This window comes from Lithobates pipiens, unplaced genomic scaffold (genome assembly GCF_037356315.1).
Source record: "Lithobates pipiens isolate NorthernLeopardFrog02 unplaced genomic scaffold, aLitPip1_a1.2 Scaffold_3, whole genome shotgun sequence".
Lineage (NCBI taxonomy): Eukaryota > Metazoa > Chordata > Amphibia > Anura > Ranidae > Lithobates > Lithobates pipiens.
Window position 1 is genome coordinate 282,424,306 of NW_027507790.1, and position 71,337 is coordinate 282,495,642.

The following is a 71,337-nucleotide window of genomic DNA, read 5'->3' on the forward strand; positions in this document are numbered from 1 at the left end:
CAGTGCCCATCAGTGCCATTTTCCCTCCCCCGGTGTCATGTGACTCGTTAGTGTTACAGGGTCTCAGGTGTGAATGGGGAGCAGGTGTGTTAAATTTGGTGTTATCGCTCTCACTCTCTCATACTGGTCACTGGAAGTACAACATGGCACCTCATGGCAAAGAACTCTCTGAGGATCTGAAGATAAGAATTGTTGCTCTACATAAAGATGGTCTAGGCTATAAGAAGATTGCCAAGACCCTGAAACTGAGCTGCAGCATGGTGGGCAAGACCATACAGCGGTATAACAGGACAGGTTCCCCTCAGAACAGGCCTCGCCATGGTCCACCAAAGAAGTTGAGGTCACGTGCTCAGCGTCATATCCAGAGGTTGTCTTTGGGAAATAGACGTATGAGTGCTGCCAGCATTGCTGCAGAGGTTGTAGGGGTGGGGGGGTCGGCCTGTCAGTGCTCAGACCATACGCCGCACACTGCATCAAATTGGTCTGCATGGCTGTCGTCCCAGAAGGAAGCCTCTTCTAAAGATGATGCACAAGAAAGACCACAAACAGTTTGCTGAAGACAAGCAGACTAAGGAGATGGATTACTGGAACCATGTCCTGTGCTCTGATGAGACCAAGATAAAGGTATTTGGTGTCAGATGGTGTCAGGCGTGTGTGGGGGCAACCAGGTGAGGAGGACAAAGACAAGTGTGTCTTGTCTACAGTCAGGCATGGTGGTGGGGGTGTCATGGTCCGGGGCTGCATGAGTGCTGCCGGCACTGGGGGGCTACAGATCATTGAGGGGACCATGAATGCCAACATGTACTGTGACATACTGAAGCAGAGCATGATCCCCTCCCTTCAGAGACTGGACCGCAGGGCAGTATTCCAACATGATAACCCCCCCAAACACACCTCCAACACCACCACTGCCTTGCTAAAGAAGCTGAGGGTAAAGGTGATGGACTGGCCAAGCATGTCTCCGGACCTAAACCCTATTCATCATCTGTGGGGGATCCTCAGAGGGAAGGTGGAGGAGGGGAAGGTCTCCAACATCCACCAGCTCCGTGATGTCATCATGGGGGAGGGGAAGAGGACTCCAGTGGTGACCTGTGAAGCTCTGCTGACCTCCATGCCCAAGAGGGTGAAGGCAGTGCTGGAAAATAATGGCGGCCACACAAAATATTGACACTTTGGGCCCAATTTGGACATTTTCACTTAGGGGTGTACTGACTTTTGTGAAATACTGTGTATATATATATATATATGTGTGACCCCGCCTCTTCTCTATGTGACCCCGCCCCCCTGTAGGTGTCCCCCTCAGGGGCGGTTCCAGTAAGTGAGTGGAAATCTCTCTCCCGGGGACAGCCATGACAGATTGTACGATCTGATCGGACAGTGTGTGGCTGAGACTCCCCTCTGATTCGCTATGTGGAGAAAACACGTGACTGGCGCCGCTTCCCTTCTCCAATATGGCGGCGGCGGCCTCACAACAATCGCAGGCGGCCTGACAACCAATCAGAGAGAGGGATGTGTACGCTGAGCTGTCAGTGGGTAGCCCCGCCCCCTAGCTCTAATTGGACGCTGTCTCCGGCTCTGTTTACCTGCCTCGCTTTTCTATTGGTCCGGAGGACTGTTGTAGTCAGTGGTAGGTGGGGTATATTCCCCGCCCCCTTGCTGTGATTGGCCGTCCTTCTCAGTCATGCTTCTCTTCCCCGATGGCTCCGCGCAGAGCCGCCCGCAACCCCCGAACAGCCGGCGGAGCTCCGAGAGCCCCAATCCCGGGACTGCTGATCCTGGGGGCCGGAGTGCTGATCGGAGCCGTCATATTATTCTGGGAGAACCCGAGAGTGACCGGAGCCAAGGAGGAGGAGCCGAGAGTGAGAGAGGTGAGGGGCGGTGTGGGAGGAGCATACAGGTGGTATGGGGGTGTGGGAGGCGCATACACGTGGTATGGGGAGTGTGGGAGGGACATACATGGTGTGTGGGAGGGGCATACACGTGGTATTGGGAGTGTGGGAGGAGCATACGCGTGGTATGGGGTTGTGGGAGGAACATACGTGGGGTGTGGGAGGAGCATACACGTGGTATGGGGGGTGTGGGAGGAGCATACGCGTGGTATAAGGGGGTGTGGGAGGAGCATACGCGTGGTATGGGGTGTGTGGGAGGAGCATACGCGTGGTATGGGGGGTGTGGGAGGAGCATACGCATGGTATGGGGGGTGTGGGAGGAGCATACGCGTGGTATGGGGGGTGTGGGAGGAGCATACATGGGATGTGGGAGGAGCATACGCGTGGTATGGGGGTGTGGGAGGAGCATACGCGTGATATGGGGGGAGCATACACGTGGTATGGGGAGTGTGGGAGGAGCATACAGGTGGTATGGGGGTGTGGGAGGAGCATACACGTGGTATGGGGGGTGGGAGGGGCATACACGTCGTATGGGGAGTGTGGGAGGGACATACATGTGGTATGTGGTGTGGGAGGGGCATACACGTGGTATGGGGGTGTGGGAGGAGTATACGCGTGGTATGGGGGTGTGGGAGGAGCATACGTGTGGTATGGGGGTGTGGGAGGAGCATACGTGTGGTATGGGGAGTTTTGGAGGAGCATACACGTGGTATTGGGAGTGTGGGAGGGGCATACACGTGGTATGGGGGGTGGGAGGGGCATACACGTGGTAAAGGGGTGTGGGAGGAGCATACATGGTGTGTGGGAGGGGCATACACATGGTATGGGGGTGTGGGAGGGGCATACACGTGGTATGAGGGTGTGGGAGGAGCATACGCGTGGTATGGGGGTGTGGGAGGAGCATACGTGGGGTGTGGGAGGAGCATACGCGTGGTATGGGGGTGTGGGAGGAGCATACGCGTGGTATGGGGGGTGTGGGAGGAGCATACGCGTGGTATGGGGGGTGTGGGAGGAGCATACGCGTGGTATAAGGGGGTGTGGGAGGAGCATACAGGTGGTATAGGGGGTGTGGCAGGAGCATACAGGTGGTATGGGGGGTGTGGGAGGAGCATACGCGTGGTATGGGGGGTGTGGGAGGAGCATACGCGTGGTATGGGGGGTGTGGGAGGAGCATACGCGTGGTATGGGGGGTGTGGGAGGAGCATACATGGGATGTGGGAGGAGCATACGCGTGGTATGGGGGTGTGGGAGGAGCATACGCGTGATATGGGGGGAGCATACACGTGGTATGGGGAGTGTGGGAGGAGCATACGCGTGGTATGGGGGTGTGGGAGGAACATACGTGGGGTGTGAGAGGAGCATATGCGTGGTATGGGGGTGTGGGAGGAGTATACGCGTGGTATGGGGGGTGTGGGAGGAGCATACGCGTGGTATGGGGGGTTTGGGAGGAGCATACGCGTGGTATGGGGGGTGTGGGAGGAGCATACGCGTGGTATGGGGGGTGTGGGAGGAGCATACGTGTGGTATGGGGGTGTGGGAGGAGCATACATGGGATGTGGGAGGAGCATACGCGTGGTATGGGGGTGTGGGAGGAGCATACGCGTGATATGGGGGGAGCATACACGTGGTATGGGGAGTGTGGGAGGAGCATACGCGTGGTATGGGGGTGTGGGAGGAGCATACACGTGGTATGGGGGGTGGGAGGGGCATACACGTGGTATGGGGAGTGTGGGAGGGACATACACGTGGTATGTGGTGTGGAAGGGGCATACATGGTGTGTGGGAGGGGCATACACGTGGTATGGGGGTGTGGGAGGAGTATACGCGTGGTATGGGGGTGTGGGAGGAGCATACGTGTGGTATGGGGGTGTGGGAGGAGCATACGTGTGGTATGGGGGTGTGGGAGGAGCATACGTGTGGTATGGGGAGTTTTGGAGGAGCATACACGTGGTATTGGGAGTGTGGGAGGGGCATACACGTGGTATGGGGGGTGGGAGGGGCATACACGTGGTATAGGGGTGTGGGAGGAGCATACATGGTGTGTGGGAGGGGCATACACATGGTATGGGGGTGTGGGAGGGGCATACACGTGGTATGAGGGTGTGGGAGGAGCATATGCGTGGTATGGGGGTGTGGGAGGAGCATACGTGGGGTGTGGGAGGAGCATACGCGTGGTATGGGGGTGTGGGAGGAGCATACGCGTGGTATGGGGGGTGTGGGAGGAGCATACGCGTGGTATGGGGGGTGTGGGAGGAGCATACGCGTGGTATAAGGGGGTGTGGGAGGAGCATACAGGTGGTATAGGGGGTGTGGGAGGAGCATACGCGTGGTATGGGGGGTGTGGGAGGAGCATACGTGTGGTATGGGGGGTGTGGGAGGAGCATACGCGTGGTATGGGGGGTGTGGGAGGAGCATACGCGTGGTATGGGGGGTGTGGGAGGAGCATACATGGGATGTGGGAGGAGCATACGCGTGGTATGGGGGTGTGGGAGGAGCATACGCGTGATATGGGGGGAGCATACACGTGGTATGGGGAGTGTGGGAGGAGCATACGCGTGGTATGGGGGTGTGGGAGGAACATACGTGGGGTGTGAGAGGAGCATATGCGTGGTATGGGGGTGTGGGAGGAGTATACGCGTGGTATGGGGGGTGTGGGAGGAGCATACGCGTGGTATGGGGGGTGTGGGAGGAGCATACGCGTGGTATGGGGGGTGTGGGAGGAGCATACGCGTGGTATGGGGAGTGTGGGAGGAGAATACGTGTGGTATGGGGGTGTGGGAGGAGCATACATGGGATGTGGGAGGAGCATACGCGTGGTATGGGGGTGTGGGAGGAGCATACGCGTGATATGGGGGGAGCATACACGTGGTATGGGGAGTGTGGGAGGAGCATACGCGTGGTATGGGGGTGTGGGAGGAGCATACGTGGGGTGTGAGAGGAGCATACGCGTGGTATGGGGGTGTGGGAGGAGCATACGTGGAGTGTGGGAGGAGCATACAGGTGGTTTGGGGAGTGTGGGAGGGGCATACGCGTGGTATGTGGTGTGGGAGGGGCATACGCGTGGTATGTGGTGTGGGAGGGGCATACGCGTGGTATGGGGAGTGTGGGAGGGGCATTCACGTGGTATGGGGGTGTGGGAGGGGCATTCACGTGGAATGGGGGTGTGGGAGGGGCATACACGTGGTATGGGGAGTGTGGGAGGGGCATACACGTGGTATGGGGAGTGTGGGAGGGGCATACACGTGGTATGGGGAGTGTGGGAGGGGCATACACGTGGTATGGGGAGTATGGGAGGGGCATACATGGGGTGTGGGAGGGGCATACAAGTGGTATGGCAGTGTGGGAGGGGCATACATGTGGTATGGGGCGTGTGGGAGGGGCATACATGTGGTATGGGGGTGTGGGAGGAGCATACATGGGGTGTGGGAGGGGCATACAAGTGGTATGGGGGTGTGGGAGGAGCATACATGGGGTGTGGGAGGGGCATACACGTGGTATGGGGGTGTGGGAGGAGCATACACGTGGTATGGGGGTGTGGGAGGAGCATACGCGTGGTATGGGGGTGTGGGAGGAGCATACACGTGGTATGGGGGTGTGGGAGGAGCATACGCGTGGTATGGGGAGTGTGGGAGGGGCATACACGTGGTATGGGGGTGTGGGAGGAGCATACACGTGGTATGGGGGGTGTGGGAGGGGCATACACGTGGTGTGGGAGGGGCATTCACATGGTATGGGGAGTGTGGGAGGAGCATACACGTGGTGTGGGGGGGTGGGAGGAGCATACACGTGGTGTGGAGGGGTGGGAGGAGCATACACGTGGTGTGGGGGGGTGGGAGGGGCATTCACGTGGTATGGGGGGTGTGGGAGGAGCATACACGTGGTATGGGGGGTGTGGGAGGGGCATTCACTGGTATGGGGTGTGGGAGGGGCATACACGTGGTATGGGGGGTGTGGGAGGGGCATTCACGTGGTATGGGGTGTGGGAGGGGCATACATGTGGTATGGGGGGTGTGGGAGGGGCATACATGTGGTGTGGGGGAGCAAATATGGTTTCCAGGATGTGTGGGGATTGGACCAGCTAAGGCTGGATGATGTCACTGGTGGGTGGGGCTGCCATTGTGCGTAGTGATTGGCTCTCTTCTCAGTTCCAGATCCAGCCCAGTTCCCTGTCATCCAATCAGATTGGTCAGCTGGTCTCGGGGATCGATGATGAGCGTCTGTGGTCGTCCTTCATCCGTCCGATGCTGATAGAGAGAAGTCCGGGGAGTCCCGGCAACCGGCGGGTCAGAGAGGTGAGAGCCGGTGATGGCGGCTTCCATATCCTTCATACCGACCAACCGCAGAGCCCGATGTACAGTGCAGGCAGTGCTGATTGGTTGTCTCCTGAGTGGGCGTGTGTACAGTGCCTGGAAAAAGTATTCATACCCCTTGGAATTCCCCACATTTTGTTACAACCAAAACCATAAATGTATTTTATTGGGATTTTATGTGATGGACCAACACAAAGTGTCACATAATTGTGAAGTGGAAGGAAAATGATAAATGATACAAATAAATATGTGAAAAGTGTGGGGGAGGGGCATTTGTATGGCGCCCCCCCGGAGTCAATACTTTGTAGAACCCCCTTTCTCTACAAGTCTTTTTGGGGGTGTCTCTACCAGCTTTGCCCATCTAGAGAGGACATTTCTGCCCATTCTTCTTCTCTGTAGAATATCTCAAGCTCTGTCAGATTGGATGGAGAGCGTCTGTGATCAGCAATTTTCAAGTCTGGCCACAGATTCTCAATGGGATTTAGGTCTGGACTGTGACTGGGCCATTCTAACACATGAATATGCTTTGATCTACTCCAGGGATCTGCAATTAGCGGACCTCCAGCTGTTACAAAACTACAAGTCCCATCATGCCTCTGGGTCTCATGCTTGTGGCTGTCAGTCTTGCTATGCCTCATGGGACTTGTAGTTCTACAACAGCTGGAGGTCCTCTAATTGCCTATCCCTGCTCTAGAACATTCCATCTTTCAGGACATCCCCTAAGAGATCGTGGCTCCCCCTCCCACGGGAAATCAGGAGGCCTCCACGTTGCTTCCGTGTGTCCTCCAGCCGGTGGCTCCTCTCTGGTGGGAGTCGTGATCTCTCGGGGCTTTCCTGGAAAGGTTCTCACCTGTTTTTTTTTGCTAGGAGAGTGATCCTCCCACTTGCCTCTTGGTGGACGGTCCCGTGGGCTCCCTCTGCCCCTTCCGTGCTCTGGGGGGGGGGGGAGCCTGTACTGCCTGGAAGTGCTGCCCTTTTTTTTCTTGCAGGAGGGGCGGTTTGCTGTGGTTCCCCCCCCCCCCCCCCAGCACCACGGGACGGTGCAAGGCTGAGCCACCGCCATTGTTCTGGTGGCCGAAGAGAGTCCTAGGCCACGTCCCGTGGCGTGTGCAGGAAGAGGCAGCACTTTCCGGCTCGGGCCGCAAGCGCAGGGGGGAGAGGGCAGAGTCACCTGGTGCCTTCTTCAGGTTTCGGGTCGGCGCTGTGGGGCTTTTGGATCCGGAACCAGCTTTCTTTCACCACGTGACCGCATTGCACTCTGCTATGGAGGACAATACAGCAGATAAGGGGGCAAGCCAAGGCACCAGCAAGGCCAAGGTCCTTTTTATTACTCGGGCCCTTTTTCTCCCGTGGGGGTTTTATTGGTTCCTGGTGGGTTAGCACCTCTGCCTAGCAGTAGGGGACTCCGCAGAAGGTGGCGGGGGTGGTGGGGGTGGCTGGCTCGGGCACAGGGAAGTAATGCCGCATTCACACGAGCGGAATGTCCGACAGAAAAAGTTCAAAACGGGTATAGGAAGGAGGTCAGCAGCAATTATCAAAAGTAACGTACCGACATCCCTAATAATAATAATAATAATAATGATAATAATAAGGCACAAAGAGTTGATTAGCTGGGATTTTAAAGGTTCACCAAATACACAAACCGACAACAATGTAACAAAGCAATATATCAATCATTTTATTAAACAACATAAAAGTAAGGACCGCAGTTCCAGTCAACATTCTGGGTATAAACGCACATCTCAGCCCTAACTGCCGAGAGAACTGGGGGTCACATACAGGTTTATTCTCTTGTCCTGCTATTTGAACATGTTTCGACCCAGGTTGGCTTCATCAGGAAAAGGGATGAGAATATCCAATAGACATAAAAAAAGACAAGATATGCAAAGCCTGGGGTGTGTAGAAGGAAAAAGGAAGAGAAAAGCATAGCAATTAATGAACAACAATTCAAATATTAAATACAATGAATGTACAAATATGGCCTACAGCAATCCAAACAAAAAAAAAAAAAAGAGAGAGAGAGAAGAAAGGGAGGAGAAGGAAGGAAAAAAAAGAGAAGGAGAAAAAAGGGAAGTAAAAAAGAGAAGAAAGGGAGGAGAATGTAGGAAAGAAAAAAAAGAAAAAGTCCTAGACCTAGAAAGAGAACATGTTCTAAATTTTTCAGACTGAACCAATTCCTATCGGGGAAATCCGCTCGTCTGTATTCTGTTCCGACCGACCAAAAACGACGCATGCTCTGAAGCAAGTACAAGGCGGAAGCTATTGGCTACTGGCTGTTCAACTTCCTTTTTCTAGTCCCGCCGTACGTGTTGTACGTCACCGCGTTCTGGACGGTCGGACTTTGGTGTGATGGCGTGTACGCAGGAAAGCTTGAGTGGAATTCTGTCGGAGAAACCTTCATAGTTTATTCCAATGGAAAAAAACGCGTTTGCTTGCGCTCTGCAGCAGCTCTTTTTAGCGTGGTCCTTTGTTCTTCTTCTGCTTGTCCAGGCCAAAAACCTCTGTTCACCCAACCAAGAGAAGGTGTCCTGTCTGCAAAGGAAAAATGAAGTGAAGCTTGGACTAAAGTCGCTTTGTGCAGACCGTATATGAGAGTCTCCACCCATTTGTGGCAATCTGGTTACGACCATTAATGATGGGCTCTGCGCCACCTTTCAAGCCTTTGGGTCAAACCTACAAGAAGAACCCGGTCCCTTAGGTCTCCAATGCCATCTTCAGAATCCCAAGGGGGCTCCCTAATACAGGCGGGGGGGGGGGGGGGGGTCCGATCTCCCAGGACACTTCCCAAGAGCCTGCTTCCCTCGCTCCACGTGGAACAGATTCAGAGGAGGAGGAAAATGAAGCTGATACCTCCGCTAAGTACAAGATGCCACTAGAAAAGGTTAACCACGTGCTTACTGGGCACTTAAACCCCCCCCCCCCCCTCCCTTCCTTCCTGCCCAGACCAATTTTCAGGTTTCAGCGCTGACGCACTTTAAATGACAATTGCGCGGTCATACAACACTGCACCCAAATTTAAATTTTTATAATTTTAATCCCACAAATAGAGCTTTCTTTTGGTGGTATTTGATCACCTCTGCGTTTTTTTTTTTTTTTTTTTTTTTTTTTTTTTTTTATCAAAAAAGACCAAATTTAAACTTTTTTTTTTTTTTTTTTTTTTTTTTTTTATCAAAAAAGACCAAATTTAAACTTTTTTTTTTTTTTTTTTTTTTTTTTTTTTATATTTTGCAAACAAGTCATTTTTCTCCCTCATTGATGTACACTGATGAGGCTGCACTGATGGACACCAATAGGCTGCATTGATGGGCACTGATAGGCGGCACTGGTGTGCACTGAGAGGTGGCACTGAAGGGCATTGATAGATGGCACTGGTGGGCATTGATAGGTGGCAGTGATGGGCACTGGTAGGTTACACTGATGGGCAGCACTGCTTGGTGGCACTGATTGGCACCACTGGTGGGCATTGATAGGTGGCAGTGATGGGCACTGGTAGGTTACACTGATAGGCAGCACTGCTAGGTGGCACTGATGAGGCACTGATTGGCACCACTGGTGGGCATTGATAGGTGGCAGTGGTGTGCACTGAGAGGTGGCACTGGTGGGTGGAACTGAAGGGCACTAATAGGTGGCACTGGTGGGCACTAATAGGTGGCAGTGATGGACACTGATAGGCAGCACTGCTAGGTGGCACTGATTGGCACCACTGGTGGGCATTGATAGGTGGCAGTGGTGTGCACTGAGAGGTGGCACTGGTGGGTGGAACTGAAGGGCACTAATAGGTGGCACTGGTGGGCACTAATAGGTGGCAGTGATGGACACTGATAGGCAGCACTGCTAGGTGGCACTGATTGGCATCACTGGTGGGCACTGGCAGGCGGTAATTGTGGGCAAAGATGAGGTAGATGTGCCTCCTTCCTCTTTGGGATCGATGTCCCTTGCACATAAGTCGGTGATTGGCTTTATTTTATTTTATTATTTATTTTATTTATTTTAAATGATTACTGAGCTTTTGTTTACATCACGTGATCAGCTGTCGTTTGGCTATGGTGCGGCCGCCAAGAGGTTAAAGGACTCCTAAAAGTAATCCATATGCTACCTTGGGGGGTAGAGGAGGAAAAGAAGGAGCTCCCCCTACATGACCGCAGGATTGGGAGACTCAAAAGGCCGCGCTTCTCCTGATGATAAAAAGAAGAAATGGCTGGAACCGGAGAAGAAGACCTTTTTATTTCTCTGAGGCTCACAAGAGAAGATTCCCGGAAAATTCTGACCCAACTTTCCAGAACTGGATTCCGCTTTCTCACAGGTCTCAAAATCAACTGACTTCGCCTGATGAAGATACGGGACACACTAGAGGAGCCCATGAAGAATTGTAAATACCTATAAATGGGATATATATATATAATGTGTGTTCTTTATAAAAAATAGAAATGTATTAATACAAATTTTTTTACATGATAAAAAGATTCCCAATGGGAAGCCCAGACAGGAAAACACATGTACATCATACTACAGATTATATGACAAGTGGCACCGCCCCGCTACACACAAAGATACCAGCCATACAATTAACAGATGATGGCGAGTAGGGGGAAAAGCCAACGCGTTTCGATATGTATGAATTATAATCTTCTTCAGGAACTGATACCACTTCTGAAAATACACAAAATAATGAATACAAATTGAAATCCAAATGGATACATAGAATATGAGACATTTTCAAAATTTCAATCTTGCATATCAAGTATATTATCGGAGAGAAGAGCATTCCCTCAACACGGATCATCATCTTCAGTCTGCAGACAATGCGCCTTTCATCACATATGGGGGGGCCGATGGATGAATCCCAAAGGGCACCAAAAGCACGAAACGGGGGGGGGGGGGGGAGACCCAAAGTTTCCAACCAGAGAAAAAAATGTATGTATGTTTTTGGCGCGGCGGCCAGAACAACTAACGTTCTATTAATTGTTCTGAAGACGGATCCTATTTTTTTTGCGGAAGGTCCAAAATCGAGCTCAGGAAGTGATCCTTCCTACGTTTTGCTCGAATCCATCGGGTAAGGGGGAAGAAGAATTCCATACCTTGCATGTTAAAAGTCTTAAGTTACCTGGAAGCCACTAAGGACGTTGGGCTTTCAGACGCGTTATTTCCTTCATTTGCTGGTGGTAAAAAAGGAAGACCGGCTACCAGAGGAACCCTTGCCAGATGCGTGAGAGTGTCTCTCTCCGGGGCCGAGTCCCTTACAGGTGAGTTGGGCAGAAAAAGCTGCCCCCCCCCCTCGGACAAATTTGTAAGGCGGCTACATGGACGAGTCTGACGACCTTTGCCGGTCGTTAAAGGTGAGGCCTGCTGGCGGTTCGGGACCAGGCTTTCGGAAGGAAAGTCTTACAGGCTGTTGTGGGTCTCGATTTATCCTCTCTGGTGACCGTCCTGAATGACGTTTTGGGAAAAGTCAAGTTGGACCCGCCGGTGACTTGTTTTCCGATAGTCTTTCAGGACAGCAGTGACCCGCCCTTTTTATTCTGCTGCTGTAATACTGTGATATAAATGTCACTTGTGTGTTGCAGCCGGGGGCCGGAGGTTCTCTACAAACAACCGATGAAAGCAACATGGAGGAATCCCGATAAAGATTTGATGGACGAGGTGTTTCCTGTGGGAGGAGGAGCCATGGTCTCTAAGACTATTGGAAAACAAGTTACCGGTAAGTCTTACTTGAATTTTTGGTTGTAACGAGACAAAATGTGGGAAATGTCAAGGGGTGTGAATACTTTTTCAAGGCACTGTATGGTGTCAGCGATCGGTGTGTATGTTGTCAGTGATTGGTGTCAGTGTGTATGGTGTCGGGGATCAGTGGGGGTTGTGTCAGCGATTGGTGGGGGTGTGTATGGTGTTTGCGATCGGTGGGGTGTGTATGGTGTCAGCGATCGGTGGGGGTGTATGGTGTCAGCGATCGGTGGGGGTGTGTATGGTGTCAGCAATCGGTGGGGGTGTGTATGGTGTCAGCAATCGGTGGGGGTGTGCATGGTGTCAGCAATCGGTGGGGGTGTGTATGGTGTCAGCAATCGGTGGGGGTGTGTATGGTGTCAGCAATCGGTGGGGGTGTGTATGGTGTCAGCAATCGGTGGGGGGGTGTGTATGGTGTCAGCGATTGGTGGGGGTCTGTATGGTGTCAACAATTGGTGGGGGTCTGTATGGTGTCAGCGATCAGTGTGTATGGTGTCAGCGATTGGTGGGGGTGGTGTCAGCGATCGGTTGGGGTGTGTATGGTGTTTGCAATCGGTGGGGTGTGTATGGTGTCAGCGATCGGTGGGGGTTTGTATGGTGTCAGCAATTGGTGGGGGTGTGTATGGTGTTTGCAATCGGTGGGGGGTGTATGGTGTCAGCGATCGGTGTGTATGTTGTTAGTGATTGGTGTCAGTGTGTAGAGAATTGCGTAGAATGGCAAAGTTTAGCGATTTGTGTTGTCACATCCAATAGTGAAAGAACTAAAAAAAAAAGGGGGTTCCCCTAGTGGTGGACTTTGAAGGCACCTACACCAGTAAGTATAATATACAAGCTTTATTGATAAATAAAATCATATCATGAAAAGATTAGACAACATAATACATATGATACAAAAAGTTGGTGAATTAATCATCCATACGTAATGTAGTTAGCCATAGCATTCATTTCCCTACGCGTTTCGGAGCGCTGGGAGTCTCCTTCTTCAGGGTCAGATATACACTATGGAATGCAATTCTAGTGGAGAATAAACAGCAGAACATTAGAACGATGGAATAACTTGCAGAGAAGAATTGTTATTTTGTATAACAGTATACTTCCATACCAACAACTAATATTGTATAAGGGTGGTGTGAAGTTGATTAAAAGCAGATGGAACCGGTCAGGAAATAGATGTAGATGACTCTCCAAATTCCAAGGTTTCCACAATTATATGATATTAAGTAGAAGCTTTGAATTATAAATTGTATGCAGCCAAAAGGCATTAGAGGGAGGGGAAGCAAGGCCGGGCGCAAATCGCGGTGAGCAAAGTAGTGGGGAAATGATTAGTCAAAATATGGCGGGAAATAAAATACCGGTGGAAAAATGAAGATCTACCGTATTTATCGGCATATAACACACGCCGGCGTATAACACGCACCCCACGTGTAGGAAGGAATTTTAAGGAAAATAACTTTTTTAGGAGGGGAGTTTAACGGAAAAAAAACGTACCGTACATTTAAATGCCCATCAGTGTCCATCTGCAGCCTTGTCCATTTTATTTGCCTCTTCTTTTTTTTTTTTTTTTAAATGCCGCCGCTGAGATACAGAGCCGGATGTGTATCACGGCGGCGCGCGGTAGTTCTCGGTGGCCTTTGGCTCTTCTCGGCAGCTTTCGGCCCGGCTGAGAACGGCCGGAAGCCGCCGAGAAGAGCCCGAAGGTGGCCGAAAGGCTCAGAACTGCGGGGGGATTGGCGTATAACTCGCACCCGCGATTTTTTTTCCCCTGCTTTTAAGGGGAAAAAGGTGCGTGTTATACACCGATAAATACGGTATATATAGTAAGGCTGCAGGAAAGCTACTAATACTTGTAAAGATATACTCTATAGGAAACACTATTAGAAATCGGGAAAAAATGATGAAGAATTGAAAACCCCGTATTCATGTAAGAAAAACCTTTTATGGGAATCGGAAATTATAAAGAATATTTCTGCATGATCGCCGATTGCCGTCAGGGGTCAATAAAAATTAGAAATCCAGAGAACGCGATGAATAAATATGTGAACCCTTATTGATACAGGGAAGACCTTGTGGGATTTGGAGGCCATAAAGAATATTCATATATAACTACAAGTTGCCGATGAGGATGGACAGTCGTTATTACTAACAGTGGATACAGAATCTAATTACCAATTACAAAATGAATAAAAATAACAAAAACTGAAGAAAACAATCATTCCAAAATGTAATTACCGACATAATTTGATAATTACAGATGTAGCGCCGGCTCCTGAAGAGCGTGCACTTGTGTTTTTCAAATTTAAGGTCACACCTGAACTGCAGTTTGGTTTGGGTACAATTGTCTAAATTTGGACTTTAGCATCAGTCTGATTGGACTGGGAGATGTTCAGCCTGGCCATAGGGGGCGCTGTCTCTTCTGGCAGGCATGGAACCACAGTCTGGTTGGGTGCTTTAAGGTTACCTTCTCTCAGAGCCTGCCCAGTGGGAGTGTCACTCTCGCTGTGCTTTCTGGGAGAGGGTATTTAAGATGCGGACGTCACGTGGTTCGGGGTTCCGGTCCAGAAGGATGTACTGACTTCACGGTCCTCCTGACCAGCCCCCGGGAAGGCTATGGCCTGGAGTGCAGATCCACCCGATCTTGATGTCTCGGGGCTGGCTAGCCCGAGGCAAGGAAACTAAAGGAGGATTCCGAGGTGGTTGGGTGCCGGTTTGGGAGAGACCCAGTGACTTCATAGCTATCCAGGGGACTCTTCAGAAGAAGACCACATACGAGTTGGTTTCTTACTAAGAGCCTGGAAGGGCTGAAGTATCCAAGAGAATCCGGTCTGGCTGAAAGATCCGGGCATCCTACGAGTTTAGTTTTCCTACGTGTTCTGCAACAATGTCTGTGGCAGAGACTTGTTCCTGAGGAAGCACCTTGTTGGCTGCGAGACCTTGTGAGAGACGGACTGTCCAACCCGAGTGATCATCCAGCTGTGATTGGCTGTTCTCTGGATGAACTTCCTTTCCAACCCTCTGATCCCATTTTAAGAGACTGTTCATTGTCTGTTTTTTGCAAATAAAATCCATTCAAGTGGATCTGTTGTCAGTCTCTCGAGTTACTGGGCATCTACCACGGGACACCCCGAGACGTGAAGTGAGGAGAAAGAAGGGAACGGTAAGCCCAAACTAACCAGCAGCTCCTTTGGGGGTCAGTGCTACACGGATAATAACATTGGATCCAAGATTATGTAGAAAAACATTATATAGCAAGAAAGAGGACACTATAGAACAGATATTATATAACAAAGCAAAGAATTGTTATTGTTCCATGCCCCCTGATGAAAAACCTTCAAGAAACAGTTTAAACCAAATGCTATCATTTAGGCCCGGAGGGTGGGTAGCCCTGAGTTTGTGTATCCACCGAGATTCTAGTTGGAGGAGGGCCTTATTCCAGCCCCCCCCCCCCCCCCCCCAAAAAAAATGTGATCTTAGGAAACTTACCATTGCTTCCTATGGTTGTGTGGCGGCCCAGTGGAAGATCCGGGTCTCAGGATTGCATGCTGACAATATGTCTATAGGCCCTCTTCCAAAATTCTACTTTCGTCTTCTCAATATAGAAACGATCGTATTCACAAAGTAATAGATCAATCGCTCCAAACGTGCGACAATCGGCGGAGTGTCCGGGGCGGAAGACTTGATTTTTTGTGTGTTAGCATATATTTGCAATAGTGACATTCGCCACAGATAAAGGTCCCTCTATACTTGCAACCATTTTTTTTTTTTTTTTCGAGTTTCCCCCTAAAATTTGCTGTTACCTATCCTGTCTCCAATAGAGGTGGCCTGTTTAAACGTGAAAAGGGGTTTAGGTGAAACAAATTTCCCCAACAGTGGGTCACATACAAGAAGATGCCAATATTTGTCAACAATCTTTCTTGTATTGTCCTATTGATTACTGTATTTTGTAACGATTCTAGTCGTGTTGATGTCTTTTCTAGTTTTTGTTGAGTAGAGTTTCTCCCAGATGCTTGTTTGAAAGCCCGTTTGTAGGGAGGCGTGGGAGTAGCCCCCCGCAGCAATAATCTGTCGCGGAGCTCTTTTTGCCTCCTCCCTAAATATCGCGTCCTCAGAACAATTTCGTCTTATTCTCCAAATATCGACTATAAGGAATTGAGTTTAGGAGAGGCTCAGAGTGGAAGCAAAAAGGATAGAATTCCCTGCAGTAGGTTTCCTATACAGTCTGCTCATAATGGAGCCCGACTTCTGTAAACTTCAAGATCAAGGAATGTAATAGAATGTGAGTCAAAAGACAGAAGGTGAATCCTAAATTTAAATCATTTTTGTTAATTTTCAATAGCCATTGTTCCAATAGATTTGAGGGTCCATCCCAGATGATGAAAATGTCATCGATGTACCGGTACCAACATAAAATGTGGTCCGTATACATTGATAAGTCTTCATCATATAGGACAGTGATTCTCAACCAGGGTTCCTTCAGCCTTGGGCCATTTCTGCCTCTCGAAGAATAACGTCCCACCAACACCATTGATCTTTTTAGCTATCTGCAAGGAGGTAATTCTTCCCAATGACCACAAGTGTGAGGACCGTTCTTTCCAATGACCACAAGTGTAAGGACCATTCTTCCCACTGACCACAAGTGTAAGGACCATTCTTCCCACTGACCACAAGTGTGAGGACCATTCTTCCCAATGACCACAAGTGTGAGGACCATTCTTACCACTGACCACAAGTGTAAGGACCATTCTTCCCAATGACCAAGTGTGAGGACCATTCTTCCCACTGACCACAAGTGTAAGGACCATTCTTCCCAATGACCACAAGTGTAAGGACCATTCTTCCCACTGACCACAAGTGTGAGGACCATTCTTCCCACTGACCACAAGTGTAAGGACCATTCTTACCACTGACCACAAGTGTAAGGACCATTCTTCCCAATGACCACAAGTGTGAGGACCATTCTTCCCACTGACCACAAGTGTAAGGACCATTCTTCCCACTGACCACAAGTGTGAGGACCATTCTTCCCACTGACCACAAGTGTAAGGACCATTCTTACCACTGACCACAAGTGTAAGGACCATTCTTCCCAATGACCACAAGTGTGAGGACCATTCTTCCCACTGACCACAAGTGTAAGGACCATTCTTCCCACTGACCACAAGTGTAAGGACCATTCTTACCACTGACCACAAGTGTAAGGACCATTCTTCCCAATGACCACAAGTGTGAGGACCATTCTTCCCACTGACCACAAGTGTAAGGACCATTCTTCCCACTGACCACAAGTGTAAGGATCATTCTTCCCAATGACCACAAGTGTAAGGACCATTCTTCCCAATGACCACAAGTGTAAGGACCATTCTTCCCACTGACCACAAGTGTAAGGACCATTCTTCCCACTGACCACAAGTGTAAGGACCATTCTTCCCACTGACCACAAGTGTGAGGACCATTCTTCCCACTGACCACAAGTGTAAGGACCATTCTTACCACTGACCACAAGTGTAAGGACCATTCTTCCCAATGACCACAAGTGTGAGGACCATTCTTCCCACTGACCACAAGTGTAAGGATCATTCTTCCCACTGACCACAAGTGTAAGGACCATTCTTCCCACTGACCACAAGTGTGAGGATCATTCTTCCCAATGACCACAAGTGTGAGGACCATTCTTCCCAATGACCACAAGTGTAAGGAGTTGTAGATTTCTAATGTTCAGCAGAGGGTTCCCCGACACCGGAGACCTATTTCAAGGGTTCCTCTGGGTTGGAAAGGTTGAGATAGGCTGATTTAGGACCATGGCCTCCTTCTCCCCCAGGTACGAGTTTGCGTAGGAAGGGGCACAACAAGTCCCCATCGCTACTCCCTGCACCTGGAGGTAGTGGGCGCCATTGAAAGTAAAAATGTTACGTTGAAGAATAAATTCCAGCATTGAAGTGATGAATTCACCATATATATGTGTTTAATTACAGCCAATCCCTTAGTATGAGGGATTGAGCTGTAAAGGGACTTTTCCTCTACTGTGACCAGTAAAGCGCCCTCAGGAATTTGTAAATGATCAATGATTTGAAGAAAATGTACTGTGTCCTTGAAAAAGGAAGGCAAGGATACGACCAAGGGTTTAAGAAACTCACCAATGAGTTTACTGGCATTTTCACTTATTGCCCCGATGCCTGAAATGTTAGGCCGCCGGGGTTTTTTTTTTTTTTTTTTTTGCATCTTTGTGGGAATACCGTTGTACGTGGGAATTTATTCCTGATATAATCCCGGGTCTGTTTCGTGATGATGTTGTTTGTGAATGAATTATCTACAAGTAAGTAGAAGTCATTGTTGTATTTTTTGACAATGTCAGATGGGACACGTCGATACCAATCAATATTTTTAAGTATTTTATTGCACATATTGATATAGGTGACGTTATCGAATATAACGATATTGCCGCCTTTATCCGCAGGCTTTATTGTTATTTGGCTGTTAGAAAGTTGCCGAATATTCTCTTGCATTAAAATTGGGTGAGGACTTGGTATGGTGTCAGTGTGTATGGTGTCAGCGATCGGTGGGGGTGTGTATGTGTTGTCAGTGATTGGTGTCAGCATTTGGTGTGTATGGTGTCAGTAATCGGCGGGGGTGTGTATGGTATCAGTGCTCGGTGTGTATGGTGTCAGCGATCGGTGGAGGTGTGTATGGTGTCAGCGATCGGTGGGGGTGCGTATGGTGTCAGCGATCGGTGGAGGTGCGTATGGTGTCAGCGATCGGTGGAGGTGCGTATGGTGTCAGCGATCGGTGGAGGTGCGTATGGTGTCAGCGATCGGTGGGGGTGCGTATGGTGTCAGCGATCGGTGGAGGTGTGTATGGTGTCAGCGATCGGTGGGGGTGTGTATGGTGTCAGCGATCGGTGGAGGTGTGTATGGTGTCAGCGATCGGTGGAGGTGTGTATGGTGTCAGCGATCGGTGGAGGTGTGTATGGTGTCAGCGATCGGTGGAGGTGTGTATGGTGTCAGCGATTGGTGGGGGTGTGTATGGTGTCAGCGATCGGTGGAGGTGTGTATGGTGTCAGCGATCGGTGGGGGTGTGTATGGTGTCAGCGATCGTTGGGGGTGTGTATGGTGTCAGCGATCGGTGGAGGCGTGTATGGTGTCAGCGATCGGTGGAGGTGCGTATGGTGTCAGCGATCGGTGGGGGTGTGTATGGTGTCAACGATCGGTGGGGGTGTGTATGTGTTGTCAGTGATTGGTGTCAGCATTTGGTGTGTATGGTGTCAGTAATCGGCAGGGGTGTGTATGGTGTCAGTAATCGGCGGGGGTGTGTATGGTATCAGTGCTCGGTGTGTATGGTGTCAGCGATCGGTGGAGGTGTGTATGGTGTCAGCGATCGGTGGGGGTGCGTATGGTGTCAGCGATCGGTGGAGGTGTGTATGGTGTCAGCGATCGGTGGGGGTGTGTATGGTGTCAGCGATCGGTGGAGGTGTGTATGGTGTCAGCGATCGGTGGAGGTGTGTATGGTGTCAGCGATCGGTGGAGGTGTGTATGGTGTCAGCGATCGGTGGAGGTGTGTATGGTGTCAGCGATTGGTGGGGGTGTGTATGGTGTCAGCGATCGGTGGAGGTGTGTATGGTGTCAGCGATCGGTGGGGGTGCGTATGGTGTCAGCGATCGGTGGGGGTGTGTATGGTGTCAGAGATCGTTGGGGGTGTGTATGGTGTCAGCGATCGGTGGAGGCGTGTATGGTGTCAGCGATCGGTGGAGGTGCGTATGGTGTCAGCGATCGGTGGGGGTGTGTATGGTGTCAACGATCGGTGGAGGTGTGTATGGTGTCAGCGATCGGTGGAGGTGCGTATGGTGTCAGCGATCGGTGGAGGTGTGTATGGTGTCAGCGATCGGTGGGGGTGTGTATGGTGTCAGCGATCGGTGGGGGTGTGTATGGTGTCAGCGATCGGTGGAGGTGCGTATGGTGTCAGCGATCGGTGGAGGTGCGTATGGTGTCAGCGATCGGTGGAGGTGCGTATGGTGTCAGCGATCGGTGGGGGTGTGTATGGTGTCAGCGATCGGTGGGGGTGTGTATGGTGTCAGCGATCGGTGGGGGTGCGTATGGTGTCAGCGATCGGTGGAGGTGCGTATGGTGTCAGCGATCGGTGGAGGTGCGTATGGTGTCAGCGATCGGTGGAGGTGCGTATGGTGTCAGCGATCGGTGGAGGTGCGTATGGTGTCAGCGATCGGTGGAGGTGCGTATGGTGTCAGCGATCGGTGGAGGTGTGTATGGTGTCAGCGATCGGTGGGGGTGTGTATGGTGTCAGCGATCGGTGGAGGTGTGTATGGTGTCAGCGATCGGTGGGGGTGTGTATGGTGTCAGCGATCGGTGGAGGTGTGTATGGTGTCAGCGATCGGTGGAGGCGTGTATGGTGTCAGCGATCGGTGGGGGTGTGTATGGTGTCAGCGATCGGTGGAGGTGTGTATGGTGTCAGTGATCGGTGGAGGTGTGTATGGTGTCAGCGATCGGTGGGGGAGCGTATGGTGTCAGCGATCGGTGGAGGTGCGTATGGTGTCAGCGATCGGTGGAGGTGTGTATGGTGTCAGCGATCGGTGGGGGTGTGTATGGTGTCAGCGATCGGTGTTCAGTTGGTTTTGCGGTCCCTGACGCTCTCTCTTGCTCCTCCCAGCTCATCTCTGGTCACTTGCGCTCGTTGTCGGCGGGGTGGACGGTGGATCTGGATGAGTTTAATGCGGTGACCCCGCGGGGGACGCTCTCCTTCGGAAACATCGTGGCCACATTGAATCCCTCGGCCCCGCATCGCCTGGTCTTCGCCTGTCATCTGGATTCCAAGTGGTTTCTCCCGGACCGGAGGGGGCGGGCCTTTGTCGGGGCCACAGACTCGGCGGTTCCCTGCGCTCTGATCCTGGAGGCCATCACTGCGCTAAACCACCGCCTGCAGGAACATAAGAAGAAGGTGACTCCCCCAAGCTTCTCCTCCTACATCTCATCCACCAATCTGAGGGGTCGGCTCACCAACTCCTAATAATAAATCCCACTAGAGGAGCCGACTCACCATTTCCTAATAATAGATCCACCAATCAGACAAACCGGCTCTCCAATTCTTAATAATCCACCAATTAGAGGAGCCGGCTCTCCGATTCCTAATAATAGATCCACCAATCAGAAGAGCTGGTTCACCAATTCCTAATAATGGATCCACCAATCAGAGGAGCCGGCTCAATCATACAGTACATATCCTCTTGTGACTCACCACCCCGACCAGGAGGGAGTGAATATTTCCTATGTATGATTTCCAGCCTTCTGATTGGATGATGAGGTGGCGCTGGATGTCAGAGCTGAGTGGTGTCCCCGCCTGGCACTGATAACAGAACCGGCTGAACAAAATACAGACATGTGGCCCCCGCGGTGCCTGGCATTCACCTCTCTCTGATTTCCAGGGCTCGTCGCTGACTCTGCAGCTTTTCTTCCTGGACGGCGAGGAGGCGTTTGGAGAATGGTCAGAGAGTGATTCGCTGTACGGGGCGCGCCACTTGGCGGGACGTCTAGAGAAGGAGCCAATTCAGGGAGGAGGCGGGACTCAGCTGGACGCCATTGTAAGTGCATAAGTAGGTACATTGTCTGCTCCAGTTTTAGTAAATCCCCCCCCCCCCCCAAATATATGACCAGAAGTCTATAATTCCCCCCTCCAATAATGGAGTTCAGGTGTCTCCAGGGAAGGGTCCTGGTAATGCTCCATCATAAAAAAGACCCCGTAGACAATTGTGCTCTTCCAACCTTGTGGTAACAGTTTCATGAAAACCCTTTTCTATTCCAGCATGAATGTGCCCCCCCCCCCCCCCTCCGTGTACAAAGCCAGCTCCATAAAGACACGAGTTGATTAATTTGGACCAACCAGTTTGGACCAGCTCCATAAAGACATGGGGTGACCAGTTTAGACCAGCTCCATAAAGACATGGGTTGACCAGTTTAGACCAGCTCCATAAAGACATGGTGTGACCAGTTTGGACCAGCTCCATAAAGACATGGGGTGACCAGTTTAGACCAGCTCCATAAAGACGTGGGTTGACCAGTTTAGACCAGCTCCATAAAGACATGGGTTGACCAGTTTAGACCAGCTCCATAAAGACATGGGGGGACCAGTTTGGACCAGCTCCATAAAGACATGGGGTGACCAGTTTGGACCAGCTCCATAAAGACATGGGGTGACCAGTTTAGACCAGCTCCATAAAGACATGGGGGGACCAGTTTAGACCAGCTCCATAAAGACATGGGGGGACCAGTTTAGACCAGCTCCATAAAGACATGGGGGGACCAGTTTGGACCAGCTCCATAAAGACATGGGGGGACCAGTTTGGACCAGCTCCATAAAGACATGGGCTGACCAGTGTGATCCAGCTCCATAAAGACATGGGGTGACCAGTTTGGACCAGCTCCATAAAGACATGGGGGGACCAGTTTGGACCAGTTCCATAAAGACATGGGGTGACCAGTTTGGACCAGCTCCATAAAGACATGGGGGGACCAGTTTAGACCAGCTCCATAAAGACATGGGGGGACCAGTTTGGACCAGCTCCATAAAGACATGGGGTGACCAGTTTGGACCAGCTCCATAAAGACATGGGGGGACCAGTTTAGACCAGCTCCATAAAGACATGGGGGGACCAGTTTGGACCAGCTCCATAAAGACATGGGGTGACCAGTTTAGACCAGCTCCATAAAGACATGGGGTGACCAGTTTGGACCAGCTCCATAAAGACATGGGGTGACCAGTTTGGACCAGCTCCATAAAGACATGGGGTGACCAGTTTAGACCAGCTACATAAAGACATGGGGTGACCAGTTTGGACCAGCTCCATAAAGACATGGGATGACCAGTTTGGACCAGCTCCATAAAGACATGGTGTGACCAGTTTGGACCAGCTTCATAAAGACATGGGGGGACAAGTTTGGACCAGCTCCACAAAAACATGGGTTGACCAGTTTGGACCAGCTCCATAAAGACATGGGGTGACCAGTTTGGACCAGCTCCATAAAGACATGGGGTGACCAATTTGGACCAGCTCCATAAAGACATGGGTTGACCAGTTTGGACCAGCTTCATAAAGACATGGGGGGACAAGTTTGGACCAGCTCCACAAAAACATGGGTTGACCAGTTTGGACCAGCTCCATAAAGACATGGGGTGACCAGTTTGGACCAGCTCCATAAAGACATGGGTTGACCAGTTTGGACCAGCTCCATAAAGACATGGGGGGGACCAGTTTGGATCAGCTCCATAAAGACATGGGGTGACCAGTTTGGACCAGCTCCATAAAGACATGGGTTGACCAGTTTGGACCAGCTCCATAAAGACATGGGGTGACCAGTTTAGACCAGCTCCATAAAGACATGGGTTGAACAGTTTAGACCAGCTCCATAAAGACATGGGGGGACCAGTTTGGACCAGCTCCACAAAAACATGGGTTGACCAGTTTGGACCAGCTCCATAAAGACATGGGGTGACCAGTTTGGACCAGCTCCATAAAGACATGGGGTGACCAGTTTGGACCAGCTCCATAAAGACATGGGGTGACCAGTTTGGACCAGCTCCATAAAGACATGGGTTGACCAGTTTGGACCAGCTCCATAAAGACATGGGGTGACCAGTTTGGACCAGCTCCATAAAGACATGGGTTGACCAGTTTGGACCAGCTTCATAAAGACATGGGGGGACAAGTTTGGACCAGCTCCACAAAAACATGGGTTGACCAGTTTGGACCAGCTCCATAAAGACATGGGGTGACCAGTTTGGACCAGCTCCATAAAGACATGGGGTGACCAATTTGGACCAGCTCCATAAAGACATGGGTTGACCAGTTTGGACCAGCTTCATAAAGACATGGGGGGACAAGTTTGGACCAGCTCCACAAAAACATGGGTTGACCAGTTTGGACCAGCTCCATAAAGACATGGGGTGACCAGTTTGGACCAGCTCCATAAAGACATGGGTTGACCAGTTTGGACCAGCTCCATAAAGACATGGGGGGGACCAGTTTGGATCAGCTCCATAAAGACATGGGGTGACCAGTTTGGACCAGCTCCATAAAGACATGGGTTGACCAGTTTGGACCAGCTCCATAAAGACATGGGGTGACCAGTTTAGACCAGCTCCATAAAGACATGGGGTGACCAGTTTGGACCAGCTCCATAAAGACATGGGGTGACCAGTTTGGACCAGCTCCATAAAGACATGGGTTGAACAGTTTAGACCAGCTCCATAAAGACATGGGTTGACCAGTTTAGACCAGCTCCATAAAGACATGGGGGGACCAGTTTGGACCAGCTCCATAAAGACATGGGTTGACCAGTTTAGACCAGCTCCATAAAGACATGGGGGGACCAGTTTGGACCAGCTCCACAAAAACATGGGTTGACCAGTTTGGACCAGCTCCATAAAGACATGGGGTGACCAGTTTGGACCAGCTCCATAAAGACATGGGGTGACCAGTTTGGACCAGCTCCATAAAGACATGGGGTGACCAGTTTGGACCAGCTCCATAAAGACATGGGGTGACCAGTTTGGACCAGCTCCATAAAGACATGGGTTGACCAGTTTGGACCAGCTCCATAAAGACATGGGGTGACCAGTTTGGACCAGCTCCATAAAGACATGGGGTGACCAGTTTGGACCAGCTCCATAAAGACATGGGGTGACCAGTTTAGACCAGCTCCATAAAGACATGGGTTGACCAGTTTGGACCAGCTCCATAAAGATATGGGGTGACATAGACATTTTCAGGGACATAGATCTGATAAATGTATCTATGTGATGGTCAGGTGTTGGGGTCATGGCGAGGTGTCGGGGTCATGGTCAGGTGCCAGGTGTTGGGGTCATGATAGGTGTTGGGGTTACGATTGGGGTCAGGTGATGGGGGTCAGTTGTTGGAGTCAGGATCAGATCTTGGGTTAACAGTTGGGGCTTCAAGTCACAGTTTGGGTCGTGGTCAGAAGTTGGGGTCGTGGTCAGAAGTTGGGGTCACGATGAGGTGTGCACAGACTTTTGGCCACGTGGCGTATGAAGGAGCCGTATTACAGAAGAGTGACCCTTCCCCTTGGGATCCAGGCATGGGGGATCTGTCTTCTGATTGGTCTCTCTTTCCCTCAGGATCTCTTTGTTCTTTTGGATTTGCTGGGAGCTCCGAATCCTCTGATCGTCAACCACTTCGAGGAAACCCGCAAACACTTCCTGAGACTCCACTCCCTGGGTGAGGATCCATACCGGGTACCGGTGGGTATAGGAGAGCCTATGACAACCACAAATACTGAGCTCCAATCAAATGTGTAGGCTCAGTAGTGTATATGCCCCATCCCCCGATTTTAAGTGTTATTCCACCTTCCAGGTAAATCCAGAGAGACAGCGCCGAGCTCCTCCCTACATCGATTGTCATTTCTTTATATTCCCACCCCCCCTCATTTCTTTCTATAGGGGGAGGGGATATGCTGCCTTGCAGGGTCCCTCTGGAGCCCCAGCATAGCCGCTTCTATGTGTGCGCTTCTGTCCCCAGGACTGAAGCCCCTCCCCCGTTCCTCCTCCAGGGCATTTGAATTGCATGAGCAAAGTGAAAGCAGAGGGTCCTACACCCTCCCCTCTGGGGGTGGGGAGAATAAGGTAAGTGAGATACGGCTCCAAGCAGAGTCGGTCCTTGAATGCTACCTGGTTTCGGCCTCTTGCATTCTCTGTACACAAGAGCTCAGACTGGGGGAGAGATAAGCAGCACAGAGAGCCAATCAGTTGATGAGTTGACGAGAAATAATGCTAATAGGAGGAGAGAGCAAAGTATCAGAGATATGCTCATCACTGTGCTGCTTCTCCTTTCACTGTCCATTCATAGGCTGGGGGCGGGTCAAGGATGACCCAGGCTCAGTGTTTTTGTATTTTATCCTTTGATGGGCTGTTCATTTTCATCTTGTTATTTTTGACTGGAGTTCTTCTTTAAGGCTAATGGTATGGCCTCCAAACTCCTCTCCCCTCACCCACTCTCTCAGTCTGAATGGTATGGCCTCTGGTCTCTGTACTCCCCCACAAACTCAATGTAAATGGTATGGCCTCCATTCTCCTCTGTACTCCCCCCCCACTAGTTCAGTCTGGATGGTATGGCCCTCAGCCTCCTCTATATGCCCCTACTAGCTCAATTTGGATGGTATAGCCTCCATTCTCCTCTATACTCCCCCATTAGCTCAGTTTGTATGGTATAGCATGTGGACTCCTCTATACCCCCCACCAGCTCAGTCTAGATGGTATGGCCTCCATTCTGCTCTATACTCATCCACTATCTCAAACTTGATGGTATGGCCTCCATTATCCTATATACCCCCCCACTAGCTCAGTCTAGATGGTATGGCCCTCAACATCCTACAAATCGCCCACATTAGCTCAGTATAGATGGTATGGCCTCCATTCTCCTCCATACTCCCCCCACTAGCTCATTCTGGTTGATCTGACCTCTGGCCTCCTCTATACTCCCCCACTAGCTCATTTTGACTGGTATGGCCTCCAACCTCCTCTATGCTCTCCCACTATCTCAGTCTGGATGGTATGACCTGTTGTCTCTTCTATACCCCCCACTAGCTCAGTCTAGATCAGGGGTGCTCAACCTGTGGCTCTCCAGCTGTTGCGGAACTACAAGTCCCATGAGGCATAGCAAGACTCCGACAGCCACAAGCATGACACCCAGAGGCAGAGGCATGATGGGACTTGTAGTTTTGCAACAGCTGGAGAGCCACAGGTTGAGCACCCCTGGTCTAGATGGTATGGCCTCAATTCTCCTTAGAGCACTAAATGACACGTAGAGGGTAGAGAGCATATCCTATGTACATAAATCCCCAGCGCTCATAGAGAGTATGGGCCCCGGCCTGAGATGCACATTTTTTTTCTGACATACTTACTGTATGTGACCGGACCCCTGTGGGGGCGCAGAGTTGCATGAATGTCCCTCTCCTATCTTCTTCCATTCTTGATCGCTGCCCTAGGTAGGATCGGGAATGTTCTCTTTCATTCTCTCCTTACGTTCTGGAATCTTCTCTCTTATTCTCTCCTCTATGTTCTGGAATCTTCTCTTTCTCTCATTCTCGCTATGTTCAGGAATGATCCCTCTCATTCTCTCCTCTATATTTGGGAATTCTCTCTCTCTCGTAAGAGAGATAGAGAGGGGGGAGAGAGAGAGAACATTCCTGAAAGTAGAGGAGAGAGATCATTCCTGAACATAGAGAGAAAGAGAAGATTTCAGAACGTAGAGGAGAGAATGAGAGAGAACATTCCAGAACGTAAGGAGAGAATGAGAGAGAACATTCCCAATCCTACCTAGGGCAGCGATCAAGAACGGGATAAGATAGGAGAGGGACATTAATACAACTCTGTGCCCCCACAGGGGTCCGGTCACATACAGTAATTATTTCAGAAAAATCTCTCTCTCTCTCTCTCTCTCTGTCTCTGTCTCTGTCTCTGTCTCTGTCTCTGTCTCTCTCTCTCTCTCTCTCTCTCTCTGTCTCTGTCTCTGTCTCTGTCTCTGTCTCTGTCTCTCTCTCTCTCTGTCTCTGTCTCTGTCTCTCTCTCTCTCTCTCTCTCTCTCTCTCTGTCTCTGTCTCTGTCTCTGTCTCTGTCTCTGTCTCTCTGTCTCTCTCTCTGTCTCTCTCTCTCTCTGTCTCTCTCTCTCTGTCTCTCTGTCTCTGTCTCTCTGTCTCTCTCTCTCTGTCTCTCTGTCTCTGTCTCTCTCTCTCTCTCTCTCTCTCTCTCTCTCTCTCTCTCTCTCTCTCTCTCTCTCTCTCCTCTCTCTCTCTCTCTCTCTCTCTCTCTCTCTCTCTCTCCTCTCTCTCTCCTCTCTCTCTCTCTCCTCTCTCTCTCCTCTCTCTCTCTCTCCTCTCTCTCTCCTCTACATTCAGGAATGTTCTCTCTCATTCTGTTTTGAATATCAATGTTCTTTTTTTTTCCCTGTAGAGAAACGGTTGCATCGGCTGAATCTCCTGCAGTCTCACCCTGTGGAGAATTCCTATTTTCATCCTGAATTGTATTATGGATCAGTAGAAGACGACCATATTCCCTTTCTCCGGAAAGGTAATTGCCGTCCTAGCCTTAGATAGACTTGTGTCCTTTTTTTTATTTTTTATTTTTTTATTTTTTACCTATGCAACTTTTTCTTATTTGGAATGATCTTTTTTGTTCCTTGTAGGTGTTCCTGTTCTTCATGTCATCTCCACACCATTCCCGGAGGTCTGGCACACTCATGATGATACGGAGGAGAAGCTTCACCGACCAACAGTTGCCAACCTGTGCCGGATCTTCGTAGCTTTCCTCAGCGAGACCCTAGCCCTCTGACCCTGGCGCCATATTGGATTCATGTTTACAATATATTGGACCTGATGGAGACCTCCTGAGATGAGGCTCCATGAGAGGCCACACTAGGTCAATCTGGAACATCTAGACACTCCATTGCATCATTGCCAATACATAATTCTGGTGGAAACTTCTACCCAACCAAAGTTTTTTTTTATCTCCCAAAATTGCAAATGGGTCAAGCTTTGTCAGAATGTTTTTATTTGGGGGGAATTGAACAGATGCTTTTCTGACCCGGGACTGTCTGAGGAGCTCATGTGAAATGTCCGTCTATCTCTGTATAATATCTTATGTAGTATTCTGGTGGAGATCCTTTGTAGGGCTGGGCTGTCCTAACCTTGGCTTCATTCTGGGATTGGGGTACTGGGCTGTCCAGATTCTCTGTCTCTCTGTGATTGGCTCAGTACCAGGCTCTCTGGATCCTCTGTCTCTCTGTGATTGGCTCAGTACCAGGCTCTCTGGATTCTCTGTGATTGGCTCAGTACCAGGCTTTCTGGATTCTCTGTGGTTGGCTGAGAACCGGGCTTTCCACATTCTCCATCTTTCTGTGATTGGCTCAGTACCGGGCTCTCTGGATCCTCTGTCTCTCTGTGATTGGCTCAGTACCGGGCTCTCTGGATCCTCTGTCTCTCTGTGATTGGCTCAGTACCGGGCTCTCTGGATCCTCTGTCTCTTTGTGATTGGCTCAGTACCGGGCTCTCTGGATCCTCTGTCTCTCTGTGATTGGCTCAGTACCAGGCTCTCTGGATCCTCTGTCTCTTTGTGATTGGCTCAGTACTGGGCTTTCCTGATTCTCCATCTCTCTGCGATTGGCTCGATACCGCACTCCGGATTCTCCGTCTCGCATTCCTGGAATTGCGGTGGCAGTTTTGCTCCTGTTTTCTCTGACGATTCCATTGCTTTTGTCTTTCTCTGTAGATTTGTTGGTCATTTGATGCCATCTACATCTACGCATGGTTGTCCCGCTCTCGACAGAACTGGAAATACGGAGAATCCTGTCTGTAAATATGATATTTGTATATTTTGTGGCCTTGGAACTAAAAATAAACGATTTGTATTGGTCACTTTTGTGTCTGTTTGCAATTTTATTTTTATTTTTTTAAATCAATAATCCAGAACAGCCAATGAGAAGTCAATACTCTTGGAGTTTTAGACTTCCTTCCTGTGCACCCTGTGTATAAATTCTCCCCTCCCCCTAAGGAGAATACCGTAGAGGGTGCACCACATTATGACTTGGGAGGACCGTAGCAGTAACCGGACAAATTTCGATCCGTCTATGGGCAGGCTGGTTGTATTGAAGTCAATCTATTGACTGGGGTTGGAGAAAATAAAATTTCTTAATGTATGGCCTGCTTAATGGTGACTCCACTGACTGCAGCACTTCGGAACGGTCAAAGGAAGAAGAAGAAGAGCACCTGTCACTCCACGGGACCAGAGACACCTGGATAAAAGATGGGGATAGAGGGATAAGGTTGTGCTCCAGTACAGGTCACGTGTCCAGAGTTGGGCTTTAAATTTGAAGGACATCTGTGAAGATCCGGGCATCCCCATGGCTGGAGGTCCCTTTTTAATATAATATAGAAGAGGGGTTCAGGATTCAGGTGTTGGGGAACAAATGTGGAAGGTGACCCTCAGCCAGGCAGACCACTCGGGAAGATGTGGACGAGGTACAGGACACAGGAAATGAGACATTTGAAGAGGAGGCAGATCAGACACTCCACAAGTCAACAGCTCGTCGTATTCACAAAGAACATATAAGAGGTTTTCTACCCACAGGACCCTAAATCATCTGAGTGTGGGTACATAGCTCCATCCCAGATACAGAACAATGGCGGCTGCCTAGGTCACCCCGACACAGGTCTGTTACTTCTCCCAGAACAGTGGTGGCAGATGTGTTCTGGGATTTTGGAGTGGCGGTAGCGGCAGGCTTGTTTTCTTGTATTTGGAGGGGCGGTGGCAGATGTCTGGGATGGCGGCCGTTGGCGGCCGTGTTCTGAAATTTGGAGGGGCGTTGGCGGCCGTGTTCTGAGATTTGGAGGAGCGTTGGTGGCCGTGTTCTGAAATTTGGAGGGGCGTTGGTGGCCGTGTTCTGAGATTTGGAGGGGCGTTGGCGGCCGTGTTCTGAAATTTGGAGGGGCGTTGGTGGCCGTGTTCTGAGATTTGGAGGGGCGTTGGTGGCCGTGTTCTGAAATTTGGAGGGGCGTTGGTGGCCGTGTTCTGAGATTTGGAGGGGCGTTGGTGGCCGTGTTCTGAAATTTGGAGGGGCGTTGTCGGCCGTGTTCTGAGATTTGGAGGGGCGTTGGCGGCCGTGTTCTGAGATTTGGAGGGGCGTTGGCGGCCGTGTTCTGAGATTTGGAGGGGCGGTGGCAGACGTGTTCTGGGATTTGGAGGGGCGTTGGCGGCCGTGTTCTGGGATTTGGAGGGGCGTTGGCGGCCGTGTTCTGAGATTTGGAGGGGCGGTGGCAGACGTGCTCTGGGATTTGGAGGGGCGTTGGCGGCCGTGTTCTGGGATTTGGAGGGGCGTTGGCGGCCGTGTTCTGCGGTTTGGAGGGGCGTTGGCGGCCGTGTTCTGCGGTTTGGAGGGGCGTTGGCGGCCGTGTTCTGCGGTTTGGAGGGGCGTTGGCGGCCGTGTTCTGGGATTTGGAGGGGCGTTGGCGGCCGTGTTCTGGGATTTGGAGGGGCGTTGGCGGCCGTGTTCTGGGATTTGGAGGGGCGTTGGCGGCCGTGTTCTGAGATTTGAAGGGGCGGTGGCGGCCGTGTTCTGGGGTTTGGAGGGGCGTTGGCGGCCGTGTTCTGGGGTTTGGAGGGGCATTGGCGGCCGTGTTCTGGGGTTTGGAGGGGCGTTGGCGGCCGTGTTCTGGGGTTTGGAGGGGCGTTGGCGGCCGTGTTCTGGGGTTTGGAGGGGCGTTGGCGGCCGTGTTCTGGGGTTTGGAGGGGCGTTGGCGGCCGTGTTCTGAGATTTGGAGGGGCGTTGGCGGCCGTGTTCTGGGATTTGAAGGGGCGGTGGCAGACGTGTTCTGGGATTTGAAGGGGCGGTGGCAGATGTGTTCTGGGATTTGAAGGGGCGGTGGCAGACGTGTTCTGGGATTTGAAGGGGCAGTGGCAGTTGTGTTCTGCGATTTGGAGGGGCGTTGGAGGCCATGATTTGGGATTTGGAAGGGTTGTGGAAGCCGTATCCTGGTATTTCGGAGGGGTGGTAGCTGCAGCCTTGTTTTTTTGTATTTGAAGGCAGATGTGTTGATGGCAGATGTGTTCTGGGATTGGGAGGGGCATTGGTAGCTGTGTTCTGTGATTTTTTTTTTTTTGGAGGTGCGGCAGCCTTGTTTTCTTGGATTTGGAGGGGTGGTGGCAGACGTGTCACACCCCCATTGGAGGGAAGAGTCTATTCTGCAGTCACACCCCCATAGAAGGGAGGAGTCTATGCTGCACCCACCACTTTGCAGTCACACCCCCATAAAAGGGAGGGGTCTATGCTGCACCCACACCCCCATAGAAGGGAGGAGTCTATGCTGCACCCACCACTCTGCAGCCACACCCCCATAGAAGGGAGGAGTCTATGCTGCACCCACCACTCCGCAGTCACACCCCCATAGAAGGGAGGGGCCTATGCTGCAGCCACACCCCTATAGAAGGGAGGAGTCTATGCTGCACCCACCACTCCGCAGTCACACCCCTATAGAAGGGAGGAGTCTATGCTGCATCCACCACTCTGCAGCCACACCCCCATAGAAGGGAGGAGTCTATGCTGCACCCACCACTCCGCAATCACACCCCTATAGAAGGGAGGAGTCTATGCTGCATCCACCACTCTGCAGCCACACCCCCATAGAAGGGAGGAGTCTACGCCGCACCCACCACTCCGCAGTCACACCCAAATATCACTCGGAGAGATTGTCAGATGTCACATTTATTAAGATTTCTAGTAGAAAATAAGACAGAATAGAATACTCAGCATATACAGAGGGGGGCGCCGGGCCCCCTTGCTCAGTGAACACATTTTTGGCCCCCAGGATTAGGCCTGGAAGCGGGGCCAGGTCCTCACAGTGTTGTAGAAGGTGTTTCCAGGACAGTCGGTGGCGGTGACGTTGCGATGTGCTTTCAGGATGTAGGCGGACTTGATGTAACCTCTGCTGACACCACAACTGATGAGATTCTTGACGGCATTCTGGGCGGCGGTGTTGGGGTTGTAGTCTGATAAAAGAATGCATGTAATCAGAGCAATGTTCACATCATTGGGCCCCTCCACCCAGCAGTGATATATCTAGAAGTGGATTCTGGTGTATGGAATCACTGGGAGGTTCCTTCCATCTCTGACAGTCCCCAGCAGTGAGATCGCTACATCGCTGTTCCTGACTTTGTTACCACCCACCTCTCTACTCTCCACAAGATAAAGGAAAATTCCATCAGGGATGGTGGGACCCCCTCATAATGACCACCCGAGGTGACCAGAGCTGGGAACTCATAGGCACAGATCTCATCTATATATGTAGCGCTGGCTCCTGACGAGCGGGCGCTATATGTTTTTCAAAGTTAAACTTCCTGGAACCCCAGTTGGGATTTGGGGCTAATTTACTAAATTTCTGATTTCAGTACCAGTCCAGCTGGGTTGCACTGGGTTCTCCTTGGCCACAGGTGTCGCCGTCACCGCCAGCAAGAGTAAGAACACAGTCTAGCTGGGTGTATTGAATGCCACGTTTCTTTTTCGGAACCAAGCCAGTGGGATGCCGACATCACGTGTCTGGGGGTCCGGATAATATTTTCTGTCCTCCTGACCAGCCCCATGGCCCTCCTGGTCTGGGGTGCGGAACCATGCATTTCCAAGTCTCAGGGCTGGCTAGCCCGAGGCAACACAACTGCAGGGACAGGCCTGACTGGATCTCGGGGCCTATTGATTCAAAGGTGGTCCAGGGCTGTCTCATCTGAAGGGAGAGGCCCAGCAACTGGAGAAACCCCAGAGGAGGACACTTCAGGAGAAGGCCGTGCGCAAGGCTGGCTTCTCTGAAGGAGCCTGGAGGCTCAGTTGAAGGACACTTCATAGATCTACACTCGTACGGTATCTCCGGATCGGCTGAGAGATACTGGTACCGTATGATAGCTCTACAAATATTTTCTATAAGAGACTTTCCATTTTTGCAGTCCAAAGTACCTGAACTTATTCCTAACCCTCTACACTAAACTGAGACACTCTGTTTCTGCTTCAAATAAATAACCCAAAAGAAGATTCAGTGTCAGTTTCCACAGTTCTTTGGGCCATCAACCACGGGAAACCCTAGATGGAGAAGCAATCAAGAAGGTAACGGAAAAGCTGGCCATACACCTATAGATTATCTGCAGATTTTCTATGGTTAGATGGAAAAAGTGCAACAGATTTCTCCATCTTCACTAAACGGTGTGGAAGGAGGAATATCCCACTTTTTCCATCTAACCAGAGAAAATCTGCAGATAATCTATAGGTGTATGGCCAGCTTAAGCCCAATAAAACCAGCAGCTCCTTCAAGAGGAAGTAAACCCTTCCAAACAACTTGGACCTATAGGTAAGCCTAGATTAAGGCTTACCTGTAGGTCCAAGCAATATCTCCTAAACCTATATGGTTTAGGAGATTTTTGGCCAAAAATGGGCACCGCTGTCTACGGCGCATGCGCCGTAGACAGCGGCGCGCATGCGCACTAAATGCGGCAAATCCAAGAATGGATTTGCCAAATTTGTCGACTCCCGTGCGCATGCGCGGGAGTGACGTCATCGCGGCTTCGCCGTATGACAGCGGCGGAGCTGCGAGGCGCGACTCCCGTGCGCATGCGCGGGAGTGACGTCATCGCGGTTGCGCCGATGTGATTCGTCGGAGCTGCGAGGCCGCCACAAGCAACATGGATGCGGCGGACTACAGGGGACAGCGGCGACTTCGCTGGCTCCTGTGTCAGGTAAGTGACACATAATGAGCTACTATGCGATGCATAGTAGTCCATTATGCTTTACCTTTGCAGGGAAAAAAAGAGGAAGTAAACCCATCAGGGTTTACTTCCTCTTTCAGGGGTCAGTGCTTCATATAGATTCAGTAAATTGTTAGGAGGTTTAACTCTCCAACCCAACACTGATCCACCATTTGTGGGTGAAGAGACCCTTTAAGCAAGTACACTGGTACAATTCTGCAGTAACATGATTGGACAACCACTGAAACATTTCTCTGCTGCCGCCTTATTGGCCATCTGTGGCCTGCTCCAGTACTGACCCCATATACTAATCACTGCAAGCACGGCTCGCCCCCGGGGAGTCATTCAAGGCAGATGACTAGGGTTGGAGGACTATGGATAGAGAGTTAGGAGTAGGGATAGAGGTATAGCGTTAGGGGACTAGGGTTAGATTAAGAGGGTTAGAGGACTGGGATAGAAGCCTAGGGTTAGAGTTAGAGGGCTGGGGTTAGATTAGGAGGGTTTGAAGACTGGGATAGAGGCCTAGACTTAGAGGATTAGGGTTAGAGGTTGGGTACTAGGGAGGGTTAAAGGACTAGGGATAGATGGTTAGAGGACTAGGTTTAGATTAAGAGGGTTAGAGGACTGGTGTTAGGGGACTAGGGATGGAGGACGAGGGTTAGTTTAAGAGGGTAAGAGGACTGGAATAGAGGACTAGAGTTAGTTAGATGGTTAGAGGACAAGGCCTAGGGAATAGAGGGTTAGAGTTAAGTTTAGCAGTTTAGGGTTAGGATCAGAGGAAGGACTTAAAGAATCTGAGGAGTGACATCACCAGGAGATCATTTGACACAACTTACTCATAAAGGATCCAAAGACGCTGATGCCGATGGAGTTGGAGTTGTAATTAGGAGCGTGAGCTCCAACGGATGTCCAGCCACGGCCCTCATATGCCTGACCGTCCTCTCCAACAAGGAAACTGTAGGAAATGAGACACGTTAATTGGAAAGTCTGAGCCTCAGGCTCTAAGAACAGCTGACCTAAGAATAAGGCACCGTAGGATGTGGGTAGGTCGTGTCGGGTCCTGGGTTTGTCCTAATGGTTTTTCTATAGAATAATACTGCAGTAGTGTCCAGTACAAGTCATCTGGTTACCGGGCCAAGCTCCTACTCACCAGAGGACCCCCACAATTCCCTTGGTTTGTAGTCCCCAATCTAGAACTGATTCGCCATCCCACCAATAAATTCTCCAGATACAATGATTCCAATGTAACTTCAAGGAGATTGAATTGAGGATCCGATGTTTCTAGTATTTTACCATTTTTATCAGGCACAGGACTGGCAGCTGCTATAAATCCACCATAAAGGACACCGAACCTCAAACCTGCCGAAACATTCCAACTTCTATAGTCCTGAAATGCTGCAAATTATGGAAAGTCCAGAAAACTGCCATACAGCGTGACCACCCATGATGTACTGTCCAGCTGGGCGTGATCAGGGCCCTGAAGTCCAGGATGGTCAGGGGCCCCTGGCTGCTGCAGCATTTTCAGATGCCAGATGCGTGTGAGGACACAGCACTGCTTGTGCTCAGATCCTCGGCCTCGCTCCTCATACACTTATATATGCATTTTATCTATTCATTGATTGCACATAGAGCTCCTACAATTCACACTTTATCTATTGTACATTCTCCGCCCTCAGGGAGCTCACAGTCTTAGGGCCCTATCCACGTACATACGCATATTAGGGCCAATATATAGAGGAGCCAAATATCCTACCAGCATGTCCTTGAAGTGTGGGAGTAGACCTGAGTGCCTGGAGGAAACCCACACAGGGAGAACATGCAGACTCCATGCAACTAAAACACAGGGCTATGCAACGCAATGCAAGGATAAAAAAAGTTTGCTTTGTGATTTATTTTGTGACCTACAGGGTGTGATGTCACAGGGAATCCTAGCGCAAGTCAGTGTGAATTCACCATAAGATTTGGAGACAGTCAGGCAACCAGCATTTTCAAAAGGAGGTCAGCGATGACAGGCTTCATCGTTTACTTCATACACGATCTATCTAATGGGGTCCTGCGGTACTAGTGTCATCTAAAGTCAGCTCTAGGTCATAAGACCTGCAGTATTGGTGCATTGAAAGGAGCAGAATCTTCAGACACTTCACTCTTCACATGACTTTACTGATGTCAGTTCCGCACTACAGGACACCTGGAACCCTCAAAATAAACCTCTAATACAGTATATACAGAGGTCTTCACTTCAGAGGCCATGTGGTATTATGTGGTATCCTACCAATATATAGAGGTCTTCTGAGGGTCTATAGCACCATGGAAAGTCCCACCAATATAAAGAGGTCTTCTGAGGGTCTATAAAACCATGGAAAGCCCCTACCAATATATAGAGGTCTTCTGAGGGTCTATAGCACCATGGAAACCCTACATATAGAGGTCTTCTGAGGGTCTATAGCACCATGCAAACCCTACATATAGAGGTCTTCTGAGGGTCTATAGCACCATGCAAACCCTACATATAGAGGTCTTCTGAGGGTCTATAGCACCATGGAAACCCTACATATAGAGGTCTTCTGAGGCTCTATAGCACCATGGAAACCCTACATATAGAGGTCTTCTGAGGGTCTATAGCACCATGGAAACCCTACATATAGAGGTCTTCTGAGGGTCTATAGCACCATGGAAACCCTACATATAGAGGTCTTCTGAGGGTCTATAGCACCATGGAAAGTCCCACCAATATAAAGAGGTCTTCTGAGGGTCTATAGTACCATGGAAACCCCACCAATATATAGATGTCTTCTGCGGGTTTATAGCACCATGTAAAGCCCCACCAATATATAGAGGTCTTCTGAGGGTCTATAGGCAGTGTTTCTCAACTCCAGTCCTCAAGGCGCCCCAACAGGTCATGTTTTCAGGCTTTCCATTATTTTGCACAGGTGATTTGATTAGTTTCACTGCCGTAGTAATTACCACAGCTGTTTTTACCTGCAAGAAATCCTGAAAGCATGACCTGTTGGGGCTCCTTGAGGACTGGAGTTGAGAAACACTGGTCTATAGCACCATGGAAACCCCACCAATATATAGAGGTCTTCTGCGGGTCTATAACATCATGGATAGCCCCACCAATATATAGAGGTCTTCTGAGGGTCTATAGCACCATGGAAACCCCAACAATATATAGATGTCTTCTGAGGGTCTATAGCACCATGGAAACCCCACCAATATATAGAGGTCTTCTGCGGGTCTATAACATCATGGAAACCCCAACAATATATAGAGGTCTTCTGAGGGTCTATAGCACCATGGAAACCCAAACAATATAAAGAGGACTTCTGAGGGTCTATAGCACCATGGAAAGCCCCAATCAATTTATAGAGATCTCTGAAAGTCATGTTGTGCCATGGGTAGCCCCACTTACAAGGTTTGGCCAGAAAGTAATCAGAATTTTTTTTTTTTACATTTTTATTGAAAAATTAAAAAAAATTTCCTTCAAAGTCTGTACCTTATGAGTATACACAACGCTCCCATTGATTTTTCCATCCCTGGAAGTCTTCAAGTAGGACAGCGTTCAGAGCCTGCGTAGTGGCTCTTTGGATGTTATCCACACTACCAAAAACAGCGTCCTTTCTTATGTTCAAATCTCGAGTCACGATTTCATGAACAATTGACTTGGTAATTCCCATTTCTTCTGAAATCATTCTGACAGTGAGCCGTTGGTCACGGTTAAGAACAGACCTCACTGCATCCACATTCTGTTCCCTTTTTGATTGACGGCTCACTATCAGAATGATTGCAGAGGAGATGGGAAATACCAAGTCAATTGTTCATGAAATCGTGACTCGAGATTTGAACATAAGAAAGGACACCATATAACATCCAAAGAGCCACTGCGCAGGCTCTGAACGCTGTCCCACTTGAAGACTTCCAGGGATGCCATAAGGAATGGAAAAATCGATGGGAGCGTTGTCTACACTCACAAGGTGCAAATGTTGAAGAAGACAGTGTTCAATTGTAACATTTTTCAATAAAACATTAAAAAATATAAATTTCGAATTACTTTCTGGACACACCTCGTTTATCTAGAGATCTCTGAAAGTCATGTGGCGCCATGGGAAGCCACACTGATACATAAAGGGCTTTAGTAGATCTCTAGTGCCATATGAAGCCTTGTTTACGATCCATAGATTTGTTTTGACATAACCATCTTATACATTGTCTTTTGCCATAATGCCCCTCGCATTCCCCATATTGCCCCTCATATTCCCCATAATGCCCCCAGTATTCCCCATAAAGCTTTCTGTATTCCCCGTAATGCCCCTCGCATTCCCCGCAATGCCCCTCATATTCCCCATAATGCCGCCTGTATTCCCCATAATGCCCCTCAAATTCCCCATAATGCCCCCTGTATTCCCCATAATGCCCTGGATGCCCCATAATGTCCCCTGTATTTCCCACAATGCCCTCTATATTCCCCACAATACCCACTGTATTGCTCACAATGCCCCCTGTATTTCTCATAATGTCTCCTGTTTTCCCCATAATGCCTCCTATATGCCCCATAATGCCCCCTGTATTTCCCACAATGCCCCCTATATTCCCCATAATGCCCCCTGTATTGCCCATAATGCCTCCTGTATGCCCCATAATGCCCCCTGTATTTCCCACAATGCCCCCTGTATTGCCCATAATCATACCTCCCAAAATTTTGAGTTGGGAATGAGGGACACCTACTAGCAAACGTATGTATAGGACACACACCTGCCACCCCCCCTTAAAGGAGAATTAACCCCCCAAAAAAGGTTAATTAAATCCACAAGTGCTTTTTTTTACCACTGCCATTACTTTATATTGGCTTTTAAAAATTTACAAACGCAGCAATTTAGAAATCAGATGAAGGTTTAGTACTGGGAAACACTATTTGAAAGCTAAAAAGTGCATTTTATATACAACTATATATATCGGAGGAATGAGGGACAGAGGGACATTGCTCCAAATCAGGGACAGTCCCATCGAAATCAGGGACAGATGAGAGCTATGCCCATATTGCCTCCTGTATGCCCCATAACGCCCCCTGTATTGCCCATAATGCCCCCTGTATTCCCTTTAATGCCCCCTTTATTCTCAATAATGCCCCCCTGTATCCCCCATAATGCCCCCTGCATCGCCCATAATGCCCCCCTGTATTCCCCATAATGCCCCCTGTATTCCCCATAATGCCCCCCTGTATTCCCCATAACGCCCCCTGCATACCCCATAATGCCTCCTGTATTTTACAATGTTTGGCAGTGGCTGTAGAGCTCAGTGCTCAGACATCATGTGATCTGTGACATCATCGCTGACCAATAGCAGAGTGAGGTGGTTTTGGTACGGTCATGCATACACATCCTTGGGGTACATTGTGCTATCCTCAGCATTCTCCCCACTGTTCTATTGGGATTTGGGGGGGGGGGGAGGTAACAGCCAGGGGTCATCACAGACACCAGAGGAGGGATGGAAATCATCAACAATACAACCTCTGGAAGATCATTCCAAAAAATTGGATGCTGGATTGCTTAGGCTGGGGGATGGGCAGGACATGCCTGGCGCTGGGTGAAGGGCAACCAATTAATAAAAATACGACAACTTTGCCTCATCACTGCTCCCCACCCCTCCCCCCACTCCAGAGCACCCCCCTTCTAAGAGCGATCAGGCAGGGGCATCTGTTGGAGGTCACCCATTGTGATAGCGGCAATAAACATAGAACAATGTTGGTTGTTACATGAGGCGGTGCGCTTTATCTTGTAAGATGTCCGCTCTCAGCAGCATGTAGAGGGCAGACAAAGATGGCCACCAATTGGCAGACACCTCTCTGAGAGCTCCACCTATCCAATTCCCACCTTGGAGGACCCGCTGTCTATCCCTGACTTGGCCAATGAATGGGAAATACAGCAATTCTCCTTCCATTTTACCTACATAGGAGTAATGCACGAACGTTCCGCGATAATAAGAAGTACGAGGATTGGAAACGATCGCTAACGCTCTCTAGTCAACCAATAGAAGGCCGGCTGCCCTTCTATGTATGATGATCCCCCCCCAAGTCCTCAGTTATGGTCGGGTCATCTACACACCAGTGATGGCTTTGATGGCATCTTCACCATTCATCTTACTTGTATCCGATGTCACACCAGCCGTTGCTGTTCATGTGGTAGTTCTGTATATTCTTGGCTTGGGTGATGCAGGCGGACTGGGTGGAGCAGGCAGTTCCCTCAGTGTGGTGAACGACCACATAGGTGACGGGAGTGGCCATGGCGGTGCGGCAGGTTGCGGCACGTCCTCCCCATTGGGACTTGGTCAGGATGGTGGGGCAGCCTGCAGGATAAATGACAGTATGAGTTGTTGTTGTCATGCCTTTCCCCTGAGTACTATGGTGACCCCATCCCCTCTCTGGCCGAGGAGCCATGATTACCCACCTTGGGGTAACAATAGACAACTGTACTATAGAATGGAGAAGAGGAAACATGGAGCTAATCATGGTCCTCAACTAGACTGGAAGTTCCATTCTTCTAGAGCTCTGTCAGAGGAGTGAATTCAAGTCTCCCCCAAAGACAGCCAACCAAGCCTTGTGACCACACAGGTAGGTACTCACCATAAGTGACCACACAGGTAGGTACTCACCATAAGTGACCACACAGGTAGGTACTCGCCATAAGTGACCACACAGGTAGGTACTCACCATAAGTGACCACACAGGTAGGTACTCGCCATAAGTGACCACACAGGTAGTAGAGCTGTAGAATAAGGGTACCAATGGCCCTCCTGTACAGGACCCGGAATCAGATGGGGGCAGGGAGAGTGGTCCTCTCTATGGCTCTCTTTGCAGCAGATGAAAGCTGGCTTCTTCTCCTTTCCTTCCTATCAGCTTTCATCTGCTACAAAGAGAGCCATAGAGAGGACCACTCTCCCTGCACCCATCTGATTCCGGGTCCTGTAAAAGAGGGCCGTTGGTACTGCTTTATCTACAGCTCTACTACCTGTGTGGTCACTTATGGTGAGTACCTACCTGTGTGGTCACAAGGCTTGGTTGGATGTCTTTGGGGGAGACTTGAATTCATTCCTCTGATAGAGCTCTAGAAGAATGGAACTTCCATGATTAGCTCCATGTTTCCTCTTCTCCTTTCTATAGTCGGTTGTCCATTGCACCATACGTTTTTCCTTGTGTGCCCACCCCCACAGCACTTCCGGCTTCCCTCCTCTTCTTCCCACCAGCAAGTACACAATGGGATCCTTCAGGATATAGAGAGGGGGGAGGGTTGGGTTAATATGTCCCATTTACCAGCCCCTTCTTTACCTAAGTGAACCCAATGAGTGATCGGTACCAATCCCTCACCGTGTTCATTCATAACTGAAGAAAAGTTAACTATGTTGATCTGGAGGTGGCCTGTCAGGTTGGCTGTATGGGGCCCATGGTTTCTAACAGCAGCCCTGCAGGTATGTATTCACCATAAATGACCATGCAGGTACGTCGTACTCACCATAAGTGACCGCGCAGAGGACAGCGAGGAGGGCGAGGGTACGCAGCATGATGAGAGTCACCTGCAGGAAAGACAGACAGGTGAGAGATGTGAAGGCACAGAGGGGTCTCTGGATATAGGACTGTTCTTCTGCAGGACTTACCTGTCTCAGGTAGGTTGAGTAGTACAAGTTCTGCTTGCTGGAGGTTTCCCTTTTATTCCCTGGGGTGGAGGGGCGTCGATATCAGGTGACTGGTGATTGTCGTTATATAACACTCCGATGACATAACTCATCTGGAAATATTTCCCATCACACTCACCATTATAGAACATTGAGTTCAGTACAGAGCTAAGGAAAAATAAAGTGCAAATCACACCTCACCCCGCAGAGAGTTCCTCCATCCTCTGCACCCGGCCCCGCGGCCCTGAGACGCTGATAACAGAAGAATGTATTTTTGAGGTTTGTAAACCAGATTTCTATACATATCAGAGGTCACCCCTCACAACACGTGCGGCTTTCCCGGCAGATAACAATGGCGGCTTCTATACCTTATAATGAGGTTTCTTCGAGAATATAATATCTCCTTATAACAGCTCATGAGTGCCGATGCCTATTTGGTCATTGGTCCTGCTGCTGCCAATCACAGCCAGTGAGGAGGGGGAGGGGGGTCCGAGCCACACTCTGTGTGTCAATGGACACACACAGAGTCAGCTCAGGAGTAGTGATGGACGAACTTCCGACGGGACGTTTCGCGAACGCGGCCGATAGTTAGCGAACCGTAACGTTCGCGGCGGGCCCCATTGACTTCAATGGGAGGCGAACTTTGCAAACCGCAGGTCAAATTTGCAGCCACAAAATAATTAATAGCTGTGCAAACATAGTCCCACCACATGGCCAATGACATAATACATGTATGAGGTGAATTTGGGATCGACAACTACAAGCATTCTTTTTTTATTTGTTGTGACAATTCAGGACTGTGGAGTGCATGAAGGCAATGGAGGAGACGGAAGGTCAGGGACCAGGGTAGGCAAAAAAGAGGGTGCAGGAAATGATCACTAGCAGTGTGACATACAGCAATGACACCTGCACCGTGATAGAGGCATCTGACACCAGCACCGTGATAGAGAGCACTGACATCAGCAGCGTGACATAAAGCACTGACGCCAGCACCGTGATATACAGCACTGACAGCAGCACCGTGATATACAGCACTAACACCAGCACCGTGATATACAGCACTGACAGCAGCACCGTGATAGAGCACTGACATCAGCAGTGTGACATAAAGCACTCACACCAGCACCGTGATATACAGCACTGACACCTGCACCGTAAGCAGCCCCAGGAGGGTGTCAGCATAGCACAGGGATGGTGGGAGCCCCTCATAATAAGCAGCCCCAGGAGGAAGTCAGCACAGCACAGGGATGGTGGGAGCCCCTCATAATGAGCATAGCACAGGGATGGTGGGAGCCCCTCATAATGAGCATAGCACAGGGATGGTGGGAGCCCCTCATAATAAGCAGCCCCAGTAGAAATATGACACCGCTCAACCTCTTCAAAGAGGAGGGTACGGGCATATAGTACGGTGGGCTTTTTTTGGACAAGGAAGTGAGCCAAATGAAGAAAGAAGGTCTCTGTGCTCGATTAAAAAAATTGTTTATAGACATATACATGGTCTACTGGTCACATGTGTTGAATTCCTCCGAGATCCATGCCTCATTCATTTTTAGAAATGTGAGGTAGTTAACACTGTCGTGAGCTAGGCGAGTACGCTTATCGGTCACGATCCCCCCTGCTGCGCTGAACGTCCTTTCGGACAGGACACTGGACGAGGGGCAAGCCAACAGTTCAATTGAAAATTGGGCAAGCTCTGGCCAGAGGCCAAGCCTGTCCACCCAGTAGTCCAGGGGTTCATCACTCCTCAGAGCGTGCACATCGGCCGTTAACCCGATGTAGTCAGACACCTGATGGTCTAGGCGTTCCCTGATGCTGGATACGGATGACACCTGTCGAGGGGTCGGCTGAAAGAATGACCTCATATCCAAAGTCACCAACACATCTTCAAACCGGCCTCTTCTTGCAGGCGCTGTTGGATTGGTACCCGCAACTCCTTCTCTGGGAGTGGGAATTGCTCCTCTGCCAGCGCACGCAAAAGCAGAATGCAGCATTTCTCGAAGCAAGGCCTGGAAGTGCTGCATTCTGACAGCCCTCTGTGACGGCGGTAACATTTCTGCCATTTTGTGTTTGTACCGGGGGTCTAAGTACGTTGCCACCCAGTACTGGTCCTTGACCCTTATGCTTTTTATACGGGGGTCCCTATTAAAACACTGGAGCATGAAGGCCCCCATTTGCACTAAACTGGAAGCGGTGTGGTGGCCTGGCTCCTGCTCATCATCCAGGATAATGTCGTCCTCTTCATTCTCCTCTCCCCATCCACGCACAACAGGGATCCCAGAAAGGTTTAAAGCATGCTCTTCTTGCTCCTGCTCATCCGCCCCGGCACCATCCTCCTCTGACTCCTCATCAGACTCCTATTGTTGACTTGTCTCAGATAGAGTAGCCCCCCCTGGGAATTCATCCAGCATTGCGACTTCCTCATCTTCCCGCTCCTGCTCCTCCACAGCTTGATCAATGACACGACGCAATGCACGCTCCATAAAGAAGGCATAAGGTACCATGTCACTGATGGCGCCATGGCTGCGACTGACCAGTTTGGTGATCTCCTCAAATGGCCGCAGAAGTCTGCATGCGTCGCGCATGAGCAGCCACTGGCGCGGTGAAAAAAACCCCAGCTCCCCAGAACCTGTTCTGCCGCAGAGTTCATACAGGTAGACGTTAACTGCACGTTTCTGCTGGAGCAGCCTATCAAGCATATAGAAGGTTGAGTTCCATCGCGTCGGGCAATCGCAAATAAGACGTCTGACCGGCAGATTGTGTCGCTGCTGAATGTCAGCAAGGCGAGCCATGGCCGTGTAAGATCTTCTGAAATGGGCCGAGATTTTCCTTGCCTGCCGCAAGATGTCCTGGACCCCAGGGTATTTGACAACGAATCGCTGCACGACCAAGTTTAAGACGTGTGCCATGCATGGCACGTGCGTGATTTTGCCCTGTTTCAATGTGCTAAGCAGATTGGCACCGTTGTCACAAACCACTTTACCAACTGTCAAATTGAGCGGTGTTAGCCACTGATCTGCCTGTGAACGCAAAGCTGAAAGGAGTGCCGGGCCAGTGTGGCTCTTGGCTTCCAGGCACAACAGACGCAGCACGGCATGGCAATGTCTCACCTGGCATGTCGAATAGGTTCTGGGGAGCTTGGGCGGCGCAGCGGAAGAGAAGCTAGCAGCGGAAAAGGAGGAGTCAGCTGAGGAGGAGAGGGAGGAGGATGGAGTAGGAGGAGGAGGAGAAGAAGAGTCAGGCCTGCATGCAATCCGTGGCGGTAAAACCAAATCTACACGGGTGCCACGGGTTACATGCTTGACGGCCGTCAGAAGGTTCACCCAGTGGGCAGTAAAAGTGATATACCTTCCCTGCCCGTGTTTGCTAGACCACGTGTCTGTGGTCAGATGTATCTTGGCACCGACACTGTGTGCCAGAGATACATTCACTTGCCGCTGAACATGGCCATATAGCTCTGGGATGCCCTTCTCTGAGAAATACTTCCTTCCTGGGACCTTCCATTGTGGTGTTCCAATGGCCACAAATTTGCGAAAGGCCTCCGAGTCCACCAGTTTATATGGCAGTAGTTGGCGGGCTATCAGTTCTGACAAGCCAGCCATCAACCGTTGGGCAAGAGGGTTATCCGGCGTTATCATTTTTTTACGCTCGAACATTAGGCCCACGGAAGCCTGCCTTTTTGCAGAAAAACGTGAGCTTGGCGTGATGGAAGGTGGAGTGGAGGACAATTGTGAGGAGAGAGGAGAAGGAGAAGTAGAAGACGAGGCTGGACGGTGAGAGCCTGCAGTGGGGCTTTGTGTGTTCCGTTGCTCCCACTGGGCTCGGTGATGGCAGCTCATGTGCCTTCTTAAGGCGGTCGTCCCTAGGTGAGTGTTGGGCTTACCGCGACGAATACGTTGACTGCAAAGATTGCAGATGGCAACGCTATTGTCAGCAGCGGACACGTTAAAAAAAGCCCACACTGCGGAGCCATGTGCCGGTCCCCTGGGAGCGCCAGATGTGACCGTACATGGTCGATGACTCGCTCCTGATACATTTGCAGTCTGCTTTGTCCCTCCTGTGCAATGTAAGTTATTCCTGCTTCTCCTCCCTATCTGCTGGTCCATATCTCCCTCTGAACTCCCCTCCACTTCCTCTCTTGTGGGCACCCACGTGACATCACTAGACACGTCATCATCAACGTCACCTTCCCCACCGCTATAAGTAGAGATCTCGGAGTAGGCAGCAACACCGGGGACCAACCTCCTCCTTGGGCTGATCTGGGTACTGTCGTCAGACTGCTGAGTGGCGGTTCTTGCTACCTCCTCTTCCTGATCCAATACCAAGAGTGGCTGCGCATCGGAAATGTCTTGATATGGATCGGAAAATAATTCCTGTGACTCAAGCGGAAGGTATGTGGTGGTGGTGTTGTTGGTGGTAGTGTCTTTGGGGGTGCACATAGCAGAGAGTGAAGAAGAGGGTGCAGATCGAGAGGATGAGGAGGGTGCAGAAGAGTAAGGCTGAGTGAGTCACTCAACCAAGTCTGGTGTGTCCTTTAAAGTAATTGAACGCACCTTCTGCAACTTCCCACTTTGGCTCAAGCCTGTTTCGCCTGCCCTACCCCTACCACCCCTGCGGAAGGGCCTGCCTCTTCCTCTGCCTGTCATTTTTTAAATGACCCTGAAGGACTGCTGCAGTATAGGGCAGCGGTCAGCAGTAGTGCACCTCAACCCTATGTATTGTGGACTGATACCAGTCCTTATAGAATGGCAGACTGTACCTCACTCAACCCTATGTACTGTAGTACCCTATACCTTACCAGTCCTTATAAGGACTTTTGTGGACCAAGTAGGTTGTGTGTGAGTGATTAGCAGACTGTACGTCAGTCCCTATACCGATGAAGGACTGCTGCAGTATAGGGCAGCGGTCAGCAGTAGTGCACCTCAACCCTATGTATTGTGTACCTATACCAGTCCTTATAGAGTAGCAGACTGTACCGCACTCAACCATATGTACTGTAGCACCCTAGACAGACCAAGTTAACAGTCCTTATAAAGCCCCGTACACACTATCAGATTGTCTGCTGAGTTTTTCCTTCAGATTTACCAAAACCATGTAGTAGAAGGGCCTGCCTGATTGCATACACATTAAAACTCCTAAGGTTTGACCTTATATTATATGGTTTTGGTAAATCTGAAGGAAAAACTCAGCAGACAATCTGATAGTGTGTACGGGGCTTAAGGAGCTTTGTGGAACAAGTAGGTTGTGAATGATTAGCAGACTGCAGCAGAAGGGCAGCAGTCAAGTATAATATTCTTTCTATATTTGGAAGAAAGAATATTATATGTGTACAAGCCTATTACCATATCACTGATACCAGTCCTGAAAAGAACCTTTGTGGACCTAATATAGTAACAGCTACTGATTAAACTGACCCTCACTGCCTCACACACTGCTTCCTGCCTGTCCCTATATAAACTGGCAAAACAGAGGCTACTGGAACAATAACTGGAATAGCACTTTTGTGGACCTGATAGCAACAGCTAATGATTAAACTGACTGTCCCTGCAGCACACAGCGTCCTGTCCCTTTCTCTACACTGACAAAAGACACTCAGGCTGCTGCAACAATCACTAGCACAGCAAACCTATATACACCTAACACCTATACCAGTCCTGAAAAGAACTTTTGTGGACCTAATAGCTAGCGATTTGGGTCACTGGAATCTCTCCCTGCTCCACACAGCAACCTCTCCCTATAGTGACAGAAGAAAGAATGTAAAATGGCCGCCGGATCGGGTGTATTTATAAGTTAGGGGGAATGTCCAAGTGTCCATGTGCTGTAATGTCTCAATTGGCTGTCCTGTACCCCATGATGGATGTGTCATCATAGGTCAAAGTTCTTTTACACAGAAAATACGGAAGTCCGCCGGGCGAACGGCGCCAATAGTCCGCCGAACGGGGCAAATCGCGAACAGCCGAAATTCGCCGCGAAACGACCGCCGGGCGAACTGTTCGGCCTTCACTACTCAGGAGTGAGCACACATGAGGGCCACTAGAGCAAGCAGCTTGATATTGGGGCCCTCGGCAGGAGGGAGTGGCCAGGAGAACCCCAGTGGGATGCAGAGCATTGGAGGCATAGAAGCCTACACCCTCCAGTGCCAAGGTCTCCTCCCCATGGTATGATGGCCAGTAGTGGATCTCTCCTCCATAACAACCATTTCTATATGTTTAGAGACTGAAAACTTGGAACCGTCTGATCTCCTCCAGCTGCTATTGTGCTACATCAGTATTATATACTCAGCAGATACAATAAAGTAGAGTTTGAACTCAAGCAAAAAATAAAAGGATTCAAACTTCCTTCAGAGAAACTTTCAGATAAGTAATTTTGGGTGGAAAGTTCTCAGTTAATATCTATATGCCACATGATGTTCTTGGCTCTGCTGCTTCTATCTGTCCTCTGATGATGTGAAGATTGGAGGTGAGGAACACAGGAGATAAAGATAGGAGGTGAGGAGCACAGGAGGTAAAGCTGGGAGGTGAGGAGCACAGGAGGTAAAGATGGAAGGTGAGGAACACAGGTGGGGAAGACGGGAGGTGAGGAATACCGGGGGTAGGGTTGGCAGGTGAGGGGCACCGGAGATAAAGATGGTAGGTGAGGCACACCGGGGGTAAAGATAGGAGGTGAGGAACACCGGAAGTGAAGATTGGAGGTGAGGGACACCAGAGGTTAAGATGGGAGGTGAGGAACACTGGAGGTAGGGTTGGCAGGTGAGGAACACCAGTGGTGAGGGGCACCGGAGATGACAGCTGGGATGTGAGGAACATAGGAGATAAAGATGGTAGGTGAGGAGCACTGGAGGTGAAGATGGGAGGTGAGGAACACCAGAGTTAAAGATGGGTGTTTGAGGAACACTGGGAGGTTGGGTTGGCAGATGAGGAACCCCAGCAGTGAGGGGCATCGGAGATGACAGCTAGGAGGTGATGTCAGGAAGATCCTCCTCACGGACGTCCGAGCGGCGAAAGTCGCAGAAGATCTTTTGCCCAGTTTCAGGAGCGTTACCGCGATCAGCGGTGCGCACGTGCACGTGCGCGCGCGGCCGTTTGGCGCAAATTGGAGCCAATAGCGCTATTTAAACTGGAGCCATGCTTCACTGCTTTGCTGCCTGATCAACAGCGTTCCTGTGCTTCCTGGTGATCCGTATCTGAACCTGAACCTGTACCTGTATCCTGATCCGTATCGAACCCGGCTTGTTCCCGACTCTGCTGTTTGCTGCCTGCCCCCCGACTTTGGCTTGTACCCGACTACTCTTCTGGATTCCGTTTCTGTACCTGATCTGCCCGCCTGTGCCTGACCTGGACTGTTACACCATCCGTCAACTGTAAGTTGCTTGCTGTTGTACTACAGGACACCTCCCAGTCCTCCGCAATATTTGGCTGTACTCCTTCTGCGTTTGTAGCCTTCTACCTCTGGCTGCAGACTACTGGACTCTTCCACTTCCGCTTATCCATTGCACCTGCATCCGTTGTTGGACTACAATACCCCTCCGTTGTTTGTCACTTCCTGCAATCACTTGTATGCCGTTGCTGGACTACAGGAACCCTTCTGCTGTCTGCTGAACCTTATCTCACCTTTGCCTGCATTCTGACACCGGACTACAATACACCTCCTCCTTCAACGGTCTTCTGCCTCTACCACCTGCTATCCAGTCAGTGCCCCTTTGAGCTCCTGAGCCCCTGTCATCACTACCAGGGTCTCTCGAGTCAGAGGTCTACGAGAGGCCACTCCCTGCACTCCGAGCTCTGCTTAAAGGTACGTGACAGGTGAGGAACACAGGAGATAAAGATGGGAGGTGAGGAACACCGGTGGTGAAGATGGGAGGTGAGGAACACCGGTGGTGAAGATGGGAGGTGAGGAACACCGGTGGTGAAGATGGGAGGTGAGGAACACAGGAGGTGAAGATGGGAGGTGAGGAACACAGGAGGTGAAGATGGGAGGTGAGGCACACCGGTGGTGAAGATGGGAGGTGAGGGACACCGGTGGTGAAGATGGGAGGTGAGGCACACCGGTGGTGAAGATGGGAGGTGAGGCACACCGGTGGTGAAGATGGGAGGTGAGGAACACCGGTGGTGAAGATGGGAGGTGAGGGACACCGGTGGTGAAGATGGGAGGTGAGGAACGCCGGTGGTGAAGATGGGAGGTGAGGAACGCCGGTGGTGAAGATGGGAGGTGAGGAACACCGGTGGTGAAGATGGGAGGTGAGGAACACCGATGGTGAAGATGGGAGGTGAGGAACACCAGTGGAGAAGATGGGAGGTGAGGCACACCGGTGGTGAAGATGGGAGGTGAGGCACACCGGTGGTGAAGATGGGAGGTGAGGCACACCGGTGGTGAAGATGGGAGGTGAGGCACAACGGTGGTGAAGATGGGAGGTGAGGCACACCGGTGGGGAGGTGAGGCACACCGGTGGTGAAGATGGGAGGTGAGGAACACAGGAGGGGAAGATGGGAGGTGAGGAACGCCGGTGGTGAAGATGGGAGGTGAGGCACACCGGTGGTGAAGATGGGAGGTGAGGCACACCGGTGGTGAAGATGGGAGGTGAGGAAAACCGATGGTGAAGATGGGAGGTGAGGAACACCGGTGGTGAAGATGGGAGGTGAGGAACGCCGGTGGTGAAGATGGGAGGTGAGGAACGCCGGTGGTGAAGATGGGAGGTGAGGAACACCAGTGGAGAAGATGGGAGGTGAGGAACACCGGTGGTGAAGATGGGAGGTGAGGAACGCCGGTGGTGAAGATGGGAGGTGAGGCACACCGGTGGTGAAGATGGGAGGTGAGGCACACCGGTGGTGAAGATGGGAGGTGAGGCACACCGGTGGTGAAGATGGGAGGTGAGGCACACCGGTGGTGAAGATGGGAGGTGAGGAACACAGGAGGTGAAGATGGGAGGTGAGGAACGCCGGTGGTGAAGATGGGAGGTGAGGAACACAGGAGGTGAAGATGGGAGGTGAGGCACACCGGTGGTGAAGATGGGAGGTGAGGAACGCCGGTGGTGAAGATGGGAGGTGAGGCACACCGGTGGTGAAGATGGGAGGTGAGGAACGCCGGTGGTGAAGATGGGAGGTGAGGAACACCAGTGGAGAAGATGGGAGGTGAGGAACACCGGTGGTGAAGATGGGAGGTGAGGAACACAGGAGGTGAAGATGGGAGGTGAGGAACACAGGAGGTGAAGATGGGAGGTGAGGCACACCGGTGGTGAAGATGGGAGGTGAGGGACACCGGTGGTGAAGATGGGAGGTGAGGCACACCGGTGGTGAAGATGGGAGGTGAGGCACACCGGTGGTGAAGATGGGAGGTGAGGAACACCGGTGGTGAAGATGGGAGGTGAGGGACACCGGTGGTGAAGATGGGAGGTGAGGAACGCCGGTGGTGAAGATGGGAGGTGAGGAACGCCGGTGGTGAAGATGGGAGGTGAGGAACACCGGTGGTGAAGATGGGAGGTGAGGAACACCGATGGTGAAGATGGGAGGTGAGGAACACCAGTGGAGAAGATGGGAGGTGAGGCACACCGGTGGTGAAGATGGGAGGTGAGGCACACCGGTGGTGAAGATGGGAGGTGAGGCACACCGGTGGTGAAGATGGGAGGTGAGGCACACCGGTGGTGAAGATGGGAGGTGAGGCACACCGGTGGGGAGGTGAGGCACACCGGTGGTGAAGATGGGAGGTGAGGAACACAGGAGGGGAAGATGGGAGGTGAGGAACGCCGGTGGTGAAGATGGGAGGTGAGGCACACCGGTGGTGAAGATGGGAGGTGAGGCACACCGGTGGTGAAGATGGGAGGTGAGGAAAACCGATGGTGAAGATGGGAGGTGAGGAACACCGGTGGTGAAGATGGGAGGTGAGGAACGCCGGTGGTGAAGATGGGAGGTGAGGAACGCCGGTGGTGAAGATGGGAGGTGAGGAACACCAGTGGAGAAGATGGGAGGTGAGGAACACCGGTGGTGAAGATGGGAGGTGAGGAACGCCGGTGGTGAAGATGGGAGGTGAGGCACACCGGTGGTGAAGATGGGAGGTGAGGCACACCGGTGGTGAAGATGGGAGGTGAGGCACACCGATGGTGAAGATGGGAGGTGAGGCACACCGGTGGTGAAGATGGGAGGTGAGGAACACAGGAGGTGAAGATGGGAGGTGAGGAACGCCGGTGGTGAAGATGGGAGGTGAGGAACACAGGAGGTGAAGATGGGAGGTGAGGCACACCGGTGGTGAAGATGGGAGGTGAGGAACGCCGGTGGTGAAGATGGGAGGTGAGGCACACCGGTGGTGAAGATGGGAGGTGAGGAACGCCGGTGGTGAAGATGGGAGGTGAGGAACACCAGTGGAGAAGATGGGAGGTGAGGAACACCGGTGGTGAAGATGGGAGGTGAGGAACACAGGAGATAAAGATGGGAGGTGAGGAACACCGGTGGTGAAGATGGGAGGTGAGGAACGCCGGTGGTGAAGATGGGAGGTGAGGCACACCGGTGGTGAAGATGGGAGGTGAGGAACGCCGGTGGTGAAGATGGGAGGTGAGGAACACCAGTGGAGAAGATGGGAGGTGAGGAACACCGGTGGTGAAGATGGGAGGTGAGGAACACAGGAGATAAAGATGGGAGGTGAGGAACACCGGTGGTGAAGATGGGAGGTGAGGAACGCCGGTGGTGAAGATGGGAGGTGAGGCACACCGGTGGTGAAGATGGGAGGTGAGGCACACCGGTGGTGAAGATGGGAGGTGAGGCACACCAGTGGTGAAGATGGGAGGTGAGGAACACAGGAGGTGAAGATGGGAGGTGAGGAACGCCGGTGGTGAAGATGGGAGGTGAGGAACACAGGAGGTGAAGATGGGAGGTGAGGCACACCGGTGGTGAAGATGGGAGGTGAGGCACACCGGTGGTGAAGATGGGAGGTGAGGCACACCGGTGGTGAAGATCGGAGGTGAGGCACACCGGTGGTGAAGATGGGAGGTGAGGAAAACCGATGGTGAAGATGGGAGGTGAGGAACACCAGTGGAGAAGATGGGAGGTGAGGAACACCGGTGGTGAAGATGGGAGGTGAGGAACGCCGGTGGTGAAGATGGGAGGTGAGGAACGCCGGTGGTGAAGATGGGAGGTGAGGAACACCAGTGGAGAAGATGGGAGGTGAGGAACACCGGTGGTGAAGATGGGAGGTGAGGAACGCCGGTGGTGAAGATGGGAGGTGAGGCACACCGGTGGTGAAGATGGGAGGTGAAGATGGGAGGTGAGGAACACAGGAGGTGAAGATGGGAGGTGAGGAACACAGGAGGTGAAGATGGGAGGTGAGGCACACCGGTGGTGAAGATGGGAGGTGAGGCACACCGGTGGTGAAGATGGGAGGTGAAGATGGGAGGTGAGGGACACCGGTGGTGAAGATGGGAGGTGAGGAACACAGGAGGTGAAGATGGGAGGTGAGGAACACAGTAGGTGAAGATGGGAGGTGAGGAACACAGGAGGTGAAGATGGGAGGTGAAGTTGGGAGGTGTGGGACACCGGTGGTGAAGATGGGAGGTGAAGATGGGAGGTGAGGGACACCGGTGGTGAAGATGGGAGGTGAGGGACACCGGTGGTGAAGATGGGAGGTGAGGCACACCGGTGGTGAAGATGGGAGGTGAGGAACACCGGTGGTGAAGATGGGAGGTGAGGCACACCGGTGGTGAAGATGGGAGGTGAGGCACACCGGTGGTGAAGATGGGAGGTGAGGCACACCGGTGGTGAAGATGGGAGGTGAGGCACACCGGTGGTGAAGATGGGAGGTGAGGAACACCGATGGTGAAGATGGGAGGTGAGGAACACCAGTGGAGAAGATGGGAGGTGAGGCACACCGGTGGTGAAGATGGGAGGTGAGGAACACCGGTGGTGAAGATGGGAGGTGAGGCACACCGGTGGTGAAGATGGGAGGTGAGGCACACCGGTGGTGAAGATGGGAGGTGAGGAACACAGGAGGTGAAGATGGGAGGTGAGGAACACCGGTGGTGAAGATGGGAGGTGAGGAACGCCGGTGGTGAAGATGGGAGGTGAGGCACACCGGTGGTGAAGATGGGAGGTGAGGCACACCGGTGGTGAAGATGGGAGGTGAGGCACACCGGTGGTGAAGATGGGAGGTGAGGAACACAGGAGGTGAAGATGGGAGGTGAGGAACACCGGTGGTGAAGATGGGAGGTGAGGGACACCGGTGGTGAAGATGGGAGGTGAGGGACACCGGTGGTGAAGATGGGAGGTGAGGCACACCGGTGGTGAAGATGGGAGGTGAGGAACACAGGAGGTGAAGATGGGAGGTGAGGGACACCGGTGGTGAAGATGGGAGGTGAGGAACACAGGAGGGGAAGATGGGAGGTGAGGAACGCCGGTGGTGAAGATGGGAGGTGAGGCACACCGGTGGTGAAGATGGGAGGTGAGGAAAACCGATGGTGAAGATGGGAGGTGAGGAACACCAGTGGAGAAGATGGGAGGTGAGGAACACCGGTGGTGAAGATGGGAGGTGAGGAACGCCGGTGGTGAAGATGGGAGGTGAGGAACGCCGGTGGTGAAGATGGGAGGTGAGGAACACCAGTGGAGAAGATGGGAGGTGAGGAACACCGGTGGTGAAGATGGGAGGTGAGGAACGCCGGTGGTGAAGATGGGAGGTGAGGCACACCGGTGGTGAAGATGGGAGGTGAAGATGGGAGGTGAGGAACACAGGAGGTGAAGATGGGAGGTGAGGAACACAGGAGGTGAAGATGGGAGGTGAGGCACACCGGTGGTGAAGATGGGAGGTGAGGCACACCGGTGGTGAAGATGGGAGGTGAAGATGGGAGGTGAGGGACACCGGTGGTGAAGATGGGAGGTGAGGAACACAGGAGGTGAAGATGGGAGGTGAGGAACACAGTAGGTGAAGATGGGAGGTGAGGAACACAGGAGGTGAAGATGGGAGGTGAAGTTGGGAGGTGTGGGACACCGGTGGTGAAGATGGGAGGTGAAGATGGGAGGTGAGGGACACCGGTGGTGAAGATGGGAGGTGAGGGACACCGGTGGTGAAGATGGGAGGTGAGGCACACCGGTGGTGAAGATGGGAGGTGAGGAACACCGGTGGTGAAGATGGGAGGTGAGGCACACCGGTGGTGAAGATGGGAGGTGAGGCACACCGGTGGTGAAGATGGGAGGTGAGGCACACCGGTGGTGAAGATGGGAGGTGAGGCACACCGGTGGTGAAGATGGGAGGTGAGGAACACCGATGGTGAAGATGGGAGGTGAGGAACACCAGTGGAGAAGATGGGAGGTGAGGCACACCGGTGGTGAAGATGGGAGGTGAGGAACACCGGTGGTGAAGATGGGAGGTGAGGCACACCGGTGGTGAAGATGGGAGGTGAGGCACACCGGTGGTGAAGATGGGAGGTGAGGAACACAGGAGGTGAAGATGGGAGGTGAGGAACACCGGTGGTGAAGATGGGAGGTGAGGAACGCCGGTGGTGAAGATGGGAGGTGAGGCACACCGGTGGTGAAGATGGGAGGTGAGGCACACCGGTGGTGAAGATGGGAGGTGAGGCACACCGGTGGTGAAGATGGGAGGTGAGGAACACAGGAGGTGAAGATGGGAGGTGAGGAACACCGGTGGTGAAGATGGGAGGTGAGGGACACCGGTGGTGAAGATGGGAGGTGAGGGACACCGGTGGTGAAGATGGGAGGTTAGGCACACCGGTGGTGAAGATGGGAGGTGAGGAACACAGGAGGTGAAGATGGGAGGTGAGGGACACCGGTGGTGAAGATGGGAGGTGAGGAACACAGGAGGGGAAGATGGGAGGTGAGGAACGCCGGTGGTGAAGATGGGAGGTGAGGCACACCGGTGGTGAAGATGGGAGGTGAGGCACACCGGTGGTGAAGATGGGAGGTGAGGGACACCGGTGGTGAAGATGGGAGGTGAGGATGCCGGTGGTGAAGATGGGAGGTGAGGGACACCGGTGGTGAAGATGGGAGGTGAGGAACACCGGTGGTGAAGATGGGAGGTGAGGAACGCCGGTGGTGAAGATGGGAGGTGAGGGACACCGGTGGTGAAGATGGGAGGTGAGGAACACCGGTGGTGAAGATGGGAGGTGAGGAACGCCGGTGGTGAAGATGGGAGGTGAGGAACACCGGTGGTGAAGATGGGAGGTGAGGGACACCGGTGGTGAAGATGGGAGGTGAGGAACGCCGGTGGTGAAGATGGGAGGTGAGGAACACTGGTGGTGAAGATGGGAGGTGAGGAACGCCGGTGGTGAAGATGGGAGGTGAGGAACACCGGTGGTGAAGATGGGAGGTGAGGGACACCGGTGGTGAAGATGGGAGGTGAGGAACGCCGGTGGTGAAGATGGGAGGTGAGGGACACCGGTGGTGAAGATGGGAGGTGAGGAACGCCGGTGGTGAAGATGGGAGGTGAGGAACACAGGAGGTGAAGATGGGAGGTGAGGCACACCGGTGGTGAAGATGGGAGGTGAGGCACACCGGTGGTGAAGATGGGAGGTGAGGCACACCGGTGGTGAAGATCGGAGGTGAGGCACACCGGTGGTGAAGATGGGAGGTGAGGAAAACCGATGGTGAAGATGGGAGGTGAGGAACACCAGTGGAGAAGATGGGAGGTGAGGAACACCGGTGGTGAAGATGGGAGGTGAGGAACGCCGGTGGTGAAGATGGGAGGTGAGGAACGCCGGTGGTGAAGATGGGAGGTGAGGAACACCAGTGGAGAAGATGGGAGGTGAGGAACACCGGTGGTGAAGATGGGAGGTGAGGAACGCCGGTGGTGAAGATGGGAGGTGAGGCACACCGGTGGTGAAGATGGGAGGTGAAGATGGGAGGTGAGGAACACAGGAGGTGAAGATGGGAGGTGAGGAACACAGGAGGTGAAGATGGGAGGTGAGGCACACCGGTGGTGAAGATGGGAGGTGAGGCACACCGGTGGTGAAGATGGGAGGTGAAGATGGGAGGTGAGGGACACCGGTGGTGAAGATGGGAGGTGAGGAACACAGGAGGTGAAGATGGGAGGTGAGGAACACAGTAGGTGAAGATGGGAGGTGAGGAACACAGGAGGTGAAGATGGGAGGTGAAGTTGGGAGGTGTGGGACACCGGTGGTGAAGATGGGAGGTGAAGATGGGAGGTGAGGGACACCGGTGGTGAAGATGGGAGGTGAGGGACACCGGTGGTGAAGATGGGAGGTGAGGCACACCGGTGGTGAAGATGGGAGGTGAGGAACACCGGTGGTGAAGATGGGAGGTGAGGCACACCGGTGGTGAAGATGGGAGGTGAGGCACACCGGTGGTGAAGATGGGAGGTGAGGCACACCGGTGGTGAAGATGGGAGGTGAGGCACACCGGTGGTGAAGATGGGAGGTGAGGAACACCGATGGTGAAGATGGGAGGTGAGGAACACCAGTGGAGAAGATGGGAGGTGAGGCACACCGGTGGTGAAGATGGGAGGTGAGGAACACCGGTGGTGAAGATGGGAGGTGAGGCACACCGGTGGTGAAGATGGGAGGTGAGGCACACCGGTGGTGAAGATGGGAGGTGAGGAACACAGGAGGTGAAGATGGGAGGTGAGGAACACCGGTGGTGAAGATGGGAGGTGAGGAACGCCGGTGGTGAAGATGGGAGGTGAGGCACACCGGTGGTGAAGATGGGAGGTGAGGCACACCGGTGGTGAAGATGGGAGGTGAGGAACACAGGAGGTGAAGATGGGAGGTGAGGAACACCGGTGGTGAAGATGGGAGGTGAGGGACACCGGTGGTGAAGATGGGAGGTGAGGGACACCGGTGGTGAAGATGGGAGGTGAGGCACACCGGTGGTGAAGATGGGAGGTGAGGAACACAGGAGGTGAAGATGGGAGGTGAGGGACACCGGTGGTGAAGATGGGAGGTGAGGAACACAGGAGGGGAAGATGGGAGGTGAGGAACGCCGGTGGTGAAGATGGGAGGTGAGGCACACCGGTGGTGAAGATGGGAGGTGAGGCACACCGGTGGTGAAGATGGGAGGTGAGGCACACCGGTGGTGAAGATGGGAGGTGAGGGACACCGGTGGTGAAGATGGGAGGTGAGGAACGCCGGTGGTGAAGATGGGAGGTGAGGGACACCGGTGGTGAAGATGGGAGGTGAGGAACACCGGTGGTGAAGATGGGAGGTGAGGAACGCCGGTGGTGAAGATGGGAGGTGAGGGACACCGGTGGTGAAGATGGGAGGTGAGGAACACCGGTGGTGAAGATGGGAGGTGAGGAACGCCGGTGGTGAAGATGGGAGGTGAGGAACACCGGTGGTGAAGATGGGAGGTGAGGGACACCGGTGGTGAAGATGGGAGGTGAGGAACGCCGGTGGTGAAGATGGGAGGTGAGGAACACCGGTGGTGAAGATGGGAGGTGAGGAACGCCGGTGGTGAAGATGGGAGGTGAGGAACACTGGTGGTGAAGATGGGAGGTGAGGGACACCGGTGGTGAAGATGGGAGGTGAGGAACGCCGGTGGTGAAGATGGGAGGTGAGGGACACCGGGGGTAGGGTTGGAAGTTGAGGGACACCGGTGGTGAAGATGGGAGGTGAGGGACACCGGTGGTGAAGATGGGAGGTGAGGAACACCGGTGGTGAAGATGGGAGGTGAGGAACGCCGGTGGTGAAGATGGGAGGTGAGGAACGCCGGTGGTGAAGATGGGAGGTGAGGAACGCCGGTGGTGAAGATGGGAGGTGAGGAACGCCGGTGGTGAAGATGGGAGGTGAGGAACGCCGGTGGTGAAGATGGGAGGTGAGGCACACCGGTGGTGAAGATGGGAGGTGAGGCACACCGGGGGTAGGGTTGGAAGTTGAGGGACACCGGTGGTGAAGATGGGAGGTGAGGGACACCGGTGGTGAAGATGGGAGGTGAGGAACACCGGTGGTGAAGATGGGAGGTGAGGGACACCGGTGGTGAAGATGGGAGGTGAGGGACACCGGTGGTGAAGATGGGAGGTGAGGGACACCGGTGGTGAAGATGGGAGGTGAGGCACACCGGTGGTGAAGATGGGAGGTGAAGATGGGAGGTGAGGAACGCCGGTGGTGAAGAGGAACACCGGTGGTGAAGATGGGAGGTGAGGAACACCGGTGGTGAAGATGGGAGGTGAGGAACACCGGTGGTGAAGATGGGAGGTGAGGAACACCGGTGGTGAAGATGGGAGGTGAGGAACACCGGGGGTAGGGTTGGCAGTTGAGGGACACCGGTGGTGAAGATGGGAGGTGAGGAACACCAGGGGTAGGGTTGGCATTTGATGGACACCGGTGGTGAAGATGGGAGGTGAGGGACACCGGTGGTGAAGATGGGAGGTGAGGAACACCGGTGGTGAAGATGGGAGGTGAGGAACACCGGTGGTGAAGATGGGAGGTGAGGAACGCCGGTGGTGAAGATGGGAGGTGAGGAACACCGGGGGTAGGGTTGGCAGTTGAGGGACACCGGTGGTGAAGATGGGAGGTGAGGAACACCAGGGGTAGGGTTGGCAGTTGAGGGACACCGGTGGTGAAGATGGGAGGTGAGGGACACCGGTGGTGAAGATGGGAGGTGAGGAACACCGGTGGTGAAGATGGGAGGTGAGGAACACCGGTGGTGAAGATGGGAGGTGAGGAACGCCGGTGGTGAAGATGGGAGGTGAGGAACACCGGGGGTAGGGTTGGCAGTTGAGGGACACCGGTGGTGAAGATGGGAGGTGAGGGACACCGGTGGTGAAGATGGGAGGTGAGGAACACCGGTGGTGAAGATGGGAGGTGAGGAACACCGGTGGTGAAGATGGGAGGTGAGGAACGCCGGTGGTGAAGATGGGAGGTGAGGAACGCCGGTGGTGAAGATGGGAGGTGAGGCACACCGGTGGTGAAGATGGGAGGTGAGGGACACCGGTGGTGAAGATGGGAGGTGAGGGACACCGGTGGTGAAGATGGGAGGTGAGGCACACCGGTGGTGAAGATGGGAGGTGAAGATGGGAGGTGAGGAACGCCGGTGGTGAAGAGGAACACCGGTGGTGAAGATGGGAGGTGAGGAACACCGGTGGTGAAGATGGGAGGTGAGGAACACCGGTGGTGAAGATGGGAGGTGAGGAACACCGGGGGTAGGGTTGGCAGTTGAGGGACACCGGTGGTGAAGATGGGAGGTGAGGAACACCAGGGGTAGGGTTGGCATTTGATGGACACCGGTGGTGAAGATGGGAGGTGAGGGACACCGGTGGTGAAGATGGGAGGTGAGGAACACCGGTGGTGAAGATGGGAGGTGAGGAACACCGGTGGTGAAGATGGGAGGTGAGGAACGCCGGTGGTGAAGATGGGAGGTGAGGAACACCGGGGGTAGGGTTGGCAGTTGAGGGACACCGGTGGTGAAGATGGGAGGTGAGGAACACCAGGGGTAGGGTTGGCAGTTGAGGGACACCGGTGGTGAAGATGGGAGGTGAGGGACACCGGTGGTGAAGATGGGAGGTGAGGAACACCGGTGGTGAAGATGGGAGGTGAGGAACACCGGTGGTGAAGATGGGAGGTGAGGAACGCCGGTGGTGAAGATGGGAGGTGAGGAACACCGGGGGTAGGGTTGGCAGTTGAGGGACACCGGTGGTGAAGATGGGAGGTGAGGAACACCGGTGGTGAAGATGGGAGGTGAGGAACGCCGGTGGTGAAGATGGGAGGTGAGGAACACCGGGGGTAGGGTTGGCAGTTGAGGGACACCGGTGGTGAAGATGGGAGGTGAGGAACACCGGTGGTGAAGATGGGAGGTGAGGGACACCGGTGGTGAAGATGGGTGAGAGCTCCTACGGTAGTAAAACTTGTTGATGTGGTTAATGTGACTATTAAGAATTAAACATCATAAAAAGGGCTGAGCCTGGAGTTGGGCTTTAAGGTCCCCGAAAAATAATATATATAGAAATCCTGCAGTGAATGTTCCTGTGTATCAGATATAAACCAATGCAGAAAATTTGAAGTTGAAAATGTAAGGTTTTACATCAATAAACAAAAGCTGATCATTGTAAGCACCCCTGTCAGTGGGAAACGGTTTTCCTTATCCTTCTAACTGCTACATCTGCAGGACAGGTTTGTGCTATTGAAAAACCACAGACTTCACCAGGTGAAAATAAAGGAAAGAAAGACAAAAAAAAGGAAACTAATGCAGCTGTCACATGAAGAGGAGAAATATAAGAAAGGTTTGTCTTTGGGTTTAGAACTGATTTAAGTGAAAAGATTTTAGGACCCCCCCGACCCCCTTTAGCTCCTCTGAGATGCCCTCTCAATGCCCCCTTGCGAAGCCCTTTGCCATCACTTGGTACACACCCTGACATGACAGAACATGGAGAAGAGTGGAAGAGGAGCGCAGAGGTTTGCACACCGCTCCGCAGAGCGTCCCTCCATCCTCTGCACTCGGCGCGGTGGCCCTGAGCCTCTGATAAGAAATGTGTATTTTTGGTGGTTGTGTTTGTGGAGATCGGAGCCGATCGATAGTCACATGCTGCATTCACTAGCAAATGCCATTCATTTTATATTATTGTATGTAATGATGGGAGGGGTTGGGGGGCCATGGCCCCTGGGTGGAGGCGATGCCAGGGGCTCGGCATGGTGTGATTGTCGCTAGAGGATCTCCTCCATCCAATGTTCTATATCAGAAGATTTTCTGGACTCCATTATTGGGTGGGAGTGGCATGGGTATGGTCCCTACTGGCATTGGGTGGGGGTGGTGCAGGTATTGTCCCTATGGCCATTGAATGAGAGTGGGGCAGATATGGTCCCTAATGCCATTGGGTGGGGGTGGCGCAGGTATGGTCCCTACTGGCATTGGATGCGGGTGGCGCAGGTATGGTCCCTTCAGGCATTGGGTGGAGGTGGTGAAGGTATGGTCCCTACTGGCATTGAATGGGAGTGGGGCAGGTATTATCCCTACTGGCATTGGGTGGGGGTGGCACAGATATGGTCCCTACAGGCATTGAATGGGAGTGGGGCAGGTATTATCCCTACTGGCATTGGGTGGGGGTGGCACAGATATGGTCCCTACAGGCATTGAATGGGAGTGGGGCAGATATGGTCCCTAATGCCATTGGGTGGGGGTGGCGCAGGTATGGTCCCTACTGGCATTGGATGCGGGTGGCGCAGGTATGGTCCCTTCAGGCATTGGGTGGGGGTGGTGCAGATATGGTCCCTACTGGCATTGAATGGGAGTGGGGCAGGTATTATCCCTACTGGCATTGGGTGGGGGTGGCACAGATATGGTCCCTACAGGCATTGAATGGGAGTGGGGCAGATATGGTCCCTACTGGCATTGAATGGGAGTGGGGCAGATATGGTCCCTACTGGCATTGAATGGGAGTGTTGCAGGTATGGCCCCTACTGGCATAGGGTGGGGGTGGTGCAGGTATGGTCCCTACTAGCATTAAATGGGAGTGGTGCTGGTATGGTCCCTACTGGCATTGGGTGGGAGCGATGCAGGTATGGTCCCTGCTGGCATTGAATGGGAGTGGGGCAGGTATGGTCCCTACTGGCATTGGGTGATGGTGGCCCAGGTAGAGTCTCTACTGACATTGGGTGGGGGTGGTGCAGATATGGTCCCAACTGGCATTGGGTGGGGGTGGCACAGGTAGAGTCCCTACTGGCATTGAATGGGTGTGGCGCAGATATGGTCCCAACTGGAATTGGGTGGGGGTGGCACAGGTATGGTCCCTACTGGCATTGAATGGGAGTGGGGCAGATATGGTCCTTACTGGCATTGGGTGGGGGTGGTGCAGATATGGTCCAAACTGGCATTGGGTGGGGGTGGCACAGGTATGGTCTCTACTGACATTGAATGGGAGTGGGGCAGATATGGTCCCTACTGGCATTGGGTGGGGGTAGTGCAGGTATGGTCCCTACTGGCATTGAATGGGAGTGGTGCAGGTATGGCCCCTACTGACATAGGGTGGGGGTGGTGCAGGTATGGTCCCTACTAGCATTAAATGGGAGTGGTGCTGGTATGGTCCCTACTGGCATTGGATACGGGTGGCGCAGTTATGGTCCCTACTGGCATTGAATGGGAGTGTTGCAGGTATGGCCCCTACTGGCATAGGGTGGGGGTGGTGCAGGTATGGTCCCTACTAGCATTAAATGGGAGTGGTGCTGGTATGGTCCCTACTGGCATTGGGTGGGAGCGATGCAGGTATGGTCCCTGCTGGCATTGAATGGGAGTGGGGCAGGTATGGTCCCTACTGGCATTGGGTGATGGTGGCCCAGGTAGAGTCTCTACTGACATTGGGTGGGGGTGGTGCAGATATGGTCCCAACTGGCATTGGGTGGGGGTGGCACAGGTAGAGTCCCTACTGGCATTGAATGGGTGTGGCGCAGATATGGTCCCAACTGGAATTGGGTGGGGGTGGCACAGGTATGGTCCCTACTGGCATTGAATGGGAGTGGGGCAGATATGGTCCTTACTGGCATTGGGTGGGGGTGGTGCAGATATGGTCCAAACTGGCATTGGGTGGGGGTGGCACAGGTAGAGTCCCTACTGGCATTGAATGGGTGTGGCGCAGATATGGTCCCAACTGGCATTGGGTGGGGGTGGCACAGGTATGGTCTCTACTGACATTGAATGGGAGTGGGGCAGATATGGTCCCTACTGGCATTGGGTGGGGGTAGTGCAGGTATGGTCCCTACTGGCATTGAATGGGAGTGGTGCAGGTATGGCCCCTACTGACATAGGGTGGGGGTGGTGCAGGTATGGTCCCTACTAGCATTAAATGGGAGTGGCGCAGTTATGGTCCCTACTGGCATTGGGTGGGGGTGGCCCAGGTAGCGCCCCTACTGGCATTGGGTGGGACAGGTACGGTCCTTGCTAGCACTTAATGGGGTCCCTACTGGCATTGGGCGGGGGTGGTGCAGGTATTTTGCTGGTATCATAGGGACTGAGTGATAGAATGTAGAAGATGTACAATCTGTACACAGCAGTGGTGCCCGGGAACCAGCATATGATACTCCTATCAGGTTGATGAGTGAGATTCGTAGCGCACCTGGTGGGGGAGACTCGACCAATCAGGACACAAGGACACGGCTCATAAAATAACAATCTGCACCCTTCCCCCCTCTACAAGGCCACTGTCACCTGCCAGGTGTAGCCAGCAAGAGTATAAATAGGGACCGCAACATCATCCAAGTGCTACTCCAGGCAGAATCAGGTGAGTCCTACTGACATCCTCATTCCATTCCTGCACTACCCCTACTCCAAGACTGGGACCATACCTGCACTACCCCTACTCCAAGACCGGGACCATACCTGCACTACCCCTACTCCAAGACCAGGACCATACCTGCACTACCCCTACTCCAAGACCGGGACCATACCTGCACTACCCCTACTCCAAGACTGGGACCATACCTGCACTACCCCTACTCCAAGACCGGGACCATACCTGCACTACCCCTACTCCAAGACTGGGACCATACCTGCACTACCCCTACTCCAAGACCAGGACCATACCTGCACTACCCCTACTCCAAGACCAGGACCATACCTGCACTACCCCTACTCCAAGACCAGGACCATACCTGCACTACCCCTACTCCAAGACTGGGACCATACCTGCACTACCCCTACTCCAAGACTGGGACCATACCTGCACTACCCCTACTCCAAGACTGGGACCATACCTGCACTACCCCTACTCCAAGACCAGGACCATACCTGCACTACCCCTACTCCAAGACCAGGACCATACCTGCACTACCCCTACTCCAAGACTGGGACCATTCCTGCACTACACCTACTCCAAGACTGGGACTATGCCTGCACTACACCTACTCCAAGACCGGGACCATACCTGCACTACTCCTACTCCAAGACCGGGACCATACCTGCACTACCCCTACTCCAAGACTGGGACCATACCTGCACTACCCCTACTCCAAGACTGGGACCATACCTGCACTACACCTACTCCAAGACCGGGACCATACCTGCACTACCCCTACTCCAAGACTGGGACCATACCTGCACTACACCTACTCCAAGACCGGGACCATACCTGCACTACCCCTACTCCAAGACTGGGACCATACCTGCACTACCCCTACTCCAAGACCGGGACCATACCTGCACTACCCCTACTCCAAGACTGGGACCATACCTGCACTACCCCTACTCCAAGACCGGGACCATACCTGCACTACCCCTACTCCAAGACTGGGACCATACCTGCACTACCCCTACTCCAAGACTGGGACCATACCTGCACTACACCTACTCCAAGACCGGGACCATACCTGCACTACCCCTACTCCAAGACTGGGACCATACCTGCACTACCCCTACTCCAAGACTGGGACCATACCTGCACTACCCCTACTCCAAGACTGGGACCATACCTGCACTACCCCTACTCCAAGACTGGGACCATACCTGCACTACCCCTACTCCAAGACTGGGACCATACCTGCACTACCCCTACTCCAAGACTGGGACCATACCTGCACTACCCCTACTCCAAGACTGGGACCATACCTGCACTACACCTACTCCAAGACCGGGACCATACCTGCACTACCCCTACTCCAAGACTGGGACCATACCTGCACTACCCCTACTCCAAGACTGGGACCATACCTGCACTACCCCTACTCCAAGACCGGGACCATACCTGCACTACCCCTACTCCAAGACCAGGACCATACCTGCACTACACCTACTCCAAGACCGGGACCATACCTGCACTACCCCTACTCCAAGACTGGGACCATACCTGCACTACCCCTACTCCAAGACTGGGACCATACCTGCACTACCCCTACTCCAAGACTGGGACCATACCTGCACTACCCCTACTCCAAGACTGGGACCATACCTGCACTACCCCTACTCCAAGACTGGGACCATACCTGCACTACCCCTACTCCAAGACTGGGACCATACCTGCACTACCCCTACTCCAAGACTGGGACCATACCTGCACTACCCCTACTCCAAGACTGGGACCATACCTGCACTACCCCTACTCCAAGACTGGGACCATACCTGCACTACACCTACTCCAAGACTGGGACCATACCTGCACTACCCCTACTCCAAGACCAGGACCATACCTGCACTACACCTACTCCAAGACTGGGACCATACCTGCACTACACCTACTCCAAGACTGGGACCATACCTGCACTACCCCTACTCCAAGACTGGGACCATACCTGCACTACCCCTACTCCAAGACTGGGACCATACCTGCACTACCCCTACTCCAAGACTGGGACCATACCTGCACTACACCTACTCCAAGACTGGGACCATGCCTACACTACCCCTACTCCAAGACTGGGACCATACCTGCACTGCACCTACTCCAAGACTGGGACCATGCCTGCACTACACCTACTCCAAGACTGGGACCATACCTGCACTACACCTACTCCAAGACTGGGACCATACCTGCACTACCCCTACACCGGGACCATACCTGCACTACCCCTACTCCAAGACTGGGACCATACCTGCACTACACCTACTCCAAGACTGGGACCATACCTGCACTACACCTACTCCAAGATCGGGACCATACATGCACTACCCCTACTCCAAGACTGGGACCATACCTGCACTACCCCTACTCCGGGACCATACCTGCACTACCCCTACTCCAACACTGGGACCATGCCTGCACTGCACCTACTCCAAGACCAGGACCATGCCTGCCCTGCACCTACTCCAAGACTGCGACCATGCCTGTACTACCCCTACTCCAAGACTGGGACCATGCCTGCACTGCACCTACTCCAAGACTGCGACCATGCCTGCACTACCCCTACTCCAAGACTGGGACCATGCCTGACCTGCACCTACTCCAAGACTGTGACCATGCCTGCCCTGCACCTACTCCAAGACCGGGACCATGCCTGCCCTGCACCTACTCCAACACCGGGACCATACCTGCACTGCACCTACTCCAAGACTGGGACCATGCCTACACTACACCTACTCCAAGACCGGGACCATGCCTACACTACCCCTACTCCAAGACTGGGACCATACCTGCACTACACCTACTCCAAGACCGGGACCATGCCTGCACTGCACCTACTCCAAGACTGCGACCATGCCTGCACTACCCCTACTCCAAGACTGGGACCATGCCTGACCTGCACCTACTCCAAGACTGTGACCATGCCTGCCCTGCACCTACTCCAAGACCGGGACCATGCCTGCACTATCCCTACTCCAAGACTGGGACCATGCCTGCATTACACCTACTCCAATGCCTGCACTAAACCTACTGCAAGACTGGGACCATACCTGAACTACACCTACTCCAAGACTGGGACCATACCTGCACTACACCTACTCCAAGACTGGGACCATGCCTGCACTACACCTACTCCAAGACTGGGACCATGCCTACACTACACCTACTCCAAGACTGGGACCATGCCTGCACTACACCTACTCCAAGACTGGGACCATGCCTGCACTACACCTACTCCAAGACTGTGACCATGCCTGCCCTGCACCTACTCCAAGACCGGGACCATGCCTGCACTATCCCTACTCCAAGACTGGGACCATGCCTGCATTACACCTACTCCAATGCCTGCACTAAACCTACTGCAAGACTGGGACCATACCTGAACTACACCTACTCCAAGACTGGGACCATACCTGCACTACACCTACTCCAAGACTGGGACCATGCCTGCACTACACCTACTCCAAGACTGGGACCATGCCTACACTACACCTACTCCAAGACTGGGACCATGCCTGCACTACACCTACTCCAAGACTGGGACCATGCCTGCACTACACCTACTCCAAGACTGGGACCATGCCTGCACTACACCTACTCCAAGACTGGGACCATGCCTGCACTACACCTACTCCAAGACTGGGACCATGCCTGCCCTGCACCTACTCCAAGACTGGGACCATGCCTGCACTGCACCTACTCCAAGACCGGGACCATGCCTGCCCTGCACCTACTCCAAGACTGGGACCATGCCTGCGCACCTACTCCAAGACTGGGACCATGCCTGCCCTGCACCTACTCCAAGACTGGGACCATGCCTGCACTGCACCTACTCCAAGACTGGGACCATGCCTGCCCTGCACCTACTCCAAGACTGGGACCATGCCTGCACTGCACCTACTCCAAGACTGGGACCATGCCTGCACTGCACCTACTCCAAGACTGGGACCATGCCTGCACTGCACCTACTCCAAGACTGGGACCATGCCTGCCCTGCACCTACTCCAAGACTGGGACCATTCCTGCACTACACCTACTCCAAGACTGGGACTATGCCTGCACTACACCTACTCCAAGACCGGGACCGTGCCTGCACTACACCTACTCCAAGACTGGGACCATACCTGCACTACACCTACTCCAAGACTGGGACCATACCTGCACTACACCTACTCCAAGACTGGGACCATACCTGCACTACACCTACTCCAAGACTGGGACCATACCTGCATTACACTTGCCCCATGCAAGAAGGGACCATACTTTTAGTACGCCTGCCCTATGTGAGAATAGACCATACCTGCACCACCCTTTACTTTCCTTTGTAAACAATTAAATTCTTCAGTTTTTTAAGACGGCCCCCTTATTACGATTACATTTACATCAGAGAACACACAGAGAATTGTCCGAAAAGTCCCATCCCTGGAAATAATTCATCATACGAGCAATGGAGTTTGTTGGGGTCACATGGCACTTGGCAGAACATTGCGTCATGGAGCACAGCGCCCCCGCAGACTACATCGCTCATCTACTCTCATATGTCACGTGACATCACACATGACATCACACATGACATCACACATGGCATCACAGGATCATATTGATGATACTTTCTGTTTTTTTCTAGGATCCTATCAATCATGCTCCGTATCGCCGCTCTCCTGGCCGCGCTTTGCGCTGTAGCCCAATGTAAGTACAGACGTAATACAAGGGATGGGGGAATGTTTCATCTTATCGCTGGGGGTCTAGTATATGTTTTCACACACTTTTCCCCGAGGATGCACACAGAATGTTCTAGCTGTACTGGCGGGAAGTAGGAGATGAGCTGAACGTAGCTGTTCCGGGTTTCGGGGAAGGTTTAGCGGGGGCCAAAACTAAACCCCATTGACGTCAATAGGAGCCGAATAGTAAAACAAACAGTTCTGCCATTTTCCTGGGCTAAAGATTAGAATAAAATAAAAAAAATTGGAAAATTTGGATATTCATTCCATTTTTTTTTCTATTCTATTATGTTTTATTCTATTATTTTCTGTTCTATTCTCTAAAGCAGCCCAAGTGGGAATCATCATCTTATTTCCCTTTTTATACAATATATTATCATTTTCGATTTTGGATTCCTTTTTGTTGGAATCGATTTGAAAATCATGAGTATACAGGACGAGTTCAGAAAAAGTCTAATCCTAGCAAAGCGATCATGGCGAAATGTAATTATTAACAAACAAATATGAAACAAAACACATTCTTCCATCGTTCTCGTCTCTATTTGGGGTTTCTAAGTCTTTTTCTAGAAAAAAAAAAATGAAAAAACTGCCCCGGCAGGCATGTGGGGGGGGGGGGATTCATGTTATGTGCAGAGCCGATGATTACGGCGCAGGGTGATGATGTCACATCCTACTACCCATTTCCTGTATGGAGATCTGTTACTTTGTATCCTCCTGTGGTCTGCCATTGGGCACAGAATTACTGAAAATGTTTCTTGTATCACTTTGCATCAAAACCCTGAACTCTTTTAGTTACATTGTTAGTCAGGTTGAAAAAAAAGACACAAGTCCATCCAGTTCCAAAAAACAAAAAATGATTTAAAGAGGAAGTAAAGTCTTGTTTTCTAATTGTAGCTGTGGTTAAGCCTATAAAAAGGCCGATAATAGGACTTACCTGTAGGTACTGTGAAGATATTCCCGCACCGCCCCAGAGATGTGGCTTGGAGGACTTCTTTTGCTGTCCTGCAAGGGGCGCCGCTCCGGTGTGAAAGCGCTCGGGCCCCCCCACTGGGGCTACAGAAGAGGCAGCTTACAGGCACTTTTCAGGCGCTATTTGTAGCCCAAAAACGCTGTAAAATGCCTCAGTGTGAAAAGGGGTCTAAATAAAATCATGTTATGTTTGTGTATTAATGATGGGGGGGTAATAGTGGTAAAGAGAGGGGCAATTACGACTTCCTTAGTGTTGGGAGTAATAGAACAGGTGGGGGTAGATATATAGGGAAGAATGGGGGGTAATGTGTATTATTGGTGGTGGTATAACAAAGGGAGGGGCAGTTATAGGCAAGAGGGTAACAGCACAGGGAGGGGCATTATAGAACTGCACTGCTAAGAAGAAACTAAGAAGCTAAGAAGTATTTTGTGTTATTCCACAGGCTGCCCCACCATCTTAACTAAAGCCCAATGGGGAGGACGCGCCGCAACCTGCCGCACCGCCATGGCCACTCCCGTCACATACGTCATCGTTCACCACACCGCCGGGGCCTCCTGCTCCTCCCAGTCCACTTGTATCACCCAGACTAAGAATGTCCAAAACTACCACATGAACACCAATGGCTGGTGTGACATCGGATACAGGTGAGGCTCCTCAGATCTGACGATTACTGTATGTGGGGCAGACGGCGGCGTCCAATCTCTGCTAATGACCCCCTTCCTTGTCCACAGCTTCCTGGTTGGAGGAGATGGCAGCATATTCGAGGGCCGTGGCTGGACCTCAGTGGGTGCCCACGCCCCCAACTACAACTCCAACTCCATCGGCATCAACCTGATTGGAACATTCACAAGTAAGTGGGGAAAGAAGTTTATGGGGTGGAATAAGAGCAAGGACATCTTCAATCACACATGGTCATCCACCCACCCAACGGGCAGAGATAGAGAGGTATTGATCAGAATAGAGCAGAGAACACCGGTGGTGTTGTCCATGGTTACAGCAGAGAGTACCGGGGGTGTTGTCCATGGTTACAGCAGAGAGTACCGGTGGTGTTGTCCATGGTTACAGCAGAGAGTAAAGGTGGTGTTGTCTATGGTTACAGCAGAGAGTAAAGGTGGTGTTGTCTATGGTTACAGCAGAGAGTACCGGTGGTGTTGTCCATGGTTACAGCAGAGAGTAAAGGTGGTGTTGTCTATGGTTACAGCAGAGAGTAAAGGTGGTGTTGTCTATGGTTACAGCAGAGAGTACCGGGGTGTTGTCCATGGTTACAGCAGAGAGCACCGGTGGTGTTGTCCATGGTTACAGCAGAGAGTAAAGGTGGTGTTGTCTATGGTTACAGCAGAGAGTACCGGTGGTGTTGCCCATGGTTACAGTAGAGAGTAAAGGTGGTGTTGTCCATGGTTACAGCAGAGAGTACCGGGGGTGTTGTCCATGGTTACAGCAGAGAGTACCGGGGGTGTTGACCATGGTTACAGCAGAGAGTACCGGGGGTGTTGTCCATGGTTACAGCAGAGAGTACCGGGGGTGTTGTCCATGGTTACAGCAGAGAGTACCGGGGGTGTTGTCCATGGTTACAGCAGAGA

The 71,337-nt window shown here is 52.1% G+C and overlaps 3 protein-coding genes across 7 annotated transcripts in view; 2 read left to right on the forward strand and 1 right to left on the reverse strand.

Annotated features, from left to right (window-relative positions):
• The first annotated feature begins 1,658 nt into the window (after positions 1–1,658).
• On the forward strand, positions 1,659–29,340 carry QPCTL (glutaminyl-peptide cyclotransferase like). 5 transcript variants are annotated; one of them, XR_013263997.1, is made up of 8 exons: positions 1,661–1,868; positions 6,035–6,181; positions 20,573–20,860; positions 21,345–21,500; positions 25,052–25,151; positions 27,881–27,997; positions 28,113–28,842; positions 29,015–29,340. XR_013263997.1 is itself a non-coding variant. In XM_077463211.1 (7 exons), exons 1-7 carry the CDS (start codon positions 1,698–1,700, stop codon positions 28,256–28,258), a joined length of 1,119 nt encoding a protein of 372 aa, XP_077319337.1. In that variant the 5' UTR covers positions 1,659–1,697; the 3' UTR covers positions 28,259–29,340. The 5 variants fall into 5 exon arrangements, 2 of the variants coding, with proteins under 2 accessions (XP_077319337.1, XP_077319336.1); XR_013263996.1 differs by having other exon boundaries at positions 28,113–28,686; positions 28,730–29,340; XR_013263998.1 differs by lacking the exon at positions 29,015–29,340 and having other exon boundaries at positions 1,659–1,868; positions 25,052–25,174; positions 28,113–28,259.
• Positions 29,341–32,167: 2,827 nt separating this feature from the next.
• On the reverse strand, positions 32,168–42,036 carry LOC143941183 (peptidoglycan-recognition protein SC2-like). Its single transcript, XM_077463212.1, is given in 6 exon segments — positions 32,168–32,467; positions 35,041–35,159; positions 40,345–40,546; positions 41,710–41,770; positions 41,852–41,895; positions 41,898–42,036. Coding segments are annotated over 6 exon segments (729 nt in total). The 5' UTR covers positions 42,022–42,036; the 3' UTR covers positions 32,168–32,288.
• Positions 42,037–68,604: 26,568 nt separating this feature from the next.
• LOC143941184 (peptidoglycan-recognition protein SC2-like) overlaps positions 68,605–71,337 on the forward strand; it is a 3,380-nt gene continuing 647 nt past the window's right edge. Inside the window, exons 1-3 of the mRNA XM_077463213.1 lie at positions 68,605–68,755; positions 70,200–70,401; positions 70,489–70,607. Coding sequence (XP_077319339.1) covers positions 68,707–68,755; positions 70,200–70,401; positions 70,489–70,607 — 370 coding nt within the window. The 5' untranslated portion in view covers positions 68,605–68,706. The remainder of the gene's footprint in view (positions 68,756–70,199; positions 70,402–70,488; positions 70,608–71,337) is intronic.

Coding starts and splice junctions, on each gene's coding strand:
- QPCTL (XM_077463210.1), top strand. CDS start 1,698: ATGGCTCCGCGCAGAGCCGCCCGCAACCCCCGAACAGCCGGCGGAGCT. Junction 1,869..6,034: donor AGGAGCCGAGAGTGAGAGAG/GTGAGGGGCGGT, acceptor CTCTCTTCTCAG/TTCCAGATCCAGCCCAGTTC. Junction 27,998..28,112: donor TATTCCCTTTCTCCGGAAAG/GTAATTGCCGTC, acceptor TGTTCCTTGTAG/GTGTTCCTGTTCTTCATGTC.